The 72,089-nt window shown below is 34.8% G+C and overlaps 1 long non-coding RNA gene across 1 annotated transcript; it reads left to right on the forward strand.

Moving 5' to 3' along the window:
- The first annotated feature begins 8,956 nt into the window (after window positions 1–8,956).
- Window positions 8,957–50,515, forward strand: LOC140137937 (uncharacterized). The gene is made up of 2 exons (XR_011856928.1): window positions 8,957–9,478; window positions 48,929–50,515. It is a non-coding gene; the product is annotated as an uncharacterized lncRNA (long non-coding RNA).
- The last annotated feature ends 21,574 nt before the right edge of the window (window positions 50,516–72,089 follow it).

Raw genomic sequence — 72,089 nt, forward strand, 5'->3', positions numbered from 1 at the left:
AATGAGCAACATAATGATTGTTGACTTAACACAGTTTGGAAATAATTTCTTCATATTTTTGGTGTTATCTGTCGTTTACATATCCTTAAACACAAAAGTGCGACCCTCTCCAAACATCTAAATTAGCTAAAAATTTAGGACATGTTACAAAACTTTATTTTCTAGAACCTATTTAGAATAATTTAAATGTAGCTTTTACCGTTTTTTTGTGTCATCCTTCAGAAGTGAGAGGTCCGATACCAATATTTTCGGTCAAATCTCCATTCAATTAACACGGGGAGTTGGCTAGCTATGCCTTGCCCTCACTCATATTTTACAAATGTGCGACCATTTCTGAACATCTAACCTAGCTGTAATTTTAGGTCATGTTAGAGAAATATATTTGCTAGAAGTTTTGGAGAATAAATAAAATATTGGCTGGTTATTTTTCACACAGTGATGTTAACTAGGCAAGTGTCCATTCTCCCAACATACATCATTTGTTGAGGTCACACGTCAGTGGTGAGAGCAATGTGTATTGTGTATAGGAAAACGGACAGTAACTGCAGTATGACCTTTCCAGCCATAAACCCGCTTAGTGAAGATTAAACCCAGATATGCAGTACTAAATCATTATAGTAGTCGATTGTCCAATGGAAATTTATTACCACGTGATACTATTAATCCATTGAGCGATCGAATTGTCCGCTACAATTTTGGTTTGCTGTCATTTACTCATCAAGGCGGTCCCCCGTTATTATAAGGACTATGCTAATGATTTAAAGATTGACATGTAAAGAATAAACCATACTTGATTGACAGAAAGTACTAAATTTGTACCTATTACGCTTTCGTGACACCCCTCTTGCAAATGCGACTAAGCCAGGGCGGCCCGGTGAAGCAAAAATGTGCATTGGAATAACACGGGAGTTTGGATAAAGATGGTATATTTCTTTCTCATACAAATGTATAGTCTCCCGTTATTAAAGCTTGTACCGGGTTGAAAATTCAGATATTTTTAAAAGAATGAGTAATTGAAACATAGAGCAAGTACTAAAATCATAGCTTTTATACCTTTTCATATATGACGTTAACTAGTTCATCTCCTATATCTACAACACAGCGCTACCAGTAGGGGTCAATTGCCTATTGTGAGTGTCCCTGTGTTGTGTGCATACGTGTAGTTAACAATAACTGCATGATGAAGGGTATTTTAAACTGCATTATATCTACACGTAGACAAAAGAATGATGACAGTTTACAACACAAAAGAATCTAACATCGACTTTTAAGCGGGTTTAATCCACCCAATTGGACACTCACAACACCTGTTTGGTGCATGCGGGGAACCAAATATGGCCGACCAAATCCTGACCATGACTTGGCTCGTTGGATTCGTCTATAGGTACTTATAATTTTGACACAGTCCGTACAGGGGTTTCTTTAACATTTTAAAACTTTTTGAAAATGATTGTTGAGGGAACAATTAATATTTAATAAATGGAGAGTGAACAAAATATGAACACGTTCTCGCATGTTCTTACTCCAACAGCTATCATTTCGATAGCCTTCTTAATTTAATTTAATTTCAAACATTCATATTATAATCAATTATTTTTTACATAAATTTTACACAAATTACAGCGAATGAAAAAATTAAGGGCTCTAAAATGGATCGTTTAGAATAAAATCAATTTGTATGGAAGAAATAATGTTTATACGAGACGTCCTAAAACAATTCGTTAAATGTATGGGATTGCCCGTTATGTGACTAATATTCTACCTCACTTTATTTTTAGAAAAATCACACAAAATATGTTTTTATCAATGTTTAAAGTACACATTAAGAGATGCAATTATTCAAAATGCCATCTTTGTTTCTTAAGCTAGAGACTCCATTCCATAGACGTTTTGTTTTTCATTTTTTAAATATCGGGCTTATATTTTGAATTATTGACACATAATAATATTATTATTGACACATAATAAGACACATTTTTAACTAACAAAATATTTTTTGCCAATTTGGTAAAGAATTTTGAACAAGTGATTTGTTTAAATTGTGTTACAAAAACAAAGAACCAAACTTATATGCATCTCTTTGTGATTTTCTCCACGACTCTTGCGTGAAACATATCTGGTTCCACAATAGACATACGAGTTTTGCTTGCCTAAAAGAAAAAGAAGAAAACGATAATAAAATATAAATAAAATGAATTTACAATGACACAGCCTGTGGTTGAATTAGAATGGCTTCAAATTGACTGCCAAACTTCATGTACTTGATATTTCCAATATTTTTTGTTTGGGGCCACACTGACCCAATTATAAATTGCCACTTTCAAGCAGCACATTACTTTTTTATTACAAAATTGTCAAATATTTTGATATGACGGTATAATTCAATTACGTAATAACACCTGTGACTTACCATAAAATAATCGATACTTCCTTGGAAAACTTCTGCATCTCATACATAAGAGCGAAATCATGCTTGAATTTAGAACAACAAATTTTATAATAATTTGTTTTTATCACTTTTAAATATAAAAAAAACCCAAGATGATCCGATAAATAACCTCATCCCCATATTAAATCCTCACTTTTCACCATCCCTTACGTGGAATCATTGAAAGTACATAATTTGTTTATATTGACCGGCTGAAAGTTGTTTTGCTTGGATTTTTAAACCAAAAATGTGCCTCCGTTGGTTAATCCACTTATTACACAATATTTTGTGAGTCTTCAAACGGAAATTATCGGTACTCATACCGGGTACTCATATTGAACTTTTGGAATGCATGTTTGCAGTCTGTGGCCCTGACGGATTTATCGCGGGGATTTATCGAGCGCGTAGCGCGATGCCAGCCTGAAGTACTGAACTAAGCACGAAGCGTCGGTTGCTAACGAAACCTATAGTTTACTGAAGCAACCAAATTAGGGCTATATGCAGGTATGATAATCCACAAGGTCCACTATATTATGTGGAAATATATAGCATATGATGATACCGGATCATCCTATTATTTGCCAGGATATTTACAAGTAATGTTAGGACTGCACATAGCAAACATTCAAAAACATCGGATTTTACAAGTACGGCATTCTTTACTTAAAATAATCATACATGTCTTAATACGAAAATACGAAAATACCTTCCCGTACGAGTAATACCCTACGGAATTAACAATATTGTATATCGATGCTGTATTACAGATGACAGATTGACCAGCATCCCATGTGTATTACAATGTGATATTGGGTGCAACATTATACACTAATATGATTGCCACCATTCTAAAAAGCAAATAACGTTTATTTCTTTCAACAAGTCTTCTGTGTTATTTCTTCGTTATTTTATTCATTTCAATTTAGTTCAGAATCTGCTTCATTGACAGAAATTATGAAAATATACAGAAATAGACTTATAGCCATCTATAATATATAAACTGCTCCTCTGCACTACATCACTATTGGACTATGTACTCTTTTTTCTCCATACATCACTATCGGATAAATATTCTCTTTGTTTTCTTTAACAATATCCAACAAATACCACGGACAGTGTAAGATTTGCACCATCATGACAGACAAGCATGACAATATGACTTCGAATTCTGAATCATGCATTACGATCCAAAATCCACCAAACCATGATAACATTTTTGATATCTTAAAATCTGGGAGATTGTGAAATCATGGATTTTAAACTCATTTCAAATCCAAAAATATTCTTGAATTCCGTCTTTTACTGTAGCGGAGGACATTAAATTTCGACAGTGTCCAATCTTTGCAACAGTTCTGCGATGATTGAAGAGGTTCATCAGGTCAACCCAGTCTCTCTACTAAAGTGCTAATATTAAGCACTCTTCAACAGTCTTAAATGCTAATATTGGACACCTTAGTGCAGTGATAGCGCAATATGTTGTTATTTAGTTTATTCCGCATATGCTGATATGCTGATTAATCTGTTATTTAGAATTATTTGTCAAGGTCAAATAAACATCTTATGTTTTTCTGCTGACAGTTTGACCAGCAGACTTCTGGCTTCTGCAAAGCGTTGTTAGTGAAGAGAAAACATCCAGTCAAGTTTCCTCCACAAAGCAGATGCTTTACAATAACATCAACAACGTTTTTATTGTTGGGTTTATTGTTATATTTTTAATTATTATTGGTTTTAAAATTACAGGTAGAGTTATTTGATTTAAAGTTGGGGTTTGTGGCTAAAACTGTAGCTATAATTCTAACTACAAGTATAAATCTAATTATAATTGTGACTACAAATAATTACAGCTATTTGAAGCGTTTGTTTTCAAAATGCGCTAAATCTAATAGCTACCTTGTGTCATATTTTTATGGTATATTTTAACATTTTAAAGTTTAAATTACATTTAACGATTGGAATGGATATGTTTGTAACTCTACCTTATTTTTTTAACTATTTAACACCATTTTGTCCCCTACAATTCTCCAATGCAAAGTTTTAAAATAGCTTCCTTTGGATTTAGCTCCTTTGGAACAAAACAAAAATTGTATTATTATTTTCGTTTTCGCACGTGGGAGGTTAAAGAGATTTGCAATATTGTTTTTAAAAGATAGCTTAAAAATTGTTTTAACTATTCTAATGTTTTTAGATTGGCCAGATTAGAGCTACTCTTAGGAATATCTTCAAATTAATTTTACCCAAAGCAGCCGTTGGAGTTAGCGCTTTTTGGAACCAAACACTTCATTTGTAAATTGTGACTCCAATTATAACTACAATGTCAGTCATAAAAATACATTTACTCCTCTAATTAACTAAAAGTTCTGCCATTCCTTAAAGCTGCATTCAAGTAGAGAATGAAAGAATGTCAAAATAGTTTGATACACAATACTGAGTGTTTACGACCAACAAAAGCATCCTGCAAGACCTTGGCGAGACAAGACAGGTTCTAGGAAATTGGTAAGCTTATATAAGCTTGATATTATTAACAGGGATTGTACCCAGCAAACACAAAAACGTTTTAAAAACGTTTTAAATAAGTTATATTTTGGCTTTTGGTTCAGGTAAAAACGTTTTTATAACATTAAAATGTCGGGTTATATAAAGGTCATGAAAACGTTTTAAAACGTTTTGTATGAAAACACACTACAGCAATATTTTAAAAATGTTTTCAAAATACTATTGTAAACTATTTTTGCAAACATTTTTTGCCAAATATTTTGTCAACACTTAAATAACATACTGTTAAAATATTTGCACCCAGCAAACACAGAAATGTTCTTAAGATGTTATTTTCAAAACATTTTAATAACATTTAAATGTCGGGTTATACAAAGGTCATGAAAGCGTTTTTAAAACGTTATTGCAAATATTTTGGGCAAACATTTTTCGCAAAATATTTTTTCAACCCCAAAATAACATTCTGTTTAGAATGTTTTGTATCAAGTTTTCAAAAATGTTTTTGGGATGTTATTAGAACGTTTTTACACCCTTTATATAACCTGACATTTAAACGTTTTCTGTAAGACGTTTTGTATTTGCGGGGCAGTAGATTATCAACAAATGTTTTTTCATGTTATGGACACGTTTTATACCCTTAATATGCCCTTTATATATCCCGACATTTAAACGTTTTCTGACAACCTTTTATAACCTTTTGCGTATGATGTCGAAAACGTTTAGTGTTTGCTGGGTAAGAGCTCTAAAACGCTAAATTAAAGGCAAATGGACAGAAGAAAGAGAGGATGTAATAAGAACTACATCGTATCAAGGAATGGGCGGAGGCCAAAAGAGTAACAGAGCCGAGAAAAGACAGAAGACGTATTAATCTTTAAAGTATGATACGGATCCTTAACATGATATTCCTGTCCCTCTTTACACCAACATAGCAATGTCACATATCGTGAATAACATCGAATGAGGTCAATAATGGATCAAAATCTACAGGAAAAGGGAAATTGGAAGTCCCATAGAGCTTATTACAACAAAGCTATACCACATTATCTAGTGCATAGCCAGGTTTGACTTGTTAATCATACCTCTTTCATGAACTTAATAATGTCTAACTATTCTCAACTGATACCCATAGCATCACATACCGGTTCGTCGAAGTAACTTGATCGTCGTTTTTTTCTTTTTCGAAACGTGTTTAAAAATAGTTTAAATTGACTCCACCGTATTTAATCTTTTTAATCATGCATTCGACAAGCAGAATGGGCACAAATGCATACACAATAGCGTTACAAATGATGATGATCCATTGACAATTTTATACTCCTGCGTAAACTCGGTGTATAAAACAATTGGCCTGGTTCGCGTGTAAATCTTGATGACCAGGTGTAATCTTCATTTTCACTTAGTTGATGAAAAAGGTTTGCTATGTCGAATATGAAATAAGGTTCGCTATGTCGAATATGAAATAAGGTTCGCTATGTCGAATATGAAATAAGGTTCGCTATGTCGAATATGAAATAAGGTTTGCTATGTCGAATATGAAATAAGGTTCGCCATGTTGAACATGAAATAAGGTTTGCTATGTCGAATATGAAATAAGGTTCGCCATGTTGAACATGAAATAAGGTTTGCTATGTCGAATATGAAATAAGGTTCGCTATGTCGAATATGAAATAAGGTTCGCTATGTCGAATATGAAATAAGGTTCGCTATGTCGAATATGAAATAAGGTTTGCTATGTCGAATATGAAATAAGGTTCGCCATGTTGAACATGAAATAAGGTTTGCTATGTCGAAAATGAAATAAGGTTTGCTATGTCGAATATGAAATAAGGTTCGCCATGTTGAACATGAAATAAGGTTCGATATGTCGAATATGGAATAAGGTTCGCTCTGTCGAACATGAAATAAGGTTCGATATGTCGAATATGAAATAAGGTTCGCTATGTCGAACATGAAATAAGGTTCGATATGTCGAATATGGAATAAGGTTCGCTATGTCGAATATGAAATAAGGTTTGCTATATCGGACATGAAATAAGGTTCGCTATATCGAACATGAAATAAGGTTTGCTATGTCGAATATGAAATAAGGTTCGCTATGTCGAATATGAAATAAGGTTCGATATGTCGAATATGAAATAAGGTTCGCTATGTCGAACATGAAATAAGGTTCGATATGTCGAATATGGAATAAGGTTCGCTATGTCGAATATGAAATAAGGTTTGCTATGTCGGACATGAAATAAGGTTCGCTATATCGAACATGAAATAAGGTTTGCTATGTCGAATATGAAATAAGGTTCGCTATGTCGAATATGAAATAAGGTTCGATAAGTCGAATATGAAATAAGGTTCGATATGACGAATATGAAATAAGGTTCGATATGTCGAATATGAAATAAGGTTCGTTATATATGAAATAAGGTTTGCTATGTCGAATATGAAATATGGTTCGATATGTCGGATATGAAATAAGGTTCGCTATGTCGAATATGAAATAAGGTTCGCTATGTCGAATATGAAATAATGTCGAAAATTACCATAACCCTAACCTATTACCATTACCCTAAACCTAGTCATAACTCTTAACTTAACCCTAATCCTCACTAACCTTATTTCATGCAGTGCGATTAATAACAGCAAGATACCAATCAATTAGTTCTTGTCTCGAAAAGTTTGATTCTGAAATTAGTGACAACAAATTTACTGACGTAAGAGTTTCTTTATATGTGTCAATGGTTCGAGAGGGTTATTCCAATAATGTATCATCAAATTATTCATCGCTGTTTCTAAATTTAACCGGACATTTGAACAAACATCGATTTTGAGGGTTATTCCAACAACCGTTAAAGATATGTAGGACGATGATCTATCAGTTCATCAAATTATTCATCCCAGTTTCTAAATCTAACCGGACATTTAAACAAACATCGATTTTGATTGTTTCTAAAAACATCCATATAGTAACTCCATCATTGTCCAGTTTGTTGCCAATTTGTTGAGGTGCGTTCCTTCGTTCTTTAAGCCAGGCAAAGGGAGAGCTTTAAATATAACTTGTTTTAATTAACTGCTTCGCTCACGACTAGAATAAGGTTGTATTCTACATCCACAAATTTAGATAGGACAATCCAGAACCACTTGCGTCGACAGCGGCTCTTGACGAGTAAAAGTACATGCTGGGCAGCTTTGTACCAATACGTAGCGTTTACCTATTGGGCGATTTGATTTTACGCAAATACTATCAATTAATGGACATAAAATCTACATCAAATCAGGACAATCCGAATCAAGAGCGTCGCGATGCCCCAATTGATAGATTTACTAGAATCCCTGTAAAGTCTTAGCCAAAGATTGATAAGCCGAACGGAACGTTAGTCATTTGTTTCGGATAAACGCTTATCTTCATGCACAGTTCATAGTTAAGGCTTTGTCCTTTTTTGCAAACCTCTTGTGTGTTTAATGTTATTGAGTATTGAGTTTTTGACTTCATAATGATTGAGTCCGGCCTTTTATTGACAAATGTAAAAAAGAAGAAGTTGGCAACAATTTTATGTTAATTAAAAGTAGGCTAAATACATGCTAATTGCAAATTGGACATCACCTATTAAACTCAGTGAATCAAATGCGCATGACAGGAAATTAACCTCAAACACATCGTCTTCAAATGTAATAAGACGAAGAAATAGAAAGTATCAAATTTAAGTCAAAATAGCTAAAAGTCCTAGAAAGGCACGAACACATATCTCAATTCGACAGGTAGCTATTAAGACAAAGGGTTCAAAACATATTTGTAGTGGCTCGGAACTGTTTGTATGCAATTTGTACCTATCTGCACTTATAGGTAATGAATTAGATTAATTTCCGTAGAAAAAAGAAAATAACTTAATTCTGCAATTCAGCACTTATAAATTAATGAAAAGACAATCGAGCAATTCGTACACAAGAAGTTATCAAAGAATATTACATCCCTAGGGTCTGGCTGGATCTAGTTGGTAACAGACAAAAAAACAGAGCACTCATACGTAGTTAGCTGTGAGTGCATTTTGAACGCACGTATAGGAGTGATTTGGTATCTTATAAGGCGTTAATCCGTCAGCTGACTACTTCATATGCCACGCGCACATTTGGACAACTTGTTATTTATTAATATGGTTGCCTGGTTATAAAGGAAAAACGCGGGAAAGGAAAACTATCGTCATTAGCTGAAATGAAGTAGTAGTGTAGTAGAATCTTTAATTTCACCATATCCATCTTCATTTTTTTCTTCATAGATATGTGTCGTCACTTGTCTCTCTATCTGGCAAGCTAAACACACCTACGCCTAGCCGGTATTGATGCAATAGCTGCGTGTCTTTAAACGGGATCGATTATTGTTTTTTGGACAAACTGAATGAGTATAATGTTATCCCATCGTGAATCGACTAGAAGTAGGAACGCAACTTGCTTCTTGGAGTGAAGTGTTTGAACAATTTTAATGGTGACATATATATCTCTATTACCAAGCCGTGAATAAAGTGATCAATTTTGAATTATTCGTCGCATCTTTGAATTCTTGTAAAGGTATGTATTGTTCATATTATTCTTTTCATATTTATAGTTTTACACCACTGACGCATTTTGATGGTGATTTATTTTGGAGAATTATTGCCTGAAACGGTAAAATACTTTTACTTTTTTACTGATTGCCTTTTAGCTTATCTGTTAAAGTTCAGGCTAAAGGGAACGTATTAGGAGGATAATATACTAGGGATATGAAGAGATAAGCTCAGATATGTCAGAATTGGTTTTACTTGCTTCAAGTGGAAGGAAGCATCATGTTTCGTGCTTGACATCAAGTAGGTAATTGTTGATCCTTAGTTCAGACATGAGAGCTTTGCTCTACAGGTTTAGAGGCATAAAGATGTGGAGAATAATAGGAGTATGTACAAATATCATCTCATAAGCTACCAATAAGCTACCTGGCTTTGTGTTTTATGATACAGGGATCACATATAACGCAGAGGCGTTCCGTGAATATGAAACGTATCACATTTAGTGATTTAAATATTGTTGCATTGCCGTAAGTGATAGTAAGCCCGACTAAGGAGAAGGATACGTTATGTACCTTGGGTATAGGAACGTGACCATTCTTATAGTACTGGTAATACATGGCTCATTTTTGTAATGTTTTCACGTCTCCTTGAAAGTTGTTGACATTGTTTGGAAATACTTTGTAACTTGGACATATTTTGGTTCCTTGTTTGTGTGTTTTTGTTTTTTGTTTGCGTATTTAGTTTTATATTGATTTATTTTCTATAGAAAACGTGATATGTTAGATGTATAGTTTGTTAATCTGACAATGCAGATGACTTGTTTACATAGAATGTATTAATGACTTATTTTAAATTAAATAACGCAGAGCTGAAGACAATTAATTTCATTAAATTTGAAATAAAATCTGATATATATATTTTTTCTGAGCAGTTTGCTTCATAGAGGTTCATTCTTTCAAACACATCCCTACACCCCCCCCCCACCACACCCCTCTTCAAACTCGACATCACCACACAAACACATACACCCCATTACCCTCAAACCGGACTTTGTTCTGGAATTGTTTCTGACTTTTCCGAGTCGCTTAGCTGTCGATGTTCTGAGATTTACTCTTACTCTTGTACACATTGTTATTCTTTTTCTTGACAGTTAACGTATTAACTTTTTTATCACGGATAGCGAACGTACTTTTATTACGGATAGCGGACATACCTTAAAACATTTGGTACCAGAATATTTGAAACACTCGCAGCCCATGCCAATATTGCCCCCTGTTAGATTAGGGATTGTCCCCGCTTTAATTTATGTCCTTACAGGCTTACACCATACATGTGAGGTTTCATGCGTATGCTATCCTCACACCACCCAGTCCCCACACACCAGGGGCGTGGTCAAGGTCATTCAAGACTAAAAATGGGACAAAAATTGACAAATGGGGACGAAATTTTGGTGTTGCAACCTCACACTAAATAGTGGCTACGCTACTGCTACAAACCCCACTGTCCACGCACACACCCCTACATAATTCTTGCGTAACCATGATATGGAAAGCATTTATACGTTGTTTTCAAAATTGCTTTGTCATTTTAGAATCCTATTAGTTTTCAATGTATATATCGCTTCATTGACGACTTCAAGTTAAGCAGTGCAAAAATAAATATTAGCTCATTTGAAGCGCAGGTCGTAAGTTTCAAATTGCAGTGTAATTTGCGGATAATGAACTATAAGGAAAGGCACACGTTCTGGCTTCTTCTACAATGTACGTAGAATAGTTGCAACATGAAAAGTACAATTATCGTGATCAAATGTATTCAAAGATTTAATATGTGATGTGTAAACATGATGTGGAATTGGATACTATTTTTCGATTCTCAACGGATTGTCTTTTTGAACCATTAGTCATAAAATCACATTTATTCAAGTCACTACAGATGATAATTATCATTTAATATTGATCATATGTAAGGATAGAATTTTGGACTCATTCTGGTATACATTTGATAAGCAAAGAAATGTTTAAATAATCTTACATGTAGATTGTGGACCACTTTACGCATAAGTATTTTTAAAATCATTCCTGTATTAGAAACTTAATTTGTTGAATGAAACACGTAGAACAAGCAGAAATCAGTATGAAAAGAACAGAAAATAGAAAATAATGTAATACAGTGTGTACTGTGTATGATTTCAAGTGAAGCTTGTGTCAGAAAGCTTGTGTTATCAGAAGAGTGTTTAAGTTTTGTCAGGGATAAAATATGACTGTTTATATATTATATGGTTGGAGGAATTCAACAATATTATGATATTACATATGCTTTTTCCAATGCTTCATTTCCCCTCAATCACCACACACAAAAAGCTGAAATAAACATTAAAGCCATAATGTACGATGTTTAGTATATTAGTCAATTATTTTTCAAGCCTGATATTTGGTCATATTTGTAATGTTTGCACATGTACCAACTTACACCTAATTGTATTCAGCCAAATTCGTTTTGTTTCCATTTTTGTGACAACAGAGCAATTAGTTTGAATTAAAGTCATATAAAATCCCCATAGAACACCACAGTTGAGTTCCTATATAGTAAGTGAGTGTTCTTTCAAACATCATTAGTTTGGCTTAAAATGACCAGACAACTTTCCTGACAGTATTATAATATTTAGCAAAGAATAACCAAATTAAAATTTGACCGAAATCGTATATTATTAAGGCTTTCAATAAATAACTCAATACGTAACATTTCATAACATATAAATTATCAAGTACACCCCACCACCACTATGTTGATAAAGGAACGTTTGACCAAGAAGATCGACAACATAATGCAACCGTGTGTTTGTACTTTGTACTAGGGATTTCAATAAATTCCCATGTTATGATTTTAATAATTATTGAACTGCATAATATCAAAATAAATTGCATAATACAAGATATACAAAAGAACGAACAGATGTGTGAAGAAATAATCAACATTACATATGTAGTAGAAAACTATAATGAATGGTGGCGAGAATTATATTTTTTATTATAGATACAAGTTGAATAATAAAGCAAGAACGCAAGACAACATAATACACGAAGCCTGGCAAGAGGAAAACTAGACAAAAGAGGAAATTTAATATTAAGTTGACAATGACAACTCTGTAGTACAAATCGCGTATACAAAATTATTGAAAAAAGAAAACAAATTTTATATGAAACACTCTTTCATGAACTTCTTACTGAATTCACAACAATAAGCTAATAAGAAAAAAGATGAATTAAAGAAGATGAACAGCTTCTTGTTAATAGTCTACGATTGAGAACAGAGCCAAATATGCATTGACCCATTAATTATCCCTAAAAGATGCCTGGGAGATAACAGGTTGTTTCTAACCCAAATGTGTGAAATTAAATAATGCAGAGAAGATAATTCATTAATATGATAATTAACATGAAGAATGAAATGGCAATGATCAGGGTGATACGGTTAAGTCCAGCAAATCAATTCTAAACTGTTCCTGATAAACGCGTAGCTTTCATCAGCATATCAAGGGATATTTTTATGGGGTCTCTAGATTCTTATCCTTTACCATTCTAATTCAGTCCTATTGATCTAATTAATACTCTAGGATTAATGCGCCCACTTTAGAGGTTGATGACTGCCCAGTTGTTTTGAGGGTATTGTGAAAAATCTAAACATTTTGCTTCTGGAACCAATGAATATACGAGCGCATGTCCTGGGGCACAGCCCCGAAGGATATCCCGACAATAACTGATGCAAAGTCATTAACCTCATTCATAACCATCACATGTCATCTGTATATTATTATCATTTTTATTTTAACTTTATTTTTCATTTTCCTTATGGGTTATTGGCTAAAAGGAGCACAAACATACATGTACATCACTTCAACAAAGGTACATCGTGTATCGAAAAGATCAGTAGCCATCAATTTTGATGTTTATTGAAAAACCTGCTTCTTTCAAGTGCAAAATTGGATACTCTTGAAATATCGTGAATGTATAGTTTATGACTTGCTATACAATTAATCTATTTGGACCATATGTTGAATTTTGATGCGCCTGTTATCAAAGGCAACAGATGGCAACCAATCATTTTGATATAGCTTGTATCATCGAAGACCGCTAAAAATGCGTGATGCAAAAAAATTATATATTGGACGAATTCCTGCATTGCTATATGGCTTGAGGTTTCTCACTGCAGCCACAATCACCCATAGATTGACACTTTTATCAGACAGCCTTTGCAGTAGGAAATTGTTGAAAAGGACATTGATAACGAAGTATAGAAGCACGATAATTTAACACGCTTTAATTCTTTTCTCTTTCTCTCATCAAAAGAAATGGATCAAATCAACGGAGGTCAATACTGGGTTGTTCTAAAAGTAGTATACCACAATTAACCTGATTTTATAGTTCATACTCTAGCGAACAGCGATTCAATGGGATAGGTCGTTACTTCTAACGCCGGTATATTTATGAACAAGTTCATTAGTCCAAATCAATCGCAATTATTTCGCGATGGTGCTCTACATTACGTATTATTAAACAGTACTCTATTCGACTATCTGGGCTGTTTTTATTCCACTCGGACAGATAAAGGTACCCTCGCGAAATTAAAGCACGGACGGATGTTAGATTACAATCTTGGCTTTTATTGCGGTTAAATCATTTCATAACACGTTGTAATCCTTTAAACAACATTGGGTGATTAAAGATGACCTATAGAGATCACCATACTGAATTTAGAAAAATGGTATGTAAATATGGGTGACATCCTATTATACTTGAGGAAGAAATAATCTTACGCTTTCAAAACGTTTCTTCTCTGTATATCTGTGTATAAAATACTTCACATATCAAAGTCTTTCAAATTCATTGTTTTATATAACCTACGTTTATATTTTTATGCAAAATATAAAGCTGAAATTTGATGTCAAAATCATTTAAGGTTAATTAATGATTATGTAGGTAATGTTTACAAAAATAACATAACTTACTAGCGCCCAGTCATTTGAGTGGAATAAAACATTTATGCAGTTGCCCATAACAGAGACACTTCAGAAATAACAGATATGGAAACGAATAGGTAATCCGGGCGTTCCTTTAAGGTAAATGAGACGATCCTGTATAAGGGACGCACCATTAGATTCTCAGGGGGGGCATGGGAGTTTGGGTCAGGCAGAATTTGTTTTTTTCGCCGCCAAAGGCGGCGGAATTTTTTTTTTTCGCCTCCAAGAGCACAAAATTTTTTTTTTTCGCCGCCTTCGGCGGCGAAGTTATTTTTTTTCAATTTAAATGTATATTTTTATACAAAGTTGGGTGGGGAAATTTTTTTTTTTACTCATCAGTGAGGCAAATTTTTTTTTTTTTCCTCACTAGTGGGCAAAGTTTTTTTTTTTTTTCTCACTAGTGGGCAAAGTTTTTTTTTTCAAAAAACTCCCATGCCCCCCCCCTGGAAATCTAATGGTGCGCCCCTAAACAGTGATCGGAGTGCCCGTCTCTCTTTAATTGGCGATTGGGCCAAACTCCTCCATGTAATGAGTGAATGTTCTCAGTCATCCAGTAGTTTCATACAGAGTTTTGAATAGAATCTAATATTGAACTTACTTTTTGCAACTATTGCTACTATCACGTGACCAGTCCAACGAGTCAGTTGCCTGATGAAGTCTGGTGGTTCCAGACACAACGTAGCAATAGTTGCAAAAAGTAAGTTCCCATATTAGATTTAATTCCAAAACTCCTCCAAGTAATGTTGCTATAGGTGGGATCGCTACACATCCTCCACAGCGAGTCTGTTACCTTCCCAGCATTTAAGAATGCCGGTACCCGTTTATACACCTGGGTGGAGAGGAGTAATCGAGATAAAGTGCTTACTCAAGGCACAACAAGATGGCGTCGCCGGGGCGTGGACCCGCAACCTTCCGATCATGAGTCGGAGCCCGTTCCGCTCAGCGTTCCTTTATTAAGGTTTATTTCAAGGTCATGGAGGTGCAAACCATGACGATTCGATGTGTCAGAAACATATTAAAACTACGTCCGTTCTGCATCATACAAGGAATAATTCAGAAGAAATGCCCAGTCCACACTTTAATACCCAAAATTACTTTCTGTTCATTTGTACGCGTCACTGCCCTCATTTGATTGTATCTTATTGTTTTATCGATTTCTACGGTACTGGTCGCAGTGCTTTCAACAACTGAACTAGTTCACAGCATATTAGGTACAGTAGTATATTGTCTTAGCACTTATATTTGTTCTTATTGTCTGAAAACAAAGCACGAGAGAACGATATTTAACTCTTAATTCACCATAATGAATGGTAACTGCAACGGTTCAGTTGTAAATGACCTTTGAATTAGCCACACATTGGCATAAGCTGAAAAGAGCAATATTATCTTCCTTTGTTTATATAACCATTTCATTGTTCCTTTAATTGTTTGATAATATAATTGTTCATGATAATATATCACAATCCTTCAAATCTCTCAAAATGTAGACTGTAAAAAAGGAACCGACTGTAATCGGAATCAACAATCATCGTAGATAAACATATGAGTCGTATGCAAAACTATTTTTCGTTTTAGAGTTTTAGAGAGCTTGTGATTTCCAATTGTACGTATCATACATCACATGAGAGTGATTCACATGAGAGGGATTTTGAATAGATGCACGGGCGTTTGGAAACCGCAAGCTCTCTGCTACCATACTTATTTACAAGGTTCTACTATTTCAATCAACTGGTGCTGGAACGTTTGTTAGCTCAGAACTAAATTAACGAAGCAGTTGTAACAGAAGATCCTTCTCAGAATTAATTGCAAATTATTCAGATGCAAAAGTAATTGTCAATTTTAGTGCAACTTTATATTTGAATACAAGATAATTCATGCTCCCTGCTATAATGCATTTTTATGGCAGCCTCACAAGGGTAATTTGCCAAAAGAATACAACAGTAGATGTACACCACTTAGAGAAAGATATCTTCAAAGATCGCTCAAATGTGTGATATTGGACGAAATTTTTCCATATTTGCTTTGAAGTGTGTCACTGCAGCAAAGAAAAAAAGAACGAAAAAACACACCACAAATTAACACGTCAGAGCCTTTGCAATCGGAAATTGATGAAAAGGAGATTGATAATGAAGCATGAATACACGATGATTTAACACGTTTTAGTTCTATCCCGCAGAAAACAAAATGGAACAAATCAACAGAAATCAATACTAGGTTGTTCTTAAAGTAGTACACCACAATTAACTTGATTCTGTAGGTCATACTCTAGATAGGTCGTTACTTAGGTATCTACGAACCAGTACTTTAGTCCAAACCAGTCGCATATATTTCGCGATGGAGCTGAACATTGAGTGTTAACAGTATTCTATTCGACGATCTGGCTTTTTATTTCACTCGGACAGATAAAGGAACCATCGCGAAATTAACAAATGGATGCTGGATTACAATAATAGCTTGTATTTCTGTTAAATCATTTCATAACTTTAAACAACATTGGGCGATTAAATCATGTCCTATAGAGATCTCCAAACTGAACTTAGAAAATGACATGTAATATTGACGAAGTCCTCTTATGCTCGAGCGAAAATGAAATCTTACTCTTTCAGATCTTTTAATTTATTGTCAGTGGTCATTTTAAATTTCTATTTTTGAGTGAACATATCTCTATAAAGGTGAAATTTGATGTCAAAAGCATCGAAGGGTAAATAATGTAGGCAATTTTTACAAAAATAACATTACTTACTAGCGCCCCAGTCATTTGAGTGGAATAAAACCTTTATGCAGTTGCTCATAACAGAGACTCTTCAGAACTATCAGGGATAACTAATAAGGAAAGGTACGTGCATAAAGCGTTGCTTTGTTTTAAGGTTTATTTCAAGGTCAAAGGAGCATATCATAAAGATTTGATGTTTCAGAAATATATTAACTCAAAGTTATATGTTACTCCACCTGATCATACAAGTTGTGTTTTAAACCTATGTATGAAGTAATACTTTTCTACATGAAGAATAAGTTGCCTATGTCCGTTCTCCATGTTATATACAAACTGAACATCCATTCATAAGAGATGCACATTCTAAATCAGCAAACTTTAATACCTAAATTTACTTTCTGGCCATTTTTACGCGCCATTGCTTACGTTTGATTGTACCATATTGTTTTATCGATTTCTACGATACAGGTCGTAGCTTCCAATAACGAAAGAAGTTCACAACATATTGGGTACATTAGTATGTATATTGTTTTAACACTTGTCTTTGGTTTTATAGTGTAAAAACAAAGCCAAAAAGGACGATGTTTACTTCTTAATACGCCATAATACCACCAATAAATCCCCCACACTTTAATACCCATTACTTTCTGGTAATTTGTGCTCGCCCACAGTTGTACATGTACCTAATTGTTTTATCGATTTCTACGATACCGGTCGTATCGCTTCTAACAACTGAACTAGTTCACAGCATATTAGGTACAGTAGTATATTGTCTTAACACTTATATTTTTTTTAATTGTCTGAACACAAAGCGCAAAAGAACAATGTTAAACTCTTAATTCGCGATAATGAATTGTAACTGCGACTGGCTGATTCAGATTCAGTTATAAAAGATATGGATTAGCGACAAATTGGGTAATATTAATTAATTAATATCAATTGAGTAATATTACATTACATGGTTTATAATCACTTCATTGTGTTTTGATAATAATTCATCATGATCATATATCAAACTCTTTTTATAATCACTCAGAACAACATAATCAACAATCGTCCCAAATAAACGTGCGAAAATTGTTTCTGAAGTACTATTATCACCATGATCATATTCACAAAGTTCTCATATTTCAAACTTTTCCTGGAGTATTCGTAGCTCAGATCTAAATTAACACAGCTGTTCTACAGAAGCTCTTCCTCATAATCAATTATTGCTAATTGATAGTGAAACCATAGATTATAGAATCTGTGGTGAAACCTTAACCTGCTAATTGGTCTCTTATACTTGTCTTAACACAAAATGGCTTGAAAATAACTTTCTCAAAATATCAGTAATCAATGTCTTAGATTGTATACCCAGATCTCAAGTCCAGGGTATGGAAGCTAACCCTTGAAATCTATTCAAATCATGCAGTCACGATTTTAATTACCCTCATTTATCTATCTTAGAAAACACGATCAACACATTTCATTCGGCGCTGAACTATTAATTTGCAAAGTGATCCATCAGGGTGGCTAACACAATACACCTTTGACTTGATACTAATTTGTGTTAAGGTGCAATCAATGGTGTAAAACACATATTGAAATGTTGCACGTTTCGTCTAATTTAAAAGTGCCCCATAATTCCTCCCAGTTTTACCCTTCTCGGGGCTGATAATTGTTGCACAGGGTTTTACCTTTATCCGTTCTGTATCTTACAAAAAAATCGGAAGCGATGCCATTCCAAATTCTACCACTTAACCATTGTCCACAGTAGTATATTGTCTTTTTCAGTCTGAACCGTTGCAGTTATCATTCATTATGGCGAATTAAGAGTCAGTTTTAAACATGTTAAAAGAGCTTTAGATTAGCCGCAACTTGGCACGAGCTCAATAGATCAATATTATCTTCCTTGGTTTATAACTGGACTGCTCAGTGCCAGAAGTGGGTAAGTGTAATAGCTGCCATATGTAGATGAATACAATATACCATAATATAGTGTTTAAATTGCCAAATGTTCACAGAGCAGCTATTGCACTTACCCACTTCACTTGACAATACCAACAGCTATCATACATATTAAGCTACTGGTATTTTTAACGTAGATCTTTGTTTTCTTTATCGACTTATTCATCTTTTGCTGCTTTTTGCTGCTCTAATTTTTTTAATCTATAAACTGTATATTTGTGTGAAAATTGAGGGCGCTATTTACATATATTTTAAATTTAATTTAGCCATATAATATAAGTGATTCCTAGCATTTCATGATAAAAAGTTATTTTGAAAATTTCCTTGCTCTTTGTTACTTTTTTTGTGATGTTTTAATGTCATTATACCAGTGTCCACCCCTAGATAAATAACGCAATCGGTGTTAACTTTTACTAAATAATGACGTAGTTTTACATGTCACCAAACAACCGTGTACCGAGCATTCGAACTATTCACTGTTCCTTCAAGTGTTATGATAATATTGATCATGATTATATCAAACTTTTTCAGTCACTAAGTACATAGACTGTAAACTAAAAAAAACCCATTCTGTACTCAAAATCAACAATCGTCTCATCAATGCTATTCCAGTTGAAACCCACACTACCCCTGTTGAAGATTTTGGAAATATCTTACACAGAGGGAGTATGGTTTTCAAATGTGATTGGTCAGGGTTAATCATTTTGAAACCCATACTTCCTCTGTATTATGGCTTTACCTATATCTTCCACAACTGGAGTGAGTATTTCAAATGGAAGTTGCCCAATGTTCTAATTTATTTAAAACTCATACTCCCTCTGTGGAAGACTTTAGACAAATCTTCCACAGGGGTAGTGTGGATTATAAATGGAATAGCCCATCGTCTGTAGCTCAGAACTAAATTAACACAGCTGAGGTACTCAAAAGTAATTGCAAATTATATTGAAACAATAATCTGCGATGTTGCACACTTCTTAATACCAAGTTTAGCCTATTGGAAGGCTTGTTTAGGCTAAATACTAAACTTGTTTTAACATAAAATTGCTTACAAACAACATCAGAGATAGGGTACCCAGGTCTCAATTAAGTCCAGGGTATTAAACCTAACCGACCCTTGAAATCTATTTTACTGAACATGTAGTCACGATTTTAATTACCCTCATTTATCTGTGTAAGAAAACACGATCAACACATTTCAATCGTCACTGAACCATTAATATGCAAAGTGATCCATCAGGTTAGCTCACAATATACCCTTTTACTTGATAGTAAATTGCGTTTAAGGTCCATTCAATGGTGTAAAAGATCACATATTTAATCCACGTGTTACCTTTTTGTAATTAATCCATCGGCATTAATAAAGTGGTTGACAAGATCATTGGTGTTATGTTAACGTGTGAATCACTCTCTTACACCATAACACATGTTACTGACCACTTAGGTATCTGCCCGTTCATGACGTATCACCCATTGAAGGGGGTATTACAACCCCTAATCTTTTTACTACAAGGTCATATACTGTTATGTTTGGTACCAATGTAAAGCTATGGATTTCTTCTATCCAAGTACAATCATACTCCACATAATGTCGTTATGACGTCATAATGTGAGCACACCATCGCAAAATTGAGAAATTCTGATTATGTATAAATTATACAAAATTGATTTATTCTCCTAAATTACTATTTCAACCTAACTGCCATATGACTATTTCAACCTAACTGCCATAAATCTCTCAAGAGCAAACTGAAAATCATGGATTTTACTGTAAACCCCTATGGCCAGCTGATGGTGGGTTTCACCAACCCCCATTTTTTATGGTCGGTCCTATACCCCCGGGTAAAGTGCTGGGGTAAAAATCACTAAATTGAGCGCAAAGGATGGATCTACGATTAGCTGAAGTCGTTTTAGCGTAAAGACGCGCGTTTTTTTATGGCGATTGAAAAACCTAGGGTGCTTGCCACAACCCACTCTTCGAAAGACGAGTGTTTTATTTGACGGATTAAACTGATATCATGCATGGACAACTTGTAGCTTATTTAGTTTAACACAATGGATGATGCCACATCACCTTGTTGTACGAAACGAAAGTGAAGTTATTTTAAGTAAAACAATGGGTATACATGGACAAAAATTGGCACACCAATACTTTTGCTTGATAGTGCACATATCAAAAAAGGAGAAAAAAGGAAGTTGGGGAAAATAAATGGTAAACAAAAATGGCCACGTAAGCAGGGATCTAATTTCAAAATTTGGAGAATCTGGGTAAAAACCATACCAATGTATTCATCTCATTATTAGAATTCAGAATAAGTATTGTTCTCCGAAGTACAGTTCTTGAGGTATAAGCATAAAGGTCAAAATGCAAATTTTTGATCTCCAAACCAGAAAAAAAAAAGCCTCCAATTTTGATGAAATTGGTGTCAAAACAATTAACCAAAGAATAGTTTGCCATATCGCAGGTGTTTCGTAACCTAGGTAACATGCCAAAAAATCAAAGCCCATTAAATCATGTTAACCCTGACCTATTTGTGCTGTTACCCATGTAACAAAATACCCGAGATAATTATGGTAAACTATTCTTTGTTTAAAATGATGCTCTAAGAGGAAAAATGTGAGACCACTTTCCGGGCCGATTCTCTTCAAGATGCACTTAATACTTTTCTACTAATTTGCATTTTGGGAGTTTTTTTGTTTTTTTTATGCCAAAAGTTTTGTTACGGTTAAGCATCGCCTATAGGTGGATGTAGATTCTCAGAATTAGAAATACATTAAAATAAGACTTTCGAAAGTTGGTGACTAAGGGTTACCTAGTTCTCGAGGTTAATAGTATCCTATAAGTGATGGTATGCTATAGTCCATACGGACATCGAGTATATTAAAGTAGTATTGTTCATTTTCTAGCGGCACAAATACTGTATAGTGTGGAGTGTAATGAGCTCCTCACAATGTAGGGAAATCAGGTTAATAAAGATGGGAGTGAAGACCCTATTCGTCACTAAGTGCGTAATAGCATCCAGATCATTAGACAAAAGCGATCACTATTGCTGCAATTGGACTGCAAAATAGGGCTTCACATAAACATGATCTATAAATAGAATATGCAACATGTGAATCAATGTTGTTCCTCTTAGCTACTGCTTCATGACAAAGGTGTAGTAAATAAAATTAGCCTTACGCACTATGAGCCTTCACGCATTTAACGATCCTTCACGCATTTAACGATCGTAGTGTGAACTCAAATTGCGGAATTTTCGTACCAATGCATATGTAAACATATTGAGGTACAGATCTGTGTCCTGGCAGATGATCATTGTTGAGATCCTAGTGTAAACTGCTCTTAATCTTAGTTAATTAATGCTATGCAAGATGTAGGAAACAGATATTGCCAAGTGAAACATGCATTTGCATTAAAAAAGGATAACGTATATCGACAGCCTACTACGCTAATTGCCTAAGTCAATTTTTTGTAATTTTGAGAACAAAGTACAAAATGTGGTTCAAGCATGCATCACCCTACTTATTTTAGATTATTCCATTTAAGGGGTACTACACCCCTGTGGTAATTTGTGACTATTTTTGCATTTTCTCAAAAATAATAATACACTGGTAACAAAAGTTATGTATATTATTGGGGCAAGGAATCCAATTACTACACTGAAATTTCAGTGACTCAAGACAAGCGGTTCAGTATATATGGTAGGAAACGAGGTACATTCTAGCGGTACCTTATTTCTTATCATAAATAACAAACCGCTTGTCTTGGGTCACTGAAATTCCAGTGTAGTAATTAGATTCCTTGCCCCTATAATACACATAACTTTTTTTACCACTGTGTTATTAGTTTTGAGAAAAATGCAAAAATAGACACAAATTTATCGAGGGTGTAGTACCCCCTTAATTTGTATCATTGTCAATTGTTCTTGTGCAAAGATTGGTGAAAATTATGTTTAAATACATGCTTGAACCATATTTTGTACTTTGTTCTCAAAATTATAAAAAAATTACTTTGACATTTAGCGTAGTAGGCTGTCGATTTATATAAAAAGTTAAAAGTACGAAAATGAAAGAGGTAGCCTAATCAAAAACACCTAAATTAGCCGCTCAGCCAAGGTTTTATCATAATAACATCGTGAAAACACTGTTTAAACGTTTGTTAGAATTGACCAACAAAGGCATTATTACAAACGTTGAATTACTATGCAATATAGGCCTTCATTTTTCCGCGGAAATACAAATGACTGAGCTAATTATCGTGTTTGACCTGAATAAGTAATGTTACACACTTTTTCCCGTATCAAACAATTAGCAATTCTTTTCTCAAAATCAATAGAGTGAGTAATATAGGGAGACATAAGTCGGTTCAATTCTTCAGATCATTGTTCTCCAGTGTTTTAGACATGAATAATGCAATATACATTAGTGGTACTGATAACTGAAATCAACATCAACATCATTGGGCTCTTTGTGACTCCTCTTCTACACTTCCATGTATCTCATTTTGGATTTTGATCTTACCATGCTTACCCTAGTTTAGTATTTAGACTCGGTAAGGCCCGGTTCATTCTTTTTATTGGACGTCGAATATTCTATGCAACATTTCCATTCTATTTCCAGTCATTTGTAGCTTCTAACGAATGTTTGATGACGTAACATCTATCCACAAGAAATATAGTTTTTCGTCGACAAATATTCGTTAGAAGATAAAAATGCATTGAATCATATTGAATAACGAACACTTGTTGCATCGAACTTTCGACCTCTAATACACGGAGTATGATTCTCAGGTAATTATTACTATCAAGGTTATGGAGACAGAAGCGGTTATTAGCTGATTACTGGATGTGTCAATGAAGTGAAAGCATTACAGTGGCACGTAATCCATAGTCAAATCACATAAGTGGAAATGTAACTGCTCACAAAACGTATGTTACACTTTAAAGAGACACCATAATTTAACCAAAAATGTATTGATTAATTTAATAAATTCACTTGATTAAGTAATTTGTGCTGCGCATTGTGTTATTGCGGGTATGATCTCTTTGAGCAAAGATAGTCATTTGAAAAGGAGCTTAAAAATATTACAACTCTACTGAAATCCTTGAAATACAAGAAAATCTTTGGCGGCTTTACAATAACTGTTCCAAGGTATCTTGGTGCACATTATGATGATCAAGGCAAGGGTAGATCGGAGGAAAGTTGTTAATGCCGGTTAAAAAATATTGCACGAAAGAACATTTTTTTTTTTTTTAGAGCCATAATGTACTATCTTTTAAAATGAGTTTGTCAGTTTTGTCCCAACTTGATCTTTTGGCATATTTGTGTAATGTTTACACATATCCCAACTTACACCTAGTTGGATTCAGCCAAATTCAATGTGTTTTAGCACAACAGAGCAAGTTTGATAATTAAATCCCCCATAGAGCACCACAGATAAGTGGCTAGATAGTATAGGTGAGTTTTCTTTTCTTTTACCTCATTAGCTTGGTTTATGACCAGACCAGAAAACTTTCCTGACAGTTGTCACTGATACCATTTTATAATATTTGGCAAAGAAAAACCAAATTAAAATTTGACTGAAATCGTATGTTAAGGCTTAAGGAGAAGTCACATATATATAGTTAAACAAGTTAACAGGTTTGCAACAAGTAATGCTATTCAGCCATCACAGGTCAACTAAAGAACACACAAGTCCATTACTTATCTGTTATCGGAGTATTACTAATGAGAATGTGTAGTGCATATTCAAATATTCAAGAAAACATCTCAATAATATTGTTGAATGACTAAGTAAACTTGTTTGGTTGGCGGATTGATTACCAACAAGGATAGAATTTCATAGTGAAACAAAGTATAAAAATATGTGTTTCTTCGTTTTTGCGTGTGTATCTTGGGTTTTAATATTAATCAAACTACTACGAAGAAAGGTAATTAGTAACTATATGCTACGTAAACAGCCATATGTTTCATTGTGTAAACTTTAAATGGCCATGTGTAAACTTGACACTTTTTGAAGTTATTTTTACAGTAGCTAAACTTAATTTCATTGATAGCATTTTATTCGACAGCGGTATATTTGCTTTTGGTGGCTTAATCTTGGCTTTATATCCTGACAACATAACTTTGTAAAATTGTAATATAGTTTTGTTCAAATCAAACAAATATAGCAATATCCCCGGGGCACCCTTTACTTGACAAGTTTGTCCATCACTCGGGTTCATTGAATCCTTTCCCAACAACAGCGAAGACTATTAAACTGAAATTACGTTCATGGAATATTTCAGTTGCGCATCAACAGGAACATTCAAGTGAGCGTTGCATTTATGCTTTTCTTGCTAAAAGGCTGCGATATAAATATTAAGTGTGTTTCTGTTTTTGTAGCTAACCTTGTTACATTGTTCAATTTCATTTCATGGAAATCTTCAAATGTTGATCTCAAAGTCATATTGATAATAGACGATAGAATAATTAACACGTTTTCCTCAAAATACTAAGAATGGATAATCGAAAGCAAATACGCCATACCACTACATAGTAGACTATTGCAAAATAATTTATAAACAAAAACAATCTAATAGACAAAGGTTTTTGAACTGAATTCTCACTAATTAAATTATATATATTATATCATAGTTTACGTGCTATTAAATACACTATACTTACATGACAGTATATTAAAGTAATCATAGATTTTATGTACTTTTTCTCCTAATTAGTCTGTGTCAAGTTAAAATTAAATTTTTGAAGGCAATGCAGACGGCAGAGCAAACCACGTGTATTTTGGCGGGGTTTCAGCATCCTGACTTAGAAGCTGTATTTCCATGTAACCTTTTCAGTAAATTGATCTCGAGTATAAATTAATAGTTCATCGTTACTCTTTATGTAAGATGATATTCATCAGAAACAAAATTAAGCTAATCAAACTGTTAGCTTTCACAACAAAATATTGGCTCCAAATCATATTCAAACAATTCTCAAACCAATATTCATTAGCGGTACTAACATTTCACCTATAACATTCCAGCTTTTATAATTCTTGCAATGCTGCCAGCGACTAACGATTTCGGTGTATTCTTTTCCGGTAGGTTATGTTAACTATGCGATATTATATTTACATATTCTTTAAAGATATCATATTTACAAAGTTGGAAAGCCTAATGATGCTATGATATAAATGGTGCTTGTTATAGCTATATTTATTATAGGCAAAACACACTTCGTTACTATGCTATGCGTAGAGTAGTTAAAAGTTAGCAATTTAAAAAAAATCTTCACCTTTTGACAGATCTTTACTCGGGGCAATTGTATATGTTAAATACCACTATGGGCCACAATGGTCTCATCTCAATGGCATAGTTCAATAACCTCAATTAAACAATCATAGAGCAAAATTTGACCTCAAATTGCGGAGTATGAGTTTGTGTACCTAATTTTTCAAAGGTCATTCAATGAATGTACAAATGTATTGGGGTTAAAGACTGTGCGCTAATAGATGAGAATGTTGTGGATCCTAGTGTATCCTCTAAAATGCTTGTTTAAATTTAAACGAATGCACTAAATCGTCATGTTAGATGACTACAAGCAAACATATCAATATATCTGAATAGTATCAATGATTATATTATTTAAAAGCGAATGTACATCTACCAAAACTAAAAATGGACTATTCGGTAAGACATTACGCTTCAATTAGCCTTTTAGAAGCATGGCGTACACAATAGGAGGGCAGTATTCAATATGAGTAAAACCCGCCTAATTCAAAAGACTTTACCCACTTCGTGCAGCGCCATCATATTGTGTCCGCCATTATCCTCTAAAAAGCTAATTGCAAGGCATACATGTTCACTACACAATGGTATTGTTTTGAAATAAGGAAGAATAGTATGACCATGCTGGCCGATTCCTGAGCCTGATTAACCAAATTTGGTATGATGCTTATCACAGTCAATTGCAAAATAGTAAAAAAAAAAGTGGCATGCTTTTAAAACACTCTTAAAAAGGTTCTAACTAGACCCTAAAATGCTTCTTGAGCTGTACGGTATTTAGAAATTTAAACGCATCTTAAAGAATCGAATAGAGTTCTAGAAAGGCTAAACATCATAAAGTGGTATTTTTAGACCTGAAAATGCTTCTGAACCCGTTTCTTTTGAGGGTTCTACAGTACAGATGAGAACATACGCTTCAGTGGAAAACAAAACTTTTTACCATCCATAATTATTATATTAACTACTAATAGACAGTTGCCTTTTATTGATACCAGTTAAAGCTTTTAATCATAAATTTTATAAGATAAAACATTAAAAGGCACTTCACGAACTATGTATTTTTAATAGTTTTCAACAAGGGTCTTCAGCGGTGTGTCAATTTGGCGCAGTTTATATAGCGTTTACGGAAGTGGAATTCTGATTGGCTAATTGAATCGCGTCATCATCACACATGTACCTCATTCGCTGGTCAAGCTGCGTAGCATCTTGTGACTTTGTTCTTTTTACGTGATAATCAGAAAAAGCAGACGAACACCGCTGAAGGATTTGCCGAATACTGTAGTAAACATCAATCGCCGTACAGAATTGTGTCTGTGGATGATAATACTGTAAAGAATTAATAGTTAATCTATAGAAACTCTTTTAATTACCAATATACTTCCTACACAATCGCCCCGATAGCTGTATTGGCGACTGCACTTTATAGGTGTTCTGTTATAACTGCTTATAGCAAGTCATATTTTCTTTCTTATTCCTTTGCGATATTCAAAGGATAGAAAAGCGAGGTCGTCGGCTTTTCTGCTTATTATTTATTCATAAATGCATAAAAGCATATAGCTGTTGGATAATATTTTACTAATTTGAAATTGAAGCATAATTGTTTTCAGTACAAAATTATGTAAGACACAATTAGATATTAGATATTTGATACTTTTTGTAGTTATCTGGCAGCAGACAAGATAAGAAAAAGAGAAAGTTATTTTAAAATACCCTGAACAGTGTAAAGATAGCGCAACAATAACATACAAGATTGGCTACTTATGTGGACATATTTATCTTTTTATAAAATATAAATTTGTTCAAACATATAATTGTAATGTTGGTAATGAATTACATTACAGGCTGTATCAAAATGATTGGTACCCATCAGTTTTCATGTTTATTGACAAGCCGACTGCTTCGAAATGCAGCATTGGATCACAGTAAAATGGCCTCAATTTGTAGTTTATAATCGTTCACATTATTTGTCTACAAATTAGGTGCATCCTATGTTGTATTGTGATGTGGCAGTCCTGTCCATAATGACTAAAAACTTACGGTACCAATCATTTTGATACACCCTGTAGTTATGTCTTCCATGACATATTCTTAATATACACGTAAACCTACATATTGCATGGCGTAATGGCATATTCCATCCATGATGTAAATAATACTAATTAAAAATTGGGCCATATTTGCAAAACAACTTAAGTTTACAAGACATACGGCAATTAAATATATAAAATAATTAAATGTTTTCACAATGTTATTACATACTGCATTTGGTCTTGTTCCCGACATCAAGTTGGTATACCTGGCTCGAATCTTTCTAATAAAAATCTTATACTGGACGCCTATTCTTATTCTACTTCTACTGTTTCATTATTTATATCAAAATGATTGACTTGCGACAATATAATTATTTGGAGAAAAGAAACAGAACATAAAGCTCAGGTATCTAATATATATAACGTATTTTGCATAAAGATATATATTTCAGTTTAAACATCTGTTAGGTCTGAGGTTAATCGATGCATCATAAAAACGAAATGATTATGATCGTTTTCTAGATATGTATCTTCCTCAAACTTATTAATTGCATCAACCAATTTTGCTAAGCTCAAAATATTTGCCTCGGGTCACAGGTGAACTGTGCTTCAAACTATATAGTACTGATTCTAAAATGTGATACCAATCATTCCTCTACATTGAAATAAATAAGATCAGGTTTATTTTGATTAAAAATACACCAAATCTACACCTTACAAAATTGGTGGTAAGAGGAATTTTGTTTTTAAAATATTGCCGAAAAGTGGGGTGGTATGTATTTTAGTTCTTGAACAGTTTTTCAATTAATCACAACCAGTAATAAATATTTACTGATTTTAAGTATGACTATTAATCTCGACATCTTTTTGGAGCCTACTATAGTTGCAATGCGCAGAACTCGGTTGCTATAATGCTTACCGAGTTTAAAAGCACACGCATGCGCCTCTTATCAAAATCTCGTTACTGCCATGCCACTGACCTCTTCGAGAATGCTAGCACTACAAAATACAACAGGTACTGAACACAACCGACTCATTTGTATTATTGCCAAAGACCATGCACCATTACTTTGAGATCTTAATTTGAGTATTTAATTATAAATGATTACGTTTTTGCTATTCTCACTAGAGTTGACTAGGAATTCAATAGTAAATTAATGTGTTATTTATCAGTTATCTGACGTGGAATAATCATGCATGATGCAGTCATGTCTACAGTAGAATTCATCTCGACCTTTGCAGGACTTAACCCCATTAAAAGCTATTAAACCAAGATAACACTCATTGAAACAGCTCAACTGATTAAATCGGATCTTCTCTGGTTGTGCACAAGTGACTGTTTTCATGTGCGATATCGCAATAAAGCTGGTATTCATAGCTTCAGTTGAGTAACCGATTACAAAGGAAACGAAAGGAAACAATGTTATGTGTGGCTTTGTTCACGAAATCAGACAATGTCGTGCTTTTTGTAAACCAGCATTCTTGAAAATGAGCAACATAATGATTTTTGACTTAACACGGTTTAGAAATAATTTCTTCATATTTTTGGTGTTATCTGTCGTTTACATGTCCTTCCTAAAACACAAAAGTACGACCCTCTCCAAACACCTAAATTAGCTAAAAATTTAGGACATGTTACAAAACTTTATTTTCTAGAACCTATTTAGAATAATTTAAATGTAGCTTTTACCGGTTTTTTGTGGCATCCTTCAGAAGTGAGCGGTCCGATACCAATATTTTCGGTCAAATCTCCATTCAAATAACACGGGGAGTTGGCTAGCTATGCCTTGCCCTCACTCATATTTTACAAAAGTACGACCATTTCTGAACATCTAACCTAGCTGTAATTTTAGGTCATGTTAGAGAAATATATTTGCTAGAAGTTTTGGAGAATAAATAAAATATTGGCTGGTTATTTTTCACACAGTGATGTTAACTAGGCAAGTGTCCATTCTCCCAACATACATCATTTGTAGGGGTCACGCGTCAATGGTGAGAGCACTGTGTATTGTGTATAGGAAAACGGACAGTAACTGCAGTATGGGTTTTCCCGCCTTCTTGAGAACATCTCGGTATTCATGATCACACGTGCTTGTGGCGATATTCATATCAAGAATACATGTAATAGCAATGAAGCAAACAAATAGCATAAAAACTATTTTTTATAAAAAACAATGTGCTGCGTAACCGTAAGATTAATTTGGCAGTTATTGTGACCAGGCTGATTAAAAGGAGCATTTCATGAACAAAATTAATTTCTGCCAAACGTGAGGACCAATGACATCTGACAATTTCAACACATCAAACGTTTATATTTGATTGCTTTTCTGACTATGTGAGACTTTGACATCAACAAAATCGGTAAAGCTCTGTGGAAAACTGCCACCTTTTTGATACACTAGAGTCTCAATAATTCTTTTCATCTTTCTTTGTACACTCAAAGAAAGTTTGAATGAGTTAGGTATCAAACTCATGTTCCACACAATCATGTAAGTGAATCATTATTGATACTGTTTCGAGACGAGGCAATACTCGCCATTTCTTGTGTCGATTATAGGATATGTACCACATACCACACACTAATTTTTAATAAAATACGCTATTGTTATTATAGTCTGTCTCTGGCCACAACACCATTTTCAGGCAGTTTGTAAAGCCCCTCGAGTGTAAATATGGACGTGAATGTCTAGGTACTAAGTAAAGATTTGTCTGTGCAATTCGTTATACAGGTCTGTTTTGCTCGTGTTTGGTCGACAATGTTCCTATCAGAAAATACAGCGACCATTTGTGTAAGATTATAACTGTATTGCTTTTTAAATGTTAGACATCATTTAAAATAAGTGAAGTTTTGTTCGTTTCAAGATGAACGCAACGGGTTCACAATTTGGCATACAAATAGAGGCACAATGTTTTCGTTCTCCAATTCTAGTCTCACAATTATTGTGTAATTTTTATGCAAATTGAGAATTTGTGTTTCATAATTATAGAATCGACTCTATAAGAATTAGCACAAATAAATGTGCTCTTCTCAAGCATAATAACATATTTGTAAATGTCTTTTAATATAGCTTGAACGCCTGTTGTCACATATGAATTCCAATTTACCACTAAGCAATCATCATTTAACATGATGAAACCGACTACGAAAACGTATGAAATTGCACCCAAATAGTCAGCTTCTTATATATGTATCTGTTGGTACGTCCATTGTGGTGTATGTTTGTACTGTCCCACCACGTAATGAAAAAACAACACTTTAGACATATATTGAAATGAACATTTATTTCAATATCTATATCCATTCAAATATCAGATACCACTATAGAAATCAAAACTTGCTGCATATAAGAAATATAATACATGTGTCAATTTATGTGCAATACTAGGTATCACATTACATCGAATTGAAGCATAAAGCACATTACCAAAGAAAAACATAAGAATTGTTATAATTTGTATAAAACTCGTAAAATGGGTGGGCAAATATTTTTCTTGGCTATGATTTTAACTTTCAAATGATAGACATAATAGTATTTTATGCAAGTATATAGTATTCGTACGAGCTACTTTAATTACACTATTAAAAAAAGGACATTAGAAAAATTAGGTTTAGGCGGAAAACTATGTTTTAATATCTTACTAGCTATAAGCACTATTAGAATAATGTAAAAGAGAGTTGCTTTTTGTTACTGCCAGTCAATGATTTTAATTAATACTGTATTCGTTTAAATTAAAACTTTTTACAAAACAAACCACGTAACTAGCGCAAACATCACTCGCCGTAAAGCATTCTGTCTGTGGATGATATACAACAAAGAATTTATAGTTAATCCATAGAAACTCCTTTAATAGCCCGATGACTGTATTGGTGACTGTACTTTCTTATAACTACAGCCCAAAAAGCCTAAAAGAAGGAAACCATGAAATTATATTTTCTCCCATTCCTTTGCGAATTCAAAAAGCAAAAATACTTTAAGCGAGGTCGTTGACTTTTCGGCTTATTTATTCATAAATTAATAAAAGCATATCGCTGTTGGATAGTATGTGCCCTTGCATTTTTTGCATTATTACATTAAATTATTACATTATTACATATAATTTGAACCCAAATTGTTTTCAGTGTATACAAGATATAATTAATCATTAATGCTTGATATTATTTATCTAGACATAGTTAGAAAAAGAAAAAAATATTTTTAAGATACCTTTCTTTAAAATGGCATGGCCAAGGTTACATTAATATACATTGTAAAAGAGTGGCTACTTTTGTGTACATACACGTATTTATCTTTTTAATAAAATAATAAAAAAGAAACTTTGATTTCCTTTACAAAAACATAATTGCAATAAGGTAATGATTTATGCCTAAGTTGAAAATATTCTTAAAATACACATAACCTTACCTTTGTACAGCATGTCTCAAAAAATTGTGCAAGTGAAAAGCGCCCTCTTTGGCAATTAGAAAATACCGTTGTGACATGATGCTTACATCAACGTCAAGGGTGCAGTCTTAGCTCTCAAATGCCATTTGTTCTTTTCAATGGTCTGTTATAGCTGACTTGGATTGAAAGACAGTAGCGATCGGACCAAGGGATTTGTCGTGATCCCGTACGTAGAGGGACTCGCAGACAAAGCCAATAGGATCTTCCGAAAACACGGAATTGCCACTGCTATGAAACCTAACACCACTTAGCACAACTGACTGCGTTTATGAAATACCATGCGCAAATTGTAATCACTCATATGTTGGTGAAACGGGAAGAAAATTTGAGACTCGTCTAAAAGAACACCAGAAAGAGACAGACAGGGTGTCAAAACCAAATCAAATTACACCCGGCAAACCCGAAAACAATCAGCGAGTGAACAATCCAAGTCAGCTATAACAGACCACGCAGTGTAACAAAATCATATCATCAATTGGGACAATGCCAAAATTCTTAGCAAGGAGTGTGATGCAAATGCCAGATATGTCAAAGAATCAATATGGATCAGGAGACGAGGACCCAATGTCATGAACAGAGACGAGGGGGCCCACTACCTTAGTCACGTGTATGATCCTCTCCTGGCTGTAAATACACCCTCTACAGTCGGGATACGTCCTACCGGAAGTAAGGATCATCCAACATCATTCTGATGATGCCTATCGACCATGATAGGCGAAATTAACCGTCAAGTGAGTAAAATATTTTGGTTTTGTGCAAAAGAAAATTATTTTACTGTATATCTACAAACCTGATGAATCTATTTAGCGAGTTTAGATATCTTTATAATATATTTTCCATAATTATATTTTCGTACATTTAAAACCTTTTACTCAGTTAAAACATCTGTTAGGTCTGAGGTGGATTGATGCATCATAAAAAACAAAATAATTATGATAGTTTTCTAGATCAAATTTATTAATTGCATCAACCAATTTTGCTAAGCTCAAAATATTTGCCTCGGGTTACAGGTGAACTGTGCTTCAAACTAGTACTGATTCTAGGAAATGTGATATCAATCATTCTTCTACAATATAAATAAGATCAGGTTAATTTTTCATAAATCTTTATCAAATCTACATCTTACAAAATTGGTGATGGACATAAAAACAGCATTTGAAATTTTGTATTCTGTATTTTGTATATTGAGTTCTCCAACATATAACAGGATATTCATACCATATTTACAAGCAATAAATATTTAGTGGTTTTAAATCTGATTATTAATCTGAACAGTCTTTTCATTTTTTTTTATCGGACATACCAATTATATTCAAGTTATTATAACCGTGTATGTATTCTTGTGATATTGTTTGTAGGTGGATGAGTTGATGAGTGGGTATGCCGGGTATGTTGGTACGTTCATCAAAATAAAGAATTTGGCATCAGAAGAAATGTCGTATGTTTCTCAAAATCACAGTGCAATTTCAGGCCTGAAATGTTCCGTTTCGGTCGTTAGGAAAATCGTTTTTGCTTTTGCGTTACTCCTGCCACGGATCCCCTCAAGGATGCTAGCACGTAAACATAATGGGAAAAGAACTCGGGAAAAGAATGGAATCATTATCATTATTGTCAAAGAATAGGCACTAATACTTTCATCGTATTTATGTCAAAGGTGGAATTATCGAGGTTTACCTGGGAACATCTCAGTGTTCAAGATCACACGTGCTTGTGGCGATATAAGTAAAAGTTATAAACCACAGTATCCGTGTCTTCAACGAGTTCCATAATTGTTTGGAGTTTTTGTAACTTAGTAGATCAATTGATACTGTTTCGTCAGCAATATAATGCTTACGTCCAAGGAAAGGATTTCAGACTAAGAGTATTTATATGGATTAAAAAGAAACCAATGAAAGTGTACCGAGTTTCAATATGGGATGCGGTAACCCACTTGTTACATAAGTCAGTAATACGAATGATAAGGATGTTATGTGTTCAGTTACCTCTCTTTGAAAACATTCATCGCAAATCATAAAGATGAGCATATTTGACATGACATGGTTTTATGAAACACTCCAGGTATGTATTCTTCGTGTTAGGCCGATAATGCGACCATTCCAATCAGAAAAGACAGTGACCATTGTGTAAGCTTATTACTTGCTTAGTGGCAGACATCATTTAAAATAAGTGAAGTTATGTTTTCCTAAACACGCTTATTTCTGCACAAATTATGAACGGAACGGGTTCACAATTTGACTTACAAATAGTGGTTCAAATATTTCGTACTCCAATTCTAGCCTCACAATCCTGAAAACTGAGGATCTGTGTTTCATAGTAAATCCACGCTATAAGAATTAACACGAACATATTACTCTTTTCAATCAGAATATAAACACAATTGTAAATGTCTTTTACTAGAGCTTGAATGCCTTTTTCCGGGGGGGGGGTGTCTTTTAAAAAAATCTATGGGGATCTGCCACGCACGGCACGCAGAATTTGCTGTCATAAATTCATCCCTGGAATATCGGCAGTTTTCATTTAAAACGATAATAAAGGAGTATTTCTTTGCTAAACGAATTAATCTGCAAGAAATTTTTTGTGCATAAACATTATTTAGCCAGAGGTTTCCAGTGATATAAAAATCTTTTTTGAGAAAAGTGTGGGGATGATGCTGTGGTTTACGAAATGCCCTTTAAAGTAAGTGAATTAGTCTTTGTAACTGGAAGTCTTTTTATTGCATTATTTTGGCAGTATAACCAATTTAACATAAATTTGATTCAAATTTGAAAAAATAAAAACACTAGCAGACCAGTAGAATTCCTTACATAAATAATGGCCTTTTAAAAATAATTCAATAATTCTTTCGTATGGCATATTAACCACATGGTGCATTAAGGTAAATTGATCACAGTGAACTACTTTAATGCCTTTCCTCTTATATTTAATGATAAGTGTATACCTGTCATATTTTATTCAATTGGTACTGGTTTATCTTTTTAGTTATTTTCTGGACTAGAGAATCAGCTGGAGAATAATAAAAAGGTTACACCCGGGAGTCCTAATTTGAGTTTCAAGGTGCTACCGGGTGAGGGCACTACCATGGACGTCATGTGCATGTCAATAGACTTCCTTAATTGAGGCAAAGACCCAATGACTAATTTTTTCATCAGCTTACACCCAAATTACCTCCCGTTTTATTTCAGACATTTACACAAAATCTGCAACTTTTTACACTCTTCGCGCGCATTTTGAACATTTTTGTGGCAATTTTAGGTTCAAAATTGGAAATCCTTGCATGCCAATGCACACTTTGCCCAGGGGTTATTTTCCCTGTCAATGACACCCAATTTTTATCGATCCCACACTGAACGACCCCCCCCCCCGTTTTTCTTCCCTTTTTTTAAAGAAACCCTTCACCATAGGCCCCATACTGTTGTACTCCGGTAGGCACAGGTACACCAGGCACATAAAGAAACTCGTCAGTTATAGTCATCCTTGCTGTTCAACAACCTGATAATTTTGGATTATTCTGAAATATACATTTTGTTAATTGGACTTTGCTTCTCATTCGACACCCTGTTCGTGAACATCGAGCAAGAATTGACCAAGATATGCGCCTCCACCCCCTCAAACCCCAAAATCAAAAGTTGCAATTTCAACGATTTTCAATGGGAACGCGGATTGCACACAAGCACCACGGGGCAATCAATAAAGCAAACAATAACGGGCACAATTGAATCGTTAAAATTGCAACTTTTCATTTTGGGGTTTGAGGGTTTGGAGGCGCATATATCTTGATCAATTCTTGCTCGATTTTCACGAACAGGGTGCAGGTGTCAAATGAGAAAGCAAAGTCTAATTAACCAAATTTATATTTCAGAATAATCCAAAATTATCAGGTTTTTGAACAACAAGGATGACTATATAACTGACAAGTTTCTTTTTGTGCCTGGCGTACATCACTTTGATATTTAGTCCAGACAAAATTTCAATAATTCAGCTTTCTTTCGGCATTTGTTAGTAAAAGTTGATGATAAGGGTTATACAGGGGTAAAAAATTAAACATGCTCCGATTTTGCTCATTAGCATATAATAGACTCTTGCTCACCCCCTTTTTTTGGTCCAATTAATAAAAATAGCTAGGTTATCAACTTTTACTCAAAACTGCTGAACAACAATTTTATACAAGCACAAATTTGAGATTTTCCTCTAGTCCAATTCCAGTGCCCTCGGGGCGCTGATTTTTCTTCAGAATCTAGATCCGCTCCTTACCCGAAAGCAATACCAATGACGTTTATCACTCCGGGAGTATGTGTGGTTGCAATCATCATGATCATGTTGCAATGTGCAGAGTGCGGTTGCTTAACCAATTTCTAGCCTCCTAGCCCGAAAGATCAGTCCAAAAACCCAATATCTTAGTTATAAACCCTAATCCTCTAATCCTTACCTGAACCCTAAACCTAAAGTTCATCCTAATCCTAACCTATAACCTAAGCCTAATCCTAACCCTTAATATAACTCTGACTTTAATCCCAATTCCGACCCTAACTATAGCCTTAACCATGATGCTATACTACATTTTATTACCAACCCTAATCCTAACCTAAAATGTCATAAACCCTATTTTTTTGGACTGATGACCCTTTGGACTAATGCGCAGTTCCCTGAATACGGTAATCTGCGCATATAACAACAACAACAGTAAAAAAAACCCACCCCGCATCCACCTCTTATCAAAACCTCGTTACTGCCATTGATCACTTTGAGGATACTAACACACAACAGGAAAAGAACATAGCGGCATTATTATTATTGCGTGAGCGGTGCTGTTCTAAATATTTATGTCAAATGTTTAAATATAACTTTTTTATTGAATTCTCAATAGAGATGACTAGGGAATGCAACAGAACATTAATGCGTTATTTATAAGTTGTTTGACGTGGAATAATCGAGGTTTTCCCGCCTTCCTGAGAACATTTCAGTATTCATGATCACACGTGCTTGTGGCGATATTCATATCAAGAATACATATAATAGCAATGAAGCAAACAAGTAGAAAAAAGCATTTTATAAAAAACAATGTGCAGCGTGAACGTAAGATCAATTTGGCAGATTAAAAGGTCTTACTTCCGTATAAACAATTGTGACCAGGCTCGTTAAGTGAAGTGTTTCATGGGGACAATTTTACTAAAACGTATAAGTCAATCACGACATATGCAAAATAATTGCATTAAGACTAAGAGAAACCTTGCAGCAATTTGCTTCTTTAACGAATCTAATTATATTGTAAATCGTATCAAATGTGGAAATGTGCACTTGCGTTGATTGTTGCAAATATTTCTATGCTAATAAACCGCAGTCAACAGATTTGTTTACAATTACCATAATGACGAAGAAAAAAGAAAAGAATAGGCATTCAATAAATTGCTGAAATTAAGACGATATTAATTTCTGCCAAACGTGAGGAACAATGTGTTTGTATTTCACACCTGGAAATTCAAACACATTTAATAATAAAACGTTTATATTTGATTGTGTTTCATTCAGATATATATTTGCCTGGGTTAGAGTTTCTGACCACGTGACATATTAGATATTGGAGTCAACAAAATCTCTGATGCTTTTGTACCAATGTGCCGTGGAAAAAACTGTTTTGCGCTTATCAGCAGTCGAGAGATATGTTTGACTCTTAAGATACCCGGTTCAATTTCTAAATCATGAAGAAGCAATTTCAACACTGTGATTCTGGTATCTATACAGCAGTGCCTTTGAGGCGAGTCAGAGCCTTCATGTCATATTTATTGCAGTTTTGGTTATTTTCTTGAAATAGTACTTTTTCTGCAGAGTAATCATGGTTATATATTGATTTTATAGGAAACGAGTCAAGGAAGCCACTAGTCACATTTATCTTTCCATATGTATTGCAGTTATTGTGTTGCAACAAATAATAGGTCACAAACGAAAGTTTTTGCTACCCCCTCCGTTAATATCACGATGGGGTAATCATTACAACGAGCCTTGGGACAGCACATATTGAACCCATACATTTCCCTATGAGTGTGGGCTTTATTTTTCTCAATATTTGAGTGCAAACACCGCTAGCTCAGGCAACGCTCCGACCTGTCTGAATACTTAAAGATATTAAATGAGAATGTAAAGAACCGCTAGGTTGCGTAACGGTAACACCATACAGTATCAATGTCAATGTACACAATTCTTTGTTTTTGTAAGTTAATATAGATACGGTTTAAACAACAGTATTCATTGCTTCGTGTTACTTATACAACCACACGATTATTTGTTTGACCCAGCGCCTATAAAAAGAAACCAAAGTGTATCGAGTTTTAATAATATAATATAATATAATATAATATAATATAATATAATATAATATAATATAATATAATATAATATAATATAATATGGGATACGGTAACCCACCTGTTACAAAAGTCAATAATACGAATGATAAGGATGTTATGTGTTCACTAATTCTCTTTGAAAATATTCATCGCAAATCATAAAGATGGACATCTTTGACATGACATGGTTTTATGAAACATTAACAGGCAACTATTTCTGTCTGGTATGTGTTGATTTACTACACTAAGTCACACAATTTATTAGATTTTTCAAGTAAAATGGGTCAATAATTGAAGGGAGGCGAATTAAAGAAGCAGAACTTTATCAAAATCATAACCTTTTTAAGTTTCGCGAATGCCATGATGGTAAATCAAGGGTTTCGGTAATGTGACAATGGTGAAAGTCAGAGTATTGCTAGATATTCGCAGTGTCAGTTCACAATTCTTTACCCCTATTTGCTTGTACACTCATAGATTGTGTCAGGTATCAAATTATATTCCAAAACTTAATATCAACTTTTGAGTTATTGAACTATGACATTGGTTCCTATAATGAGAGGATACTTTTAAACTAATACTGGTTATTTTGTGTTTCGAAAATTCTATAGAACTAGGTAGCAGCTTATTATCCTCTTCAGCAATAGTATTATTGATTGATTTAAATGTTTGATGAGATATTTGTCGCTATAGCTATGAATACGATCTTCACGCACATTTTACACTGTAACTCAGAATACAATTTGCCGAGTTTACGGCTCATTCGTAGTGTCAACTCACATTTTCGCTTTAATATTTTAGAAAGTATTTTTTCTTATTTTCATATTAGAATAAGAAATGTCATATATTCCCAATCAACCCTTCACCATATCCAAATCTGCCTCATGTTAATGAATCATTAAACTCTTCAAAATATTTTACTCAAGTTGAGCGTGAAATTTTCTGATTTACAAAATAACAACAAGGCATAACTTTTTTTAGAGCCGCCGCCCTTTATATCAATTTTATGTTGTTCTGATTTATTATACCGTTTCGATAGAATTTTCATTTTCTTACGTCGCTTATAAGTTATATGATTTGCAGCACATAATACACACTCATTTGAATTTTTAAAATAAAACTCTATTGTCATAAAATCTGTCTCTAGCCACAACACCATTTTCAGGCAGTTTGTAAAGCCCCTCGAGTGTAAATATGGACATCTAGGTAATAAAGTTAAGATTTGTCAAAGTAATAATATGTCTGTTTTATTCGTGTTAGGTCAACAATGCGACTGTTCCAATCAGAAAAGAAAACCATCATTTGTGTAAGATTATAACTATTGCTTGTTACATGCCAGACATCATTTAAAATAAGTGAAGTTTTGTTTGCGTGAACATGTTTATTATATACACAAACAAAAAGCGAAATGAAACGAGTTCACAATTTTTCATACAAATAAAGGTTGAACTTTTTCGTTTCACAATCCTAGCCTCGCAATTGTGTATTGTTTATAAAATTGAGGATCTGTGTTTCATAGTTATAATCCACGCTATAAGAATGAACAAAAACTTTTTGCTCTTTTCAATCAGAATAACACAATTGTTAATGTCTTTAAAGTGATACTACACCCCTTGATAAATTTGTGACTATTTTCAGTGCATTTTCTCAAAAACTGATAAAACACTGGTAACAAAAGTTATGTATATTATAGGGGCAAGGAATCCAGTTACTACTCTGGAATTTCAGTGACTCAAGACAAGTAGTTATTGATTTATTGATCATACACTCTAATGACGGCCTTTTCATTTTTTTGAATAGAAAGTCTATTCATTTTTCTTTAAATAGAAACTCGTCAATTTGAATAGATCCCTTATCATTTTTAAATCGAATCATACCGTTTGATGCGATTTAGTATCAACATCGCAGGAAACTTTGAATCGACACACTCATCAAAATGACGTCAACGATAATGAGGATTTCATTGGTCAGGAGTACGCACGCTGCTGTATCCGGGGTCTTTTGCTTCTTGGTCGGCTGCCATTACACATTTGTACAGTATGGTGGGGACATAGGCACTGGTAATAAAGTGTTTGGAGGATCTTCTAAATAACTAGGAAACAAAACCACGGATGAAGAAAACAGGGCAAACGCTATTTAACACCATAGATTTCATATTTTCAAGCAAATACCTTTTCTGCTATCCCCTTTCAAGACAGTAATTGTATGTTATCAAACACACTTGATGGCTATTCAACACCACGGTGATGAGTCGTAGTGTTCCACTCTTATCGCGAAGCGGACAAGAGATGATGCATCTCCAAGCATATTTCCCCAAATTCGTTCCCTTTTGACTAGAGTCAAATAGATTCAAATAAATTGAATAGATTCTAATCAACTGTAACTAGTAAACTATTCATTTTCTGACAAGTGACCTCTTCATTTTTGAATAGAATTTGGGATCAGTTATTTGAATAGAATTTTCTATTCATTTTGAATAGATTCTCTTAAGTGCCGGCGTACATGTTTACCTATTCAAATTTGAATAGATTCTATTCATTTTTGAATAGGTATTTTTTAAGAGTGTATATTGGTTTTCCCTCATTTTTTTTTGTAACTCCACAACTGTTGTCTGAAATACAATTTACAGTGCAGTAGTTATAGTCCTTGCCCCTATTATTTACATATCTTACTTGTCACCAATGCGCTATAATTTTTGAGAAATTTTTTAAAATAGGCACAAAATTGGGCAGGTGTGTAGTACTAACCCCTTAAATAGAGCGCCTTTTGACACAACATTCATACATTCGATTTTACCAATCATCGTTTAACATAAGGAAACCGACTATAATAACGATTACAGTTGCATCCAATTGGCATCTGTTAAACATGTACGTCTCCATTGGTACGTCCATTGTGGTGCATGTTTGCTTTCTCCCACCATGTAATGAAAAAATAACACTTGACATATCTTGAAATGAAAATTTATTTCTATTTCGATTCAAATATCAGATATCACTTGCAATAAAAACTGGCTGCATAATATATTTTATAAGAAATATGATACATGTATAAACATAGATATTCGTTATATCAATGCTGCAATTAAGGTATCGCATTGCATTGGACTGAAGAAAAATAAAATGTAGAACTGTTTTTTACCTCTTGCCATTTTAATGCATTTTCATCATTTTAAATTTCAGATTTCTTACTACTGAATTCTTGCATAGTGGCTTTTTCTTTTCTTACAGATACGCACAAATACACAGTGGCGTAGCGTGGGTCATCACATGGGGGGGCACCGACCATGATTGGGGGAACCGGATCTGATTGGGGGGGACAAGCCGTTTTTCGGCAATTCTCCTATGGGATTTTAAAAAAATTCAGATCGCTTGGGGGGGGGCACGTGCCCCCCGTGCCCATATGACGCTACGCCACTGCAAATACACAGTGCATGTACGTATTGTTTCTTATTTATGATTGATCCAAATCATTCCCAGTTATACCAGGAATTTCAAACGTACATTATGATCGCGAAAATACCAAATATCGCCCCAATATGCATGTCATTTTACATTAATTTAATAACTTTTGGATGCGTTGGTTAAACCACACACCCCGAGGTCATACTTTGGGATATGCTTGATACAAAGAAGTTATTGAGCTACGTCATTGGAAATGAGACCACCATCTCTCATAGTGGTATCAGACTAAAAAGAGATAAAATAGATAGATAAGATCAAAGTTTAGTCCTTCATTACACACCCAATTTAACATTTAGATTTGCTGTAGGTCCTACATTTTGAGCAATTCATCTCGACGCTTTAGTTCCCAAAGGAATTTTTTCCTGTCCTTGAGATGACTATAGTTTACCAGTTTGTCATACAGCCAAGCGCTATGATGATACTGTTCAGTCCAGCTTTCCAGAAAGTGACGTACGTCCGTTTACGGTTGGTAACAGGTGTTTTGCTGTCATGGGAGGGTTATTGTTAATTTTTGATTGAATGAAAAGCGTTCTGGTGTTGCTACTTTAACGTATACATATCTTTAGGATGTATTAGTTTTTGTTCTTACAAATACGTCACCCCAGCCCCATGCACCGCAACATGCTTGTACACCAATGAACTTTGGATACGCTGGTTACACAATCTCATATTCCACAATATGAGGTCATACTTTGTGCTATGCTTGACAAATAGGGGTTATTGAACTACGTCATTGGAGACCACCATCGCTCAGAGTGGTATCAGGCGTTCACCTTGCGGTGATAGTTTACCAGTTTATTATGTAGCAAAGAGCTACACGAGGCAGATGATATTGTTCAGTCAAGATTTCCAGAAAGTGACCTACGTCCGTTTACGGTTGGTAACACGTGTTATGCTGTAATGGGAGGATTATTGTTAATTTTTGCTTGAATGGATGCTACATTAACGTATACCTCTCTTTAGGATGTATTAATGCTTGTTCTTACAAATACGTAAGCCTGGCCCCATGCACCACAACATACTTGTACACCAATGAACTTTGGATGCGTTGGTTACACAATCTGATATTCCACAACATGAGGTCATACTTTGTGCTATGCTTGACAAATAGGGGGTTAATGAACTACGTCATTGGAGACCACCATCGCTCATAGTGGTGTCAGACTTTCACCCTGAGGTGATAGTTTACCAGTTTATTATGTAGCAAAGGGCTACACGAGGCAGATGATATTGTTCAGTCCAGCTTTCCAGAAAGTGACCTACGTCCGTTTACGGTTGGTAACAGGTGTTATGCTGTAATGGGAGGATTATTGTTAATATTTGCTTGAATGAATGCTACTTTAACGTATACCTCTCTTTAGGATGTATTAGTTTTTGTTCTTACAAATACGTAACCCCAGCCCCATGCACCACAACATGCTTGTACACCAATGAACTTTGGATACGTTGGTTACACAATCTGATATTCCACAACATGAGGTCATACTTTGTGCTATGCTTGACAAATAGGGGGTTATTGAACTACGTCATTGGAGACCACCATCGCTCATAGTGGTGTCAGACTTTCACCCTGAGGTGATAGTTTACCAGTTTATTATGTAGCAAAGAGCTACACGAGGCAGATGATATTGTTCAGTCCAGCTTTCCAGAAAGTGACCTACGTCCGTTTACGGTTGGTAACACGTGTTATGCTGTAATGGGAGGATTATTGTTAATATTTGCTTGAATGAATGCTACTTTAACGTATACCTCTCTTTAGGATGTATTAGTTTTTGTTCTTACAAATACGTAACCCCAGCCCCATGCACCGCAACATGCTTGTACACCAATGAACTTTGGATACGCTGGTTACACAATCTCATATTCCACAATATGAGGTCATACTTTGTGCTATGCTTGACAAATAGGGGTTATTGAACTACGTCATTGGAGACCACCATCGCTCAGAGTGGTATCAGGCGTTCACCTTGAGGTGATAGTTTACCAGTTTATTATGTAGCAAAGAGCTACACGAGGCAGATGAGATTGTTCAGTCAAGATTTCCAGAAAGTGACCTACGTCCGTTTACGGTTGGTAACACGTGTTATGCTGTAATGGGAGGATTATTGTTAATTTTTGCTTGAATGAATGCTACATTAACGTATACCTCTCTTTAGGATGTATTAATGTTTGTTCTTACAAATACGTTAGCCTGGCCCCATGCACCACAACATACTTGTACACCAATGAAATTTTGGATGCGTTGGTTATACAATCTATATTCCACAACATAAGGTCATACTTTGTGTTATGCTTGACAAATAGGGGTTACTGAACTACATCGTTGGAGACCGCCATCGCTCAGAGTGGTATCAGGCTTTCACCTTGGGGTAATAGTTTACCAGTTTATTATGTAGCAAAGAGCTACACGAGGCAGATGATATTGTTCAGTCAAGATTTCCAGAAAGTGACCTACGTCCGTTTACGGTTGGTAACACGTGTTATGCTGTAATGGGAGGATTATTGTTAATTTTTGCTTGAATGAATGCTACATTAACGTATTCGCTACTTGCACGGTTCCGCCATTATGCACTATGTGCGTGGAGAGCCTCGAACTGGCAGCATACATGAATGGGAATTGAACTAGTCATAACGTTCTGTGTAAGGTTACATAATTCTTCCTTTCATGTATGCTGCCAGTTCGAGGCTCTCCCGCACATAGTGCATAATGGCGGAACCGTGCAAGTAGCGAATACTCTCTTTAGGATGTATTAATGTTTGTTCTTACAAATACGTAAGCCTGGCCCCATGCACCACAACATACTTGTACACCAATGAAATTTTGGATGCGTTGGTTACACAATCTATATTCCACAACATAAGGTCATACTTTGTGTTATGCTTGACAAATAGGGGTTACTGAACTACATCGTTGGAGACCGCCATCGCTCAGAGTGGTATCAGGCTTTCACCTTGGGGTAATAGTTTACTAGTTTATTATGTAGCAAAGAGCTACATGAGGAAGATGATCTTGTTCAGTCCAGCTATCCAGAAAGTGACCTACGCCCGTCGACGGTTGGTAACAGGTGTCATGCTGGAACCAGTGTTTGCCATAGCATCATTGAATGAGTTTTTACCCCTTTTCAAAAATGGTAAAAATATTACCGATATGTTTGGGGAGGTAGTAGCTTAATATTTTTTTGAGAAATCCAGACAAATTTTATTTTCATACATAGGCTAAATGCCAAGAAATATTTTAATGTTTGTGAAATTTTCCCTTACAGAGTTTGTTAACAAGCGCGATGAAATCAATAACTTGTTTCAAAATCAATCTTTTCTAAAGGTTCACATCTAACCTACTTCGCAACTGATTAAACAAATATGTGGGATTTGAATCATATTATACCGTACATCCTTTGATAGCTTCCCGTGGCTTTTTTCTATAACCGTCTTTTCCATAATCAATAGACCAATTTGTGTCAAATTTCCGAATCCTTGAAATTGGCTATTTATTAATTCATGCCCGGTTTTCTTGGAATACTAGCAGTTTGACTACTCACTTAATGTTCCCTCTTAACTTGCCACTCTTACTCTAACTGAAAGCCTTTTTTATTTTATTATTTTGGGGTGGAACCCCTTTAAGATTTTTAACTTTATTCAATTTAAATTTGAAACAATAAAAACACTAGCAAACCAGTGGAATTCATAATTGGGTGACAGCAATGGTGAAAAGGGGGTCTTAACAGCCCTACATACGCGTCACCTCCAAATTGGGAGTGCCCCCAGGATTTTAGCACATAATTGGGCGCCCCATTTCTTTTTTAAAGGAATTTTTATTTGCTTTTAGAGGAGGGTGTGTAGATTCAGAATCTGCCTTGTGCCAAGAAGCAGCCTTGAGGAAATTGTGTTATTGAGGTCAAAGGTCACATGGGGATTAAAGTTAAAAATGCTTTAATCAAGTTATAAAATACCACCAGTTGTTCGTCTGGTCCTATTAAAGGAATAAAAAATTCAATGGTCATGTATCTGCAGGATACCTAATTAATGAGGAATAGGTCAAAGGGTACAATAACGATGTCGTAGGTCAAATTGTCAAATGCTCCAAATTGAATAAAAATAGTATCAAATTATTCGTATTTACAAATGCTTATGATTAACATGATAAATACCAAACAAATATCATCTGAGGTATGAGAAGTCATATTATTCTCGAATCATGGGCCCAAGTTCAAAATCCTATAATGTAACCTTGACATTTAATAGATCGTAAAATTAAATCTAGACTGCGTAGATATAGTAAACAATACATTTTTGGTTTTCTTTTGTCAAGATAGATAATTTGAGACTATTTTAAGTCCAAATGGAGCATTTTGAAAAGTTTACCCCTACACTATTTTGATATAAGCCTTTGACCTATAATATAATAATATAATATTGACCTATACCTCATTAATTCTCGCGTTTCACAATACAATGCGGCTCCAGCGGTCGCTGGGTCGAGGCCAAAATGCGCAGTGCATCATGGGAAAATGAGTCGACATCCAAAGCCCGCGTAATACGAATACAATACAGGATCATTGTGGAGGTTAAATGTCATTATAATGATGTTACATGCGAATGCACACGAAAACAAAAATTTACAACTATAGTAGATCCATTTTCTATCTTGATCACAGGGAATTCTTCGTGGAGCTGTTTTCAACTTATTTATTATCACACTCGCGTGAAAATTCAATAGCAGCTAGAATGGCGATGTCGACTCTGGAGTCGAAAATTTGACTGCCAAAAGCAACCACTGGCGGCGCATCGTATTGTGAAATGCGAGAATTAGGCATTCTTGACATATATGACCATTGACCTTTATTACTCATAATGAGACTAAATTTGGAACTAAAGGAAGAACTTGTGATATTGCATAACTTGATTAAAGCATGTGTAACCTTTGAGCTCAATAACTCAATTTGCTCCGGATTCTGAATTTGCATACCCCTGGTTGTTACTCAAACATCATTGTTAACTTAGGAAACTATACTCATCCAGAGGACAGAATAACCGACATGTTATGTTTACTACCGTTTATACCGTGTAATACTAACCCATTTTGGATCGTAATATTTTTAAAATCAACATTTATTTAGCTATCTGGTGATGAACTGTTATCCTCATTATCGATAATCTTTGTTCTTTTTCAGCTTTGCGCAGTAGTGTGATGTAGGTACCTTTCAGATGCGCGCTTCGATTTACATGTCTCATTTCAGTAAAGAACAACATAGGGTGTTACGAAAGATATAAACTGTATTTCTATTAATAATGAAAAGACACATCAATGACCTAACAATTAATTTCCCGTGTCAACAATGTTAGCATTGCGTATAAATGAAATATCATTAGTTAAATCCGAAGTGAACTTACGTCACATTTCAGTTAAACACAACCTGAACAAATGTAAGGAAATATTATTGCATATATTACCAGAACGAGTATGAAAGACGATAGTATTGGGGCGGATTTATTTTCCATCTACATTATCTATCTCATACATATCAATGTAAATACCTATGAATATCCATCAATGACACTACCCAATTATGGAATATAGTAGGCGTTTTGCGTCATATACTATTCACCCCCACAGGCCACATCAGACTCTTTCACCCTATGTGATGCGATCAAGCAAAATCAGTTTCTTGTAGGATAGTAAAACGCATTTGCAAAGCTGCATTTTGCAGAAAACCCCATTTGAACAACCAGTTCCAAAGATATGAGCAAATAAAGAGTTTCCAAAACAAAAGGAAACAAAAGGAAATATTGCCTTTGTTTGGCTATATCTCAAAATAAATATTTGCGAGTTCCGACTGATTTTGCTTGATCGCATCACCTATATTGTAATAGTTGACCCCTCCTCCCATATGTTCCCAACTATCTCAGTTACATGCTTCCATATGTGATCTTGTTGGAATGTGTCACCATAGTTTGTCGTATTTCTCTTAGCTTCTCACCTGCAACTCTGTGTGGCATTCTTGACCAGCTCTTGTGGATTACTTTATAATTATATTCCCGCGTATGTTAATTGCGTTTCCCTTATCAATGATATGTAATAAAAAGCAAGTTATTAGTTGGATCTGAAAGTTGCCTTAATGCAGATGGATCTATATTTACAAATCTTTATCGACTTGAGTCTCAAATTGATTAGTTTATCGAGCCAACCACTGTAATACATATATTTCTTTTGATATTCCTGTTTGAAATAATTTTGATGTTTTTTGTTCTTCTCAAACAGATTTGATTTGAAGACGCTTACCACTGGAGAAGAGAAACACCAAAAATAAAATCCAAAACACCACAAACTTATCCAGAAATGGAACTTAAAGTAATGACTTACTGCTTAATAGTGGTACTGTTAAGTGCCCAGATATTTGCAGAACAAACTAGAGAAAGACGAGAAACATCACAGGATGCTGACAATAATCTAGCGGAATTAGTTAACGACTTTATGGACAATGACATCATAAGGGACGAGATGGTAGAGAAGGTTATACAAAAGCTAACAGAAGAAAATCATTTTCGGATACGATCTGCAAGAACCAATGGCGTTAGTTTAAGAGCAAGGAAGCCCGGGTCATATGGGAATCGACATTCAAATTACTGCGCTAAAACAAAAGGTCACGGCTGCACTTCCGGATGGAAGAGACTGACATCAAGAAGATAATCGGAGCCATTTTACTGAATGAATCTTAGTGAATAAATAAAAGATTTACACAAAGAGCTAAAGGGTTTATTTTTTAAGTGTACACCCTTTTTGTATTTAGATGTATGATAATATGGAATAAGGAATATTATAAAACTGTGAAAAAATTTAGTTGATTTAATGCATCTGATTAATGCTGAGAATAGATTGAAATTTGAATCATTATTATTTGCATTTGGAATTTTGAATGGAATTGATTGAAAAAGCTTTAGGTAGTTTCTTATGAATGTATTAAACAAAATAAAATTAGCATGCTTTGTACAATTTGTGAAGATGTAGAGGTAGTGTGAACTTTTAAGTTATTTTGTTATTTGTTAGGTTGAGCTTATAATCCAACGACGTATGAAATGTCACAGTGAATAAAATAAAACGGAAGAAAGTATTGTGAATATATGAACATAATGAGTGGGAAAAACAAATAAATAAATATTTAGGTGATGAATGTGATGAGGTGATGCTAATGATAATTCGCTGAGGTTTACAGTCTCAAATTAATTAATCCCACACAACCAGTGAAAACAGTGAGCGTGTTGGGAATAAAACAAAACCCACACGTGACCCCTGGGTACACCTATCATGGCTGTACTAAGACCACCAAGTGATCAGGTGATGTAACATAATGGCTAGAAGCTGTAATTATGTCAGCGCCCACCTGATCACGTGGGTAATGGTATTATATACATTGCGTTCTATAACATAGCCTAAGCCTACTGATAAACCTCCATGCTGACTGTAGATGCTTAGAGGCGAGAGGTTATCCAATTTTAGACCGTTTTGTCATGGTAGCTCATCTAATGCTCATCATGGTGCTCATCTAATCCTCGTAAGGCTTTTTGTAGGTTATAAAACGGTTTCTAGTCATCTGTGATGCATTAGTTTGCGGAATCTACATTAATGGTACTGCTAAAAATAATAGGAAGAAATTTGAATTTATGTGAAAAACTTTAAAACATGATGTAATCATGTTAATGTATGCATTTAAGTTGAATTCTTTGGGTATGTAAAAAATGTGTTAACGTAATTTAAACTTGTATATGCCGTGAAACTTGTGGAGTCCGTGAGAGAGGTAACAACATATTCAATTCAATCATGAAGTCAATAAAGTGTATTTTACCGAAATTGTACTTTCGTCAGGAATGCCCAAGCTATCACGATATGCGTTGATAGTAATGCAGAAATGGAAAATCTACCTAGGCCACTTAAAGCATGAAAACAAATTAAGCAGAATTAAGCGGAAACCCGCAAAAATAGCAGAGGACAACACACAGCGTTCATCTCAATGGGAAAACGGCCCTATTGGTCCCTATGTGATTGTACAAAACAAGATTTGAACGTGGATTTGTATGATGTGAGTTACTAAGACAAAGTAAATAATGGTGTTATACATTTTACCTGTATTAAATCTACTCTGGTTTTGTTTTCATTAAATTTGAATTGTTTGCTAAATGTGTGCGAACAGTTTCAGGAAACAAATGCGTCACTTAACCCCAGAACTATCAACCACTACCAGATATTCTATCCGTCATAAAAAAACCCGCATGTGTTTACGCCCAAACGACCAAAGCTAATCGTAGCGCCATCCGTTGCCCTCATTTTAATATTTTTATTTACCTTAGCAACTTACCCGGGGGTAGGACCGGCCATCAAAAATTACCAAACAGGGGTGGGCGGATGTGGATGTGTGTGTGTGTGTGTGTGGGGGGGGGGTAGGTGAGGCACACAATGGTTTACAGTGATGATTTTAATTTTGCTCTTGTAAAATTATTCCAAGAGCTACTGACTTTTAACTTGTTAGTTATGTTGAAATAGTTACTTCCTTGTATACTTGGGAGACAATTCAGAGAAAATCACATTTGCGTAGAATTTTTACCCGAAAATCAATTTTACCTATACTTCGTACATAGCCAGAATTATTCAAAATTTGCATGGGCGCCATCACATTATGACGTCATAGCGATATTACGGTGGAGAATGTTTGTTTTTATTTTGGTATCACTGGATAGAAGAGACCCCCAATAGCTATACATTAGTACCAAATATATTATATAATGGTATATGACGTTTATAATTGAAAATTAGGGACCCCCTTCGTAATCCGTGTTACAAAATATGGCTCAGTAGTTACCATGTATATTGTTAAGCTCAATAATGGGGTATACACATCAGTTGCCTAAAGCCATGGAAAACAGGATCTGAAACTACCATTAAGTTATCTCAGAGACGCGTAGTATAACTGAAACATTTTAGCACGTTTTCTATTTTATATTTTGTTGACTCATTCGTCAGAGATGTAATAAAAAAATCATTTACAATACAACATTATGTAGACCTAAGTTTAAACCGGTTTAAATGCGGTTTAATTCTACTACATTTGTATAGTTTGTAGTTTTGAAAATAATTGGTAATGACATTTTGAACCATCGTTCCTACTGAGAAAAATTATGTAACACGAATTACGAAAGGGTTGTTGCAACCCATCTATATTTATCTTTATTTATGTATTTACATGTATCTTATCTTTATTATCCTGTATATATTGTTATTATTTGGTACCGATGGGACCTTTCAAGTAGGGTCGGTCGGTCGGCCCCCTTTTTTTCTATTTGAATTGACCCAAAAAGAACCAAAATCTGTAAATAATTTGCAATTTGAGAAAATACAAAAAAAAAATTGTTCCTGAAATTTCCGAAATTTGGGTCCGCATTCATTTGTACAGGAATTTTTTTTCCCAATTTGTTCAAAATCTGGGTCGGTCGGGCCTGTAGAACAGCGTTTTCTTATTTCGTCGCCTAATGCCAAGATAAGTACAAACAAGTAATGTTGCAACTTTGCTAAATTAGGAAAGATAAATGTGATGCGATCAAGCAAAATGAGTCTGATGTTAATATTATAATTATAACACCTTGAGTCAAAACAAATAAAAAGGAAATTAAGAGATATCATTAATATTTTATGTAGTATGTAATACTATGGCAGTGTGTGAAAGTTTAGAACGAATATATCAAAATCATTAACAATAAAACAAATTAAAAATAATAATAATTATCAAGATTATAAAGGTAATTATGAAAATTAATGGCAGTGCGCGACAAATACGGTAAGCTGTCTGTTATATGGATACATTGCTGATATACGAGGGTCACTCAAAAAGATCCCATCGTCACATCTCTGTTATCTTATATGCCAGGATATTGAAATTATCCATGATTATACTCTTACATCTTGCCTACAAAATGAAAGTTATTTAATTAAATGTGATTTTTGGTTGTTTTAAAAGATGTATTGGTTAAAGTGAATACAGATTTCGTATGTCGGAAACGGTCTGAAAAGATCTGTATTATCTTTAACCAACATATCTTAACAAGCCTAGATTTGAGAGTGTAATCATGGGTAATTTCAATATGCTGGCACGTAAGATAACAGAGATATGATGATGGAGGTAGAACTTTTTTTAATTACCCTTGTAGTTATAATTTACAATACACACTTGGTGCTGTAGGCAATACTGTTAATCCCCGTAATGTTGATTCCAAAGGAAACCGATATGATTAAAATAATATTAATAATAATTCATTATCCCATTAATTACATCAACTATAATTAAAGACAGAGATAAAAACAATTTATCGCGTCTGATGTCACTGTCAATTACGATCCTTGATTGGTTTACACAGGTTAATCAGCGCGTAAAAGGAAGACCGATCTATCTGGTGCAGATCGGAGAAAAGGAATAGCAGCAAATGGTGAAAAATTTCGTACTTTTACAAGGCAAAAAGCAGCTTTTCTAGGCATTGTCGACATGGTGCCTTCACCAAAGAAAGTTTCCTGCTATAAAGACCTAACTTTTGAGATGGTTTGCATGTCAAACGGTGTAAAATTAACAATAAGGCGCCCGGTTATAAATCCGCGTTCAGCAAGTCATCATCACGACATTTGTAAACAAACCGTGCTCGAGTTTGATTGACAGGTGATGTCAGACGCGATAAATTGTCTTTACACCGCCTTTTTTCTTACAGGTTCTTTCTTTCTTTCTGCCGACCACTACATTTGCTCTAGCACTCACATGCTTACACCGATTTGGACCTAACTTGGTCACAATCATCATTGACCATGCCCCTACATGTCACATGAAATTCGTGGGGTCAAAGGTCACGCTGGGGTCATAGGGGTCAAAAACGTGATTTCAACTAAAATGCTTCTTCTCCTACAGATTACGTATGACGGTAAACCCACTTGCACACATGCATTACTATTACCCAGTGTCTATGGGGTCCTCACAGATTTGGGGTCAAAGGTCATTAAGGGGTCACTTCCGGTATAAAACGAAAAACCTTCAAAAATTTTTATTTGCTAAGCAAAACATAGGACAGTAACGGTATGTTCACACATAAATTGTAATTACCCTGTGTATATGTGGTATTTTTTTATTTAGGGTCAAAGGTCATTAAGGGGCCACTTCCGGTACAAAACGAAATACCTTTAAAATGCTTCTTGTCCCACAAATTACGTCGGACAGTAACACCACTTGCATACATGCATTGTTATTATCCAGTGTCTATGGGGTCCTCACAGATTTGGGGTCAAAGGTCACTAAGGGGTCACTTCCGGTATAAAACGAAAAACCGTCAAAATTTTTTATTTGCTAAGAAAAACATAGGACAGTAACGGTATGTTCACACATGAATTGTGGGTACCCAATTCATATGTGGTATTTTTTATTTGGGGTCAAATGTCATTAAGGGGTCACTTCCGGTCTGAGACGAAAAACCTTCAAAATGCCCTTCTGTCACAAGTAACATAGCAAAGTGGTGCCACATGCACCCATGCATTGACATTAGCCAATGTCTATGGCCGTTTTCATATATTTTGGGGTCAAAGGTCATTAGGGGTAACAACACGGCTGTGTTCGTGGGTTAGACCACAGCTTAGTCTAGTTATCTTTGTCTTTCATTATAGGTAAGACGTAATCAATTTGCGAGGTCACTTAAACTAGTAGTCCACGTTAATCAGAACATAGATTCACAAATTCTGAAAATATGGGAGTGTCCCAAGAAAAGCGGGCCCGACGAATATGCTCATACCAAATAATGTATTTCAAGATCTGTTGTTTACATGTGCATAGAACCCTAAAAACTATCGTTTATAAAGAGAGGATTTCATTAGTTGAAGGAACAGGTTTCAAGTGTTAAACTTTGTAATACCTTTTTTGCTTAATTTCTTTTATTCCAAATGGTATTGGTAGGCAACCGAAAAATCTCGATAGATGCAATGAAAATAACTTTGCGTGCAAATTACAAAAACGTCCTGCATGGTTCGTGGTTGCCCATTCACCATAATTAAGTGCAAACTGCGTCCGTTGTTTTTATGTGTTGATTTAAGAACACTTCAGCTGAATTTATACTCGATCGCTTTTGCAGAAAAGCGATTCTCACGCATGCCCAGTGTTTAGTTCCGTTTTCAGAGCGTCACGCCGATCAATCGATACAATTCGCTGCGGCTAAAACGAGGTCGCTTTTGTGAGTTGAAGAAATCTCAACTTCCGAGCCAAATCACTTCCTATCAACTGAATTTATTATTTTGGATATTTTATATATTTATTAACTTTCGGAGATGAATGAATTCAAAGCTGACAAAAAAATGAAAGAAAAAAGTGCCCTTCTGACAAAAAATGAAAGAGAAATCTGGAGGGCAAAGGAAAAGAAAAGGGGCAGAAATAAATTCTGCTTCCAACGCATTTTACAGATTTGTAATACAATCGCCCGTCTTTGAATAATGACCATTATTTAAGGGGGTTAGTTACTTTTTATGTTTATGAAGCGTTGTACTAAGAACATTGTGTTTTACAAAGAAACAACATAATAAACATGATACAGTACAAATCAGCACAGAGAGCAAAATAAAAATAAAGATGTTTTCAAGATACATTTGAAACAAGACGGAATCCGCTTCACAAATATCCATGTTATACCAAATACGAGGAGCACCGACAGCAAAGGAGGAATCACCGGCCTTTCTGAGAAATCTCAAAGTGGTGCAGTCGGAGGGAGAACGAGTTGGTGTCTAACACACCAAGTGGATCATTACTTCTCTACAAACAGATCAGATCTTCCAAATAAGAAGGAACTTTACTATGGAGACATTTTGTAAATATTTGACAGTGTACTGAATAGTAAATCCCATATATCTTTGCGGGTAGAACTGAGATGCCGTCATTTGACATGCTTATCGAACATCGTTACTGCGCATTTCAAAGCCGTGAAGTGCGCCGATGTGCGCATCAGCGTGACGACATCACAGGTCTACCCGTAACGGCTTATGGGTCAATTGAAGAAGCCAAAAGGCTTCTGGTCTCTGCCACAACTAAAAACTAAACGTTCAGCCTGTATCTGCCTTTCCACTCTGAGATTTAACAGAAAGGCCAGTTATTTCTTCGTTGTGGTGCATTATTTTGCACTTTTCTACCAACAATAATTATGTTAGGATGATGATTCAAATTAGTGCGATGTATCCAGTTGGATATCTTTGCTATTTAACCCATCAAGATGAATATGAAGACCCCATGTTGACATCCGTAAGTTTACAAAATACATCATATTTCTTGCCGCCAATTTTATTTTCTCAGACGTCCCCAATATATCACGTCAAGTACAAAACTGAACTTCGCAAGAAAATTTGTTACACTTGTTATAATTGGGATTCACTTAATGCGGTACCCGATTTTCTGGTAGCTGGGTCAGCGGGTCAATGGAGGCGTAATGACATTATTGTATGTAATGACTGAATTTAGGATAAAAGTTTTATTGAGGATGTTATGCCCACCCTACTCTCTGTATCTACATCACAACTAAACCGCGTAAATGTTGTTTTTCATCTTGCTACTGTTAATTAATTATTTTTTTTTTTAATTATGAAAGGAACCTGATCCTAAAATCTTCCAAAAAGTGAAGGCACTTTAACAGCCTGAAGCGATTAGAATAACCAGCATGCCCAACCCACAAAGATAGCATATAGATTCTGCTTGGACATTTTATACACCCAATCTGCTGTTGCCTCAATCATCAAAGGTTCATTCTTCGTGTCCGAACATGGTTAGTTTTAATAAACACTAAAATTGTCGTTAAACTCAATATCATGGTTATCACAAACATAGGTGTGAGTCCCCATCCCCATAGGTGTGAGTGTATCTTGCATATATGTTAATCAAGGGTATGCCCTTCGCTTATCAACTTCTACAGAGTACTATATTTTGCAGATCAAAAAAGTGCAGTTACAGTACATTATGAGTTATTATGATAGTCTTATACTTGAACAGAGGCTTACACCATGACGTGTGACCCAATCTTTAATTTTACTTAAAATAAATGACAATAAGTTCCTATATGTAACGTCGCATGTATTCATCTTATCAAAATAAAGGGGATAAAACCTTTTCAGTGGTAACTCCACGTTTACGGAATACATAAACATCGCCTTACATCCAAGAAGTGCTACTACATTCATTCAAAATAATTCTAAGACAAATCTGTTCCCCCAAACACCTTTGTCTTGTTTTATTTATGTTTCTTTTTGGAAAAGACGCATTATAAATGAAGTAAGTTGGATTAAGTTAAATTACACTCTTTGATAGTAAAATATTTTTTAAAAACTCTCTCTCTCACTCACTCCTAGTTTTATTTGTAAATTCATAACCAATCAGCGATTGTCATTCCACGGGTTGTCGCCAGACGGTTTGTTTAGTGACGGAGGAACACAAACCGGCTGGGACCGAGACTATCTCTCATTCTCTCTCCCTCCCCCTTTCTCTCTCTAACTCTCTCTCTCTGTCTGTCTCTCTCTCTCTATATATATTAATTGGTCACTCATGTGTCTGTTTATGATACGTGCATGACACCAGTGGCAGAGCATTAAATAAGATAGGAAATGTGAAAACTCAAAGAATTGATATTCCGAAGGTCAAACAGTATTTTCTTAAAAAAAAGTTTGAATAAGAATTATTCATTAGAATGAAAGTTACGTTTTATAATATAAGTAACTATTAGAATAAGGAATTTTCGGGATAATAATTCTGTTGGAACCAAGGAGATTAAAATACTATTTTGTTAATGTATCTGATGAATTTAAGTATGTAAGAGTTTGTCTAATTGAGATGTGATGCGATATAATGGATTGTTTAAAGAGCAAAACCAAATAATGGTGTAATTTCAGTATTGTATTGATTTGTAATAGACATAGGTGATATTACTGTAGTTTTAGTAGTACAATAGAATTCTCATATTGCACAACACTAATAATTTAAGTGTATGATAAAACAAATGTTTAAAAATGTGTTCAAATATTTTACCATAAAACTATGTACTTGAAAGAAAAAGAAATAAAAATGCACCTTTTTGTTTCATAAATGATGCCTGCGTTTTCTTCTTGATGCCTACTATAAAAACAACATGTTTCCAATTATTTTGAGTTGTATTGCTCCAGCGCAGCGGTTTTGATATTAGAAGCAAAAGCGTGTATAACAATGCCCCATAGGATAGTACATACACTTCTGTTGTGGTCACCACAATTCACCACGTTTTTGTTCACACCATCTAAACAAAACATATGTTTTGTTTAGTAAAAATGTGGTGAATTGTGGTATTCCCCGGCTGTGCATGTACTATCCTATGGGGCATTGTTATTCACGGTTTTGCTTCTAATAGCAAAACCGCTGTAGCAACATATCTCGGGCGTTAAAATGTATTGTAGTAATAAGTAAAATAGGAGCTTCTTCTGATACTAAAGCTCAGTTTTGATGAAGCAATTTGGAGGATAAGTCTGTTGACCGGTCACACACTTTTAATGGTTAGAAGCATATTTTATAATATATAATATTGTATCAAAATTGAAATATACTTGAAAACATTATAACCGTGTGTGTACTTTAAAAGTAACACTTATTTCAATTAAAAATGAGTTTCAATCAAGGGCAAAAGAAGCTCATATAAACATGATAAAGAGTCCATATTTTTGAAATGTGTGTTCATTACTTGTTATGTAAGTTTGGTTTTGATATTAACAGTGAGTAAACACCTTTGTTTCAAGTGGTCATGTTATAATTCAAAGCACAAATTTTATAATTTAAAGCATATGATCTTATTACTGAATTGTTGCATCACACACAGCTATCTTTGAAAAAACATGTGCAACTTTATGAAAAACAAAACAATCGTTTTTGTTCGTGGGCGTTTTTTGTTTTGAAAAAAGGATAACATGGTAATTGAGGGCGCTATTACCTCAGTTTTTATTTAGTTTTAGATATTCAATAATAAGCGTTATACATTCAAGGTAATTACATTCAATAATATACCAGGGGTCAAAACATAAATGTGTCAGTTAATATTACCAGTTTTATTGATTGTTGATTTTGTGAGTTACTGACCTTCTTTGACCTTTGCTTTTACGTCAAAAATGGACGCGTCGACGTCTCGTCCTCTTAATGATGTTATCTTTATATTCGGGTCCAACGAAGAAAGACGATGTGTTCCTTTCGATATTATTAACTGCCCAAAATTAATTTTCGCAAAACAATGGATTAGGATGATTTTAAGCTACCATCTCCGTAGTAGAATAAGTAGATAATATTATTTTCTTCAATGTTCGGTTCTTGTTTACTTGATTACATCACACCATTTGAAGCGACTAAATTAAAGTTTGTATCTTTGACAATGATGCAGACGACACAAGATGCAAACCATATCTTGAAACTGATCTTAAGTCTTCGTGCCAAAAGGTTAAATACTACTTATGTTTCATTCTCACGAATTGATTAAGTGAGTATCATTGAATTGAATATCAAAGACACTGCCTTTAATAGTCTATCAAATAAAAGTTCTCGGCTTTCTGTTGTATTGGTAAACTTTTAACCCTTTTGTGGTAATTTTTTTATTTCGTTCACCGCAATAGCAACAACTTATTTTTGCGGAACCATGAACCATGACTAAAATGGGCATATCTCAAAACGAGTGGTGTCAAATGAAAGAGAGGAATAAAATAAAGAATATAATCAAAATATTTTCCCACCCGGGGGTGGCACTCATAATAAGCCCTGGGTCTATATTCATATCCTTTTTTTTAAATCTCAAAATGCCAAGAAGGTATGTACCCCTAAGTGGTGTCAAATGAAAGAGAACAAAGTAAAAAAAATAATAAAAATAATTTCCCAATCGGGGATGACATTCCTTAAAAGACCTGGGTTAATATTCATAATTTCGGGTCCTTTCCATATCTTGAACTGCCAAGAAAGTATGACCCCCTGAGTAGTGTCAAATCAAAGAGAAAAAAGTACAGAATATATAATTAAAATAATTTCCCCACCAGGGGTGACATTCCTTATAAGACTTAGGTCAATTTTCCTATTTTGGGTCCTTTTATGCTTTACATATATTCCAAGAATGTATGAACCCCCAGGGTGACAATGGTTTACCACAATATAGGCCTAGTGCCGAAGCCATGGTTCAGCTTTGGTGCGGTAACCGCTCTAGTTTCCTTACTTCAACGATATCAAAGTTTCCTTTTTTTTCGGCCATTCGTCATCATAGTGCAGGGCCTCAGTTTCAAAGGCAACATGCGAAGTTAGTGTTAGGCCCCAGATGTATATGAAATCAAGCATCGAGCCGTATCGCCAATACCAATACCACTAATATCAACACTAACACCAACATCGCAAAGCCAAACGGAGTACACAATCATGTTTGGTCTCTGCAGTAAGGTAATGCCCTGTGGTCTTTACATTTGTGGGGAGATATGCTGGGGAAAATGTAAATTATGATTTTCCTTTTTTATGTAAATCAAAGTGTATCTGTGGTTTTTATAAACTAATTGGGCATTAAACACTAAGAAATTTTCTTATTCCTTTTTGAATAAATAAAGAAACAAATGAAAGCAAAAACGAAGGAGTGTACTTTACGTTCTGATTTTCCATTCAATGTGTCGATGAAATCACCAAACTACTTCAAGTAATTTATTGATTTATTATAGAGTCATCCCTTGTGCTCAACAATATTTGCGATTTTAGTTAAAATACTAAGCACCTTTTACTCTCATTCAATTCAATGTTTAGATGATAACATTGATCTCTATATAGACTTGCTGATATTCGTGAGGGCGTGCTCAGATATGATATAGAAAATATTCAGATATTAATTTTGTATTTATTTAATTAAAGTAAATAATTTGTTAAATCAATGAATATATTTTACCTCCATTTCATATGTTCACGCAATAATTCCTAGGATATGGTGAGACAAAGGAAACTTTCAACGGGTGAATGTACCTTATAACTGTTGACATAATGCTCTGAGGGTATAATATCAACGACACCCGCTAAAATAATGCATTTTGTAATAGACGTTTCCTGAGAAATCAATTTAGTATGTGGCGCTCTTCGTACACACCGTTGGTGGTGGTAAACGCCGTAGTTGTAAACTATTAACCTGCGTAACGCGCTAAAATTCAGTTATTTTGTTTATTTAAAGAAGATCGCAAGGATTGATAACATAGGGGTTGCTCCATTTCACAAGCCATTACGGCGAGTGGAATGGACTAGATTCAGTGATCCCAGCGTATGTGTAAAAATTTAATTTTTTAAAAATTGACTAGAAGTGAAGGATAAGTCATTGGGTATTTTTTTTAATGAAAAATTTGGCAAAAAACGAAGAAAACAGCAGTATTGACAAAGTTGAAGGCCCATTCGAATACATGTGGCTAATTAATTTCTCTACTTCAGAAGGGAAATTACATATTCGTGTAAAATGTCTTATATTGTAATATCAGGTTTTCAGCTTAACCACTAGCCGGCTATGTTAGCACATCTTCGGTATGACACCAATAAAGGTGCTAAAACCTGAATTTTGATGAAAAAGTGGGTAATGATGAATCCAACGAATGAGAACACAAAACACATCAAGAACTAGAAAGAAAAGGGGCAAGGTATATCAACTTGATGTGGGGAAACAAGTAAAATACAGACTAGACAGTACGCAGAGGGGGACAAAAACAACTGATGTAGGCACAAAGGTATGTAAAGTTCGATAGCCAAAAATGACCAATTCCAAGGCCAGCAAAAACAACTGGGATCAATGGGAATACAAAATACACTGGCAGACACGATAAACCAAACAATAAATGTAGGCAAAAAACAAAAACAAAACAGGCAAAGTTCGATGGCCAAAAATGACCAATTCCAGAGTACAAAAATAATGGAACAAGTTTATGAAAATCACTGGGCACATCAGCAGACAGACTAAACCAAACAGATAAAAGACAACCGACGTTTCGGCAGATAAACTGCTTTTCTTCAGGGACAGACAACAAAATATAAAAGCAAACAACGAAAACTAAAATAGTTTAAAAACAGATTCAAGTCAAAAACTAAAGGCAAGTTTAAATAGGACTCAGTAGCAATAGCTATCATAGTTGGTACAAATATCAAATGGTAGTCAACCAAAGAACTATATAAGTTATAATTATATGAGTGATAAAATATACGTATTGCGCGTTAAAAGCGTCGCTAGGGTTGCAACAACTGTCAAACGGTGGCGTTTGTTGATGGTAAAAATATTGAATGGTAATCAACCAATGAACTCTAGGAATTTATGTATGAGTGATATACCTTTGCAAACATAGAGGTTCGTTTCCAATCAACATTAATCCTCGGTACGTTGATTTGACTTGACAATGGGCTTGGAAGTTTCAACAAAACACGGCAGTTGGTGAGGATGAACTCGGTGGGTTCAAATGAAGTCTGAATTTGGAGATTTAGCAAGCAAGGAATGGTTTATTTTTTCATGGTTTTCAATGTACATTACATTAAAACTTTACATTAGATTGCACTGACGTTAATGTTTTGTATCACCGTCACCTGGATGCTAAAGGAAAATCTACATGATCTAAGGGGATTTGAGCGTGTTTTTCAGCTAAGATCTTAAAACCCCGACATCATCCAAGATATTGCATGCATTTTGAATTGAAGGACACATAACTTACCTTAATTGGACCGTGTGTTTCCCAAATTGAACAAATGTGTTGCTGACATATATGTACTCCTGACCATACTTTCCCATGTCAGATATCCAAGTATTAGGGTGTTATTTTGTAAAGTGAAGAGATGAAAGTGACGGTTATGAATGAGGTTAATAACTTTACATCGGTATTATGTCGGGTATTGTGAAAAATCTAAACATTTTGCTTTGCACCTCGGAATATCCCTCGGGGCTGTTCCCCTCGGGATATTCCTCGGTTCCAAAGGCAAAAAACAACAAGTTTGCAACGCGTGTTCATACAGCGCCTGCGTGTTAGCTAAGGATGGCCTTATGCTACCCGGATGCTTAAGGGGGTACTACACCCATTGCATTTTTTTGCATTTTTTGCATTTTGTGAAGAAATGAGAAAAAGAAATTGGACAAAGTGGTATGCAAAATGAAGGGGCAAATCTTCTCGTTCAATTGGTGGCATCAGTATCAATGACGCGTACATACTTCTAATGGTATAAGCCAAAAAGTGGTACATCACTGATGTTTTAAATTCACTTCATTTTGGAAAGCTTACTATCAACAGATTTCGTTAAAATTTTGGATATGTGTTGCTAATACATTAGGGAAATAATGTTGATTATGTAAAATGGGAATAAGTTGTCCCTGATTTCTTTTATGACTTCATGAACTTGGTGCTCCACAACTATCAAAAAACGAACCGGTTAAAATGCTTCTATTTTCAATGTTGAGCTATATTTTTGTATTTTGAACTTGCGACACTATTTCACTGAAACTTAATTAAGCCATAGGTAACAGGTTACCACAACCACACTACAGCAATGTTGAAAAAGATTGTATTTTTGTCACCTATACCACCATATTAGGTAGTTTTCCGTAAGCTTCATTTTTGTGATTTTGGTAACTATTTTATATTTACTTGCTCAATCCATCTCAACTAGGCAATCTAAATTGTACTCACCATTTACATCCCAAGGTATTTTAGTATATCCACCTCACACATTTCCATTATATATCCAGTAACAGACAAAATATCAAAATTGATGCCTCATTATGACATGTATGATATCACAGACTATCACATGTATTCAAAATTGATGCCTGGATTTGACCTGAACTAATTGACCTATAACCTGACCTTTGATGACCTTATAGCCTTTTTAAATCTTTTTTCCTAACAACACATTATAGAAGATACATACATGGTGTAGTATTAAATTGTCTATGTGGAAGAGATTAGGCGTATTTAATTTATTCAGTGTTATAATCAGTGAGTACATTTCTATAGATAGTATAACAAAGGATTTAATGTATTCTATTCATGTATTCTACCTGGACATGTTCAATAGAATAAATTATGGATTGTTATGAAACACACATCTCAGTTACCAGGATACAGTACACAAAAAATATATAGGGCTAAAATGACTTACTAAAATGGTTTAAAAACACTTTGTATGTAGATATATTTTATAAGTTCATGACATGAGGTGATGAACATATAAATGTACTTTATAAATTTGCAAGAAAAAAAAGAAGAGGGGTACTGATGAAAATCAGGGTATTATTCCCCCTTAAATAAAGTGACTCACAATCGCGATATAGATAAAACAAGTTAGGGAAATCGTTTAAGAATATTAATTAATTTTAATTAATGAATGAATGAATTTATTATTATTAGCTGCATTTTGCCTTTGGAAATATGAGGAATATTTATAAGTGTCACTTGCCATATTTAGGTCTGAGTGTCTTGTGCTGGTTCGTCCTCTTTATCTTCACAAGGAGACGGTTTCCAGCTTTGAATCAGGTCTATCTGAGGTTAATGTCCAAATCACAATAATAAAACGCCACTAAATAAAGCAACTTAAAACACTAATCTAACTAACCCTTGTACAAAGTTCACCCACTTAAATTTGATGTTCACTGGTTAATCAGAAATCAGATATACCTCTAAAATAAACTTATATAGCACTAGATGTTTCCACGGGATCAGTGGCATTGCCCAAGTGTATTATATTTTGAAACGTAGATAACACCTTGGAATACTTCGTGGCCAAATCAACAAGGCAGAGATCAAATTGACTGAGGTAGTGGTGACAAATAGTGGATTACCCGGAGGGCTAAGACATTTTGTCACATTCTTGGATTATTTTAGGTAACGCGAGTTTGACTAATGGATTGTTTTGTTATATTGTCTTATATCGATTATGTCTTCTCATCCTGCCTCTTCCTACACTACACGGCTGCTACCTCTCTTCCTACCCTACCATTCCTTCTCTTTTTCGTCTTCTTCTTCCTCCTCTTTGTCATCTTCCTCTACCTTTTCCATGTATTTTTAACGTTAGTTTTGAGAGCTCATCAACAGGAAAGCACACCATCATCATTATTAATACATTTTGTAAAAACATTTGCCATGCTTTAAAATGGATTTTTAGAGGACATGACTAGACAAGCATGACTTGAGCCTCAAGGAAGAATATGGGCCTTAAGGAAGAACATATAATTAATTGTGTTTTTAACTGATTGAGTGTCTCAGGTTAAAGGAGAAATAAAACAAACAAACAAACAAACTTCAGATGAGAAAGTGTCCAGAAAACAACTCTATGAAGGTTCGACGCTAATTTAACTGTCGAAATTGATTTTGTAAAGTTGCACGCTGATCAGGAAAATAAGACAAAATGATTGAATATGTTTGAGATATTTTTGCATTCTATATTTTATTTGGATTGTCTTGTGACCTTTCGCCATATTTAATTGTAACACTTTGGATTGTAAGAGTATTCTTTCTTTCCTGTACTTTGCCTACTTTCGTTAAAACGTAAACTATAGACCACGCAGATGAACTATATCACTCTTAACGTCGGTCTACTTTTCGGCGTAGTGGTAAAAGCCTAATAATTCCCGCCGATTATGACCTGATCAAAGCATAGATAGTACATTAGGTTGTTACCCCTATATGACCTTTCGTGACCACTAGCGGTCACCAGGGGTCAAATCCAAAATGTCTTAAAATCTGTAAAATCAACGTTACATTGGAGGCATGATTGGAACTTGTACTTCATATCATGCTTCTTACAGATAGTGCACAATGGTTCCCAGTTTGGAGCTTAGCAGCTGTTCATTTTTTTTTTTAAATTTGCGTTGTCACTTTACTTGTCACTTACAAACACTTCTTTAATATAAACAACTTGGACAGAGCTTTGGACAAAACTTGGTGAGTCTTTATCATGCTCTTATGGTGCCATAAAATATACATAATGCGTATTATACGTACCTGGGAAAATTTGAAAAATGTTGGACTCGTCTGTGCTTCGCCCACTATTTTCACGTTTTCCTTATAGCTTAGATTAAATTCGGGACCGGAAATATTAAGGATTCAACATCACTCTTTATTTAGAATACTCCCAAAGCAACTTAACTATGGTATTAACTATATAAGTTAATAGCTCAAGTTTGCTGATTTCTGTCGTCGTCAACACTTTGCTGTAACCTGGAGTAATCGATCACTTATGAGCATGCAATTGTCACAAGACTAGAATATTAATAGCTGCCTGAAGTTTATTCGCGTGGGAAATCCATCAGAATGTATTCGAGTATACACCACAGAGTCATGAAGCTGTTTTTGTAAAATATATTTGGCAATGTTTTAACAGTCGTATCGAACAAGTTGTCGTCATTTTGATCTAGCTGTTTTCAAATATAGAACAGGTCGAATGGTTTGAATTTTATTGCATATTATTAATCATCACGGCAAAGTTACTTTCGTTTTCATAATTGCTTGTGTAACGAGTTATTATCATTAATTTAGTTGTTATAATTAGTTTAGTATTGCAATGTCTGGACAAGGAGTTTTCTGTTCTATGCTATGTGACATAAGAGAGAGCGAACATTACAACGATTCTACCAGATTCGATTTTTTTCTCTGTAACAAATCAAAGTGTTCTAGTACTAGGTCCAACGTTGGTATTATAATCATCAAAGCAAAAAAGTTCGACTGGAGCAAATGCGTGACCTCTTTTCTATTCTATGCTATGTGACATAAAAGAGAACCAACATTACAACGATTCTACCAGATTCGATTTTTTTCTCTGTAACAAATCTAGTACTAGTCCCTATACGTTGGTATTATAATCATCAACGCAAAAAAAGTTCGACTGGAGCAAACCGGTGATCTCAATAATGCAAGAACAAATAAATTTAAAAAAACACATCGCTTTTGGATATTATATGCTTAATTAAAATGGTAATTGAAGGCAAGATCTATTCTGAAATGTTCAATGCCCCTTTTAATTGAAGGCGTTACAGAAATATGGCATATCAATTCAAGACCTTCAATTTAGGATAATTATTTATACTTTCCCAGCAACGTTATAAAAGTAAGATATAGAAATATGTTTGCCCTTTTCTGTGCCTCGGGCGCTAATGCTATAGCACATCATAATGTAAATACTGAAGTAACAGTCAAAATGAAGATACGTTTGGGGATTCATATGGTTGCCTCCGTTCTTTCAAATCATAAAAAAGCCCATTTCCTGATTTATTTGAACAAATCTCCAAGATATTTCAAGATAAATGCAGAGATATCACCAAAGGCCGTTTGGACGCTCAAATTAATCGACAATAACAATCCGTCCAGCAATCTATATGTAGTGACAAGTGAACGATCAAAAGGGGATAAGTGAGAATGTAATATAACACCCAGTGGACATACCTGTTGATAACGCCACAAACACGAGAGTACACTGGGGACTTTGAGGAATCAAATAGCGCTAAGAACAACTTGTGATTCTAACCAACACCTCCCTGCGGATATGTTAGTGTATAGTTGGGGTAATTGAAGCCACTACTTATTACGCTTTTTCTGTCAATGTTTAAAAACTTAAACGATGTCTGTTGTGGAATTTGCCCGGGGGGGCACATCAAAAAATTTTGGTGGGTATGCTCCCCCGGAATTTTGAGGTGGTGGGTCTTTGGGAGCTGCCGGCGTTCCGGTAAAAGGGGGTCTTTCGGAGCTGCGAACCGCGCTGTGAACAAGTAAAATGGGGTATTTTGGAGCTGCGAAAAGTCAAAATCAAGGGTCTTTCTTGGCTTTTTGTTTGAAAATCGCCTGAAAAAACAAGAAATATGAGGAATGAGCAATTTTGGGGTCTTTTAGAGCTGAAATTATCAAAATCAAGGGTCTTTCGGAGAGTTATTTTGGTCAAATATAGGGGTCTTTCGGAGCTGCGAAACCCAAAAAGGGGGTCTTTCCGGGGGAGCATACCCGTATGGTCATTTGTGTTGAGTGCCCCCCCCCCCCCGGGGAATTTGATCAAGATGGATTTGATAACCTTTGTGACCATTAACCTAAATTAGTTTATTTCCAACATCACGTGTTAAGTTTTTACGCAGAATGCGAGATAGGTGGATGTAAATCATGTAATATGCCCTTGTTTTAACAAAGTACTATTTCCCAAGATGTCTGCCTCTAGGATGAATAAAGGGGTCTCTGACATATATGCAATACATTATAAATTATTTTAAAAAAATACAAGCTTAACAAGGTCCTTGGGAAAATTATCAATAATCTAGAAATAAGAAAGAAAGAAAGAAAGAAAGACCAACCATAACTATCCCTTGACGCTATTCACCAACTCATTTGTTATGTTCACTGGAGTATTATCCTGCAGCTGTATCACAAAACTCCAAAATAAACTGGATGTTTCTACGGGATCAGTGGCATTGCCCAAGTGTATTATATTTTGAAACGAAGATAACGCCTTGGAAGACTTCGTGGCCAAATCAACAAGGCAAAGATCTACCTGACTAAGAGAATAGTGAAATATATTGAGCTACCCGGAGGGCCAAGACATAGGTTTGCCACCTTCATATGGTGTTATTTTAGGTTACGTTGCTTAGTGCCATATATTACTGCATTGGGTTTTTTTTCATAGTGTCTTATATCGATTATGTCTTCTCACCCTTCCTTCTCTTGCACCCCCTCCTAGCCAACTAATCCCAGTCCTTATCGTATTCTTACTCCCTCCTCTTCCTCCTGCTCCTCTTCTTCTTCCTCTTCACATCCGTCTTCTTCCTCTTTTTTCTGCTTCTTCGACTTCGTCTTCTTCAACGTAAAAATAATGGACTCGGCTGAACTTCGCCCACTATTTTCACGTTCTGCTAGCCTCAATCGGACACATTTTTCATTCATAAAGGATCCTGCATCACCCATTGTTCCTAAATTAGAATACTCCCGATAGCAATCTAGGTTAATGGGTCAAGTGTGCTGATTACTTTTGGTATCGACACTTTGCTGTCACCGAGAGTAATAAATATCGATCACTTTATGAGCATGCAATTGTCACAAGAATAGAAATTAATAGCGTGGAAAAAACAGCTCCAAAGAGTAATAGCTGCCTCAAGTGAAATAGTTTACTCACGTGGGACAAATACATGTAATAATCCATAAGAATGTGTTATTTCAGTAAGGAGCAGCTGTTGTATTTATTTGCAGATATACACCGTCTAACATATATTACATGAAGTTGTTTTGGTACAATACATTTTGCAATGTTTTGACAGGCGAATCGAACATGTTGTCATCTTTTTCATTTGACAAATACGTGACGTCTTAAAATATGGAACAGGTCGACTGGCTTAAATTTCATTGCATACTATTGGTCATCACGGCAACGTGAATATCGTTTCTGTGTTTTATTATTGACTATTTCCGTAATTGCTTACGTAACAAGTTGTTATCATTCGTTTACTTTTGCAAATCAAACTGTGTTTCAGGAATCGGATTGCAACGTTTGCACATCATTTTGTGGGACCTGAGAGCACATCAGACACACCAAATTGCATTCTGAATACGAGAAATGTCCTTCCGATATCAAATACTTTATTGTTAAAAATTGATATTTTTTATATTTTAATTAAAAGACCTATTTTTTTAAAGGTGTTTGTGGGAAAAATGTATATCTTCAATACGAAAGGTCAAAATTTTCATTTGATGGACGGGGTTTCTTCCCAGCTACATACAGTTTAAGTACATATCATTAGATTTATACAATTTACTTCGAGGACTTTTAATTTCAAAAATATAAATTTTAATGATTTGCCATAAAATTTGTATCTTATCGCTATTTAAAAAAATCCAAATTATTTGATATCAGAAGGAGATTCCTTGTATTGAGATTGCCATAATTTTGATGTGTCTGATGTGCTCTCATGTCTCACAAAAGCACTGTGCGAACATTGCTTTCCGATCCCTTAACACAATGAGTCGGCATTTTATCATTGTCAAAGAAATACTTTTGAAGTGGAGAAAATCCACAACCTAAACGTTATGCTAACTTGTTTCAAAAAAGTACCTTTGGTTATTGAATGCTTCAATGGTTAAAACATTTAGGTTATAGGTAATTGATGGCAAAACCAATCCACAAATGTTAATAATCAATACCTCTGTTAATGATAATCAATGCCCCTTTTAAGGAGTTTAAAAACCGTTAGAATGTGTCATCCATTTCAGACCTTCAAATGTAACTGCTGCTATTATTAACCCTAATCGTACCCATTTTTTGTTATCCATTTCTTTGGTATCCCCGGGATTCAAACCTCGGACTCCTCGCATGCCACGCAGAAGATCACCGGCCTGTAGCCATGGGGGTTAGCCCGGCCAGCGATTCCCTGGGTATAGACGAATCCAATTTCACGCATTCCTACACCTCAATGGCAGCCATTAGCTGGGTCCCCGTCGGCTCTATCTCACCTAAAATGTGAAATGATGTGGCCTTGGAGGGTATTTTAAACTGCATTCTATCACCCGTGTTACACGTAGACAAAAGAATGATGACAGTTTACAACACAAAAGAATCTAACATCGAATTTTAAGCGGCTTTAATCCAATTGGGCAATCACAACACCTGTTTGGTGCATGCGGGGACCCAATAATGGCCGACCAAATCCTGACCATGACTTGGCTCGTTGGATTCGTCTATATATGACTTGGGCTGATTGCGTCATTGCCTTACGCGGAATGCATACACGAGCAGTGGTTTTAATAGTGAGCTTGAGAGAGACCTGGTTAGCAGCTAGGTTAGGGATAAGTTAGCATTGCAAAGAATCTACCAGATTCGAATTTCATCTAATTTATATAGCAAATCAAAGTGTTTTTAGCATAATAGCTCGCCATTTTCGTCTTCAAAGCAGAACAGTTCGATTGAAGCAAACCCGCGACCTAAACGTTCTGAATTAGAACGTATGCCAGAACACTACAAGTCATTCTATTGAAAGTTGTCTCGAAAATAAGGACATCTATTAAATGTTTGAGTAAAATACTTATGCTATAGGTAATTGATGCCCTGATCAATTCACAAATGTTAAGGAACGCCTCTGTTAATGATAATTAATGCCCCTTTTAAGACATTTAAAACCGTTAGAATGAGACATTCTTTCCAGACCTTCAAATGTAATTTGAGGCCCATTATTGATACATTTCTCTCCCAATTTTCACAACAACGTCACCTGTGGAAATGTTAGGAATATTACTGCCCATTTATGTGCCTATGGCGCCAATATTATAGCATATCATGAATCCCATGATATATAATGCTGAATTTACAAGCAAAAATAACAGAATGAAGATACGTTTTGGGAATTGACATGGTTGCCCCCGTTCTTTCAAATCATAAAAAAGCCCATTTCCTGATTTATTTGAACAAATCTCCAAGATATTTCAAGATAAATGCAGAGATATCACCAAAGGCCGTTTGGACGCGCAGTTAATCGAAAATAACAATCCGCCCAACAATCTATATGTAGTGACAAGTGAACGATCAAAAAGGGATACGTGAGAATGTAATATAACACCCAGTGGACATACCTGTTGATAACGCCACAAACACGAGAGTACACCGGGGACTGTGAGGAATCAAATAGCGCTAAGAACAACTTGTGATTCTAACCAACACCCTCCCTGAGGATATGTTAGTGTATAGTTGTGGTAATTGAAGCCACTACTTATTATGCTTTTTCTGTCAATGTTTCAAAACTTACACGATGTCTGTGGTGGAATTTGATCAAGATGGATTTGATAACCTTTGTAACCATTAACCTAAATTAGTTTATTTCCAGCATTGTGCGTATTTTGTTCAAATTATGACGTATAACGACTTTTTGCAGAAATGTGAGAAGTACTATAGTCTTACTGTATTATTTATTAATCGTAAAAGATAAAGAACGATACTTAAGCTTTCAGCATCACGCAACTAAAGATATATTTATAGTAATTGGTTATATTGCATCTAAATAACAAAGACTCCCACTGCTAACTATAGAGGGCGTGTATCTAATGTTTATGTCAGTCTTTAAAAGACTTGTCTAGGGTGACACAAATGTGCCTTGTGGTGCGATCAAGCAAAATCAGTCGGAACTCGGAAATATTGATTTTGTGATATAGTCAAACTAAGGAAATATTTCCTTTTGTTTCCTGCTGTTTTGGAAACTCTTTAATTGCTCATATCTTTTGATCTGGTTGTTCAATTCTAATAGGGTTTTCTGCAAAATGCAGCTTTGTAAATGCATTTTACAATCCTACAAGAAACTGAAAATTTAATATTTCCGAGTTCCGACTGATTTTGCTTGATCGCATCAAATATTATTTAGAATTAAAATCCCTGCAATGACAA

Source organism: Amphiura filiformis, chromosome 17 (assembly GCF_039555335.1).
Source record: "Amphiura filiformis chromosome 17, Afil_fr2py, whole genome shotgun sequence".
NCBI lineage: Eukaryota > Metazoa > Echinodermata > Ophiuroidea > Amphilepidida > Amphiuridae > Amphiura > Amphiura filiformis.